This window comes from Octopus sinensis, linkage group LG1 (genome assembly GCF_006345805.1).
Source record: "Octopus sinensis linkage group LG1, ASM634580v1, whole genome shotgun sequence".
Taxonomy (NCBI): Eukaryota; Metazoa; Mollusca; class Cephalopoda; order Octopoda; family Octopodidae; genus Octopus; species Octopus sinensis.
Window position 1 is genome coordinate 54,873,312 of NC_042997.1, and position 72,089 is coordinate 54,945,400.

Below are 72,089 nucleotides of genomic sequence, written 5' to 3' on the forward strand. Positions count from 1 at the left end.
TGTTTTCAAGTGTTTATGTGGGTGGATTAGTGTGTTGATGAAAACTGTTCCATTATAGCTACAGTATCATCACAAATCTTTTCGAGTCTATTCTACTTGGCTTTTTTCTTATTTGAAAACAGATGGCGTTCTTGTTATATAGTAATTTAGTTTACTGAAAAGTGTAACATATTGAAATATGTAGAAGTCATTTGAAGTTCAGTGTTCTGTTTTGTTTATTTTTTAATATTTAGTCAATAGGATGAGAGGAAAATTAGGGCACAATATGAAATAGTAAACAATATTTAGTTCTGTAATTCTATTTTCTGAGTTCAAACCCTGCAAGATTTATAAAATAAACACCAGTCATGTGATTATATTTCTAACAAGATTACATTCTGCCTTTACATCTTAAATTTCAAAATAATTAAAAAGTATGAGAGGTTTAGTTATATAATTAACCTTCAACTTAATGAAATCTAATGCTATTTTCATGTAATAATGAAATTACAGTCTAAAATGCAAATTTAAACTTAAATACTTTGATAAAGACAGTTTCATGTAGATTGGTCTTAAAAGGGTTAACTGCTCATATATAACTTTTCCCCTACAGATTTGAATAAATATGTCACATCTTGAGCTTCGTTTTGAGTTTAAATATTATAGGGATTAATAATTCATTTTTATGTCTTTTGAGATAAATCATATGAGAATTAGCCATTCTATTGGAACTGATTAAACTTACATATATATGACAAGCTTTCACACAGTTTCTAACTACCAAATTCACTCACATAGCATTGGTTGGCCCAAGGCTATAGTAGAAGACATTTGCCTGAGATATCATGCAATGGGACAACCTAAAACCACATGGTTGCAAAGCAAGCTTATTAACCACATAGCCATGTCTATGCCTATCTTAATCACACAACCATCTCAAGCAAGTGTAATATTTCCTAATCAAATATCAATTAAAGGGTAATTAGCCTAGTTGACTTCAGGAATAGAATACCCATACATTGGATTAGTTTTCTGGTACCTTCTACTTACCCATAGCTTTATTTGAACTTAGTACTTAATGACATGTGAGTCAATTACGTTGTGCCTACATCATCATCATCATCGTTTAACGTCCGCTTTCCATGCTAGCATGGGTTGGACGGTTCAACTGGGGTCTGGCAAGCCCGAAGGCTGCACCAGGCCAGTCAGATCTGGCAGTGTTTCTACAGCTGGATGCCCTTCCTAACGCCAACCACTCCGAGAGTGTAGTGGGTGATTTTATGTGCCACCGACAGAGGTGCCAGACGAGGCTGGCAGACGGCCACGCTCGGATGGTGTTTTTTATGTGCCACCGACACAGGTGCCAGACGAGGCTGGCAGACGGCCACGCTTGGATGGTGTTTTTTATGTGCAGAGGCCAGTCGATGCGGTACTGGCTACGGTCCCGTTCGGATGGTTTTCTTATGTGTCACTGGCACCAGTACCACAAGGATACAAATTCCATTGATGTTCATCTATTTTGATTTGGTTTGATTTGATTTGATTTGATTTGATTTTCACTTGCCTCAACAGGTCTTCACAAGTGTCACAAGCAGGAAGGTATGCACAGGTGGACTGACTATGTAGGGGCCACGGGTTATGGCCTCACTAGTCTTGCCGGGTCTTCTCACGCACTGCCGGGTCTTCTCACGCAATATAAATTAACTGGTACTTTATTTTACTGATTCTGTAGAATGGAGGGCAAAGTTGACCTTGGTAAGATTTGAACCTATTTCATTTAGAGCTACCTTTGTTGTTCTAGAAGATAAGAACTTCGTGGACAGAATATAATGTTTTCATTTTCAATCTTAAAGACTGTTTATTTTTGCTGTTTGTTAAAAATGATATTGATTTTCTTATCAAAACTATAGACTTTTAAGATATGTATAACTGAAAGAACCTTAGCATATTGACATGGAGAAATAAAAGGCAAGCTGGATTTCAATACAGTTTGATCTCTGTTAAAAATAAAATTTAAAGGAGTGTTTTGAGGCTTTTCTTTATAGAACTTAAACTACCACTTTAATTTTTTTTAATGTTAACTTATATTTTATGTCATATAAATTCTCCTACTGCATAAATTTTCTAAGTTTAAGCTATTTGTGCTGATAGGTTGATATATATGGCTCAGATTTAAATATATGGGTAGTATGAGATAATTGACTGATGGCTCATTCCCATTAGATCTTAAGTCTTACTAGTAAACACTAACTGAGAATATAAATACTACAAAGAACAGATCTTTTCTGTTAGTAGCAAGAGTACTATATGATCAATGTTTCATCAGATTATTCTTTAGAGCTAACAGATTTTTGCAAGAGTTATTTGAATAATGGAATAATCTGGAAGACTGAAAGAATTTAAGGTGAAATGTCAAAGAAAGTGAACGGCTTATAATGAAACCCTGAACTAGAAGATTTATGGAATGAAGGCAATTAAGAAAGTATCAGGAAGATATCATTATTATAATACACAGTAATGTATATATATATATATATGTGTATGTGTGTGTATGTTTGTGTGTCTGTGTTTGTCCACCAACATCGCTTGACAACCGATGCTGGTACGTTTACGTCCCCATAACTCAGCGGTTCGGCAAAAGAAACCGATAGACTAAGTACTAGGCTTACAAAGAATAAGTCCTGGGGTCAATTTGCTCGATTAAAGGTGGTGCTCCAGCATGGCCACAGTCAAATGACTGAGACAAGTAAAAGAGTATAAAATCAGCGTTTGCAGTTGCATTGAGTATAATTACCTGAAATGTCATTACAGTAGCTAGGGGATGACACATGCTATGTGGGTGGAATTGGGTAGATAGAAAATGTATAAGCCAGTCAAATGAACTGTACCTGTAATTTGAAGAGCCAGTCTTGTTATACCATACCATGCTGATGTTACTTGAGAATTCGATTAACTCTTTAGCAATTAAACCAGCCATATCCAATCTAAATATTCCATCTGTTTTATGTTCCAACTGGTCAGCTCTGGTCTCCTACACCTACCCAACAATGTCATTCTAAAAATCACATCATTAAAATCTTGAAGCTATGCGGTAATGCATGATTAATTCAAAACTATGTGAAAATAAAAGCCTTACATTTGACTGAGTAATCTGAATGTTAACGAGATACACATGTTTGTAAAATACTCAACCACTTCAAACATTAATTGAATGAGTAGGTCATTTGGTTGATTGAACAACTGGATGCTCAGCATATGCTAAAACTGACAAGAAAGCCAACCATTTTATAGACCTGAAGGAAATAAAAGACAATGTTAAACTTAAAAAGTAGAGAGATTTAACTAAATATTACAAGTCATTTATTCTGATGTAGACGACCTTTTGAATCAGAGATGGATAAATTAAAATCTCTTGACATGACAAATGTTCTGTCTTGAGAGATTTCATGCATTTAAAATTGTGCAAACCCCAATAATTAACAGTTGGAGATATGATGGAAAATTTGAATGACTGATTTATTATAAGGAAACCCTATTCATAATTATCAACATAAAATCTTAAGTTGTTGATGTAGAAAGACTCTTCATGAATGCATTTCTATAATTTAAAGTTTCAAGTGACATTTTATTTATTTATTAAATGAATAAGTGTTTCGTTTTCAACTTATGGATCTTGTGATAAAAACTACAATGTACTCAGTAGAGTTCACTGCGTCTTTTAAGAAAGGTAAATTATTTCAATTACATAGCAAAAAAAGGTGCAGGCATGGCTGTGTGGTCGGGAAGTTTGGTTCCCAACCACATGGTTCCAGGTTCAGTCTCACTGCAAGGTACTACCTTAAGCAAGTGTCTTCTAAAGCCTTGGGCAAGCCAAAGTCTTGTGTGTGGATTTTGGTAGATGGAAATGAAAGCAACCCATCTTGTGTGTGTGTGTGTGTATTTATATATGTATGTATATATTATGGTCCTAAAAGAATAGAAAATTGGAGCATTTCCAATGCAGCACTCCAATGCACCTGAACTCAAGGCTTTCTATACTCTTGAATAGGAGTCTCAAGGAAGATGGAAATGCCGCTGGAGGAAATCCAGGTATCACACTGCTAAATCTAATGCAGTGGATCTAGCGAAAAGTAAAATATAATTCAAATAAGGAAACAAAGAAAGAGTTTAGCACATCTTTAATAACTAGTAACAATTCTTTTGGTGTCACTTTGTTTTTAATGCCACTGCATGCAAAAGTTCCATGCAAAAAGTTATGTAAATTTTGCATAGAGTGGCACTTCATCAGACTTGCATCAAAAGGTGTGCTTTTACATTGTGTATCTGTCTAGCATTTTATATTGTATATGATATTGGGAGTGAACAGCAAATATAAATTAAGAATAAAAATGGTGAAATAACAGATACATGATAATGCCAAATAAGATAAAAACAACATTAGAAGAAGAAGAAGAAGAAGTATGATGATGATAAGGAGGAGGAGGGGGGATCCTACTGAGGTCAACTCTGTCTTTCATCTTTTCAAGATTGATAAAATCCAAAGTGGATTGGAAGAACTGCAAAAAGGTCAGCTTGGATGTCTTGGAGCATTTGTTCTAGCCCTTTGCATTCTGAGTCCAAATCCTACCATGGCTTACTTGGGTGGTAGACCTAATTTGTTTCTCAGTTAAATCTTCATTACCTGGCGCCTTGGGTGCAAGATTCACTCCATCAAAAGCATTTAGGTCGGGTCTCTGGGTTGAAGTTACTTTCCTACTTACTAGTCTTGGAGGACTTATAAAGAATTAAAGACATTACATTCTTCCTTGACTAAAAAAATGAAAAAAGAAAGAAAAAACCATGTAGGCATGGACACATTGGAGAATGTTTTTTTCAGACATATGCATGTCATTAATGCAGGTTTGGCATGAGTGGTCGAGGTTGCATATGAATGAAGCTTGGGTAAAGAGGGCTTGGGAAAAATGATGGGTCTTATATGAAGACATATTAGATAATATAGTCCTAAAACAGAAATAGCTGTACATTATACATCAAAGGCCGGCATATTTATTGTTGATATTGGACTACTACAACAATAACAACTTCTCCCTCTCTCTCTCTCTCCCCGCTGGACTGACAATAACCTAGGATAACATCGTCGGTCACTGATTGCCAGGCTTGCACAAACTTTATTCTGATTCAATGGAATCTCCTATTTTCAATGTATATAACGGTTCCATCGTTAACAAAATCATTCTATCGATCTCAGCAGCGCGAACAGATAAGCCTACCTGATCAGAATTAAAAGGCATTATGATTAAGCAAAGCTGAACAAGAAAGCTATTGATCTGGCAGGTGAAATAGTCCTCATCCCACTTTTTCTTTTACGTTCGCCGCATAGTCCCTTTAGAAAGGCATTAACTTTACTCTTCCTCTAAAATGTGTAATCAAAAAGACTCCCGGCCGATATTGTCAACTGTTCATTCCAGAACTGTAACATATTTCGTGGTTACGTTTCGTTGAATCTTGATTTCTAACATAGGTACAAGGTCTCAAGTACGGGAAAGGGTTTGGTCAATTTAATAAACTCCTGCACTTAAATGATACCTATTTCATCGACCCCGAAAGAATGAAACGAGATTCGAACTCAGAACGCAAATGTAAGCAACTAAATACCACAAGTTGTTTCGTTCAATGTTTTAGGTATGTGAAAAGTTAAATATCGTTATTTTTTTACTTACAGTATTTTTGAAGTCGTTAAAAGAAAGAAAAAAATATTTATCTTCCCACTCATCCTCCTGTACAAACGAGCGACAAGTCGCTCCGGCTTTATTTACATATTGTTAGCATTTGATAGTTATATTTAAAGCTATGTTAATCCTATAATCTTCTATCATCAGTGCCGGCGAGTTACTGCTACTGTTACTCTTAGCTGAATGAGTGTTACAGGTAAACAATTTAGCTAGAAAAAGAAAAGAAAAAAAGTATCATCATTCGGATAGGGAAGTTCCCGTTTCGGTAGTGAATGTCAGTCACGTGGTTTTGTTTGTCGATTTCAAGGTCAAGATGGCGGCGGCGGCTGCAGCAGCTGGTGCTAGTGTCTCGCGTTCGGGTCTCTACGAAGTCTATTTCCGACAACAATGGTGTTTGGTTTATGTGTCTCTTACCGAAGAATCCTTGGTGCTTACCTTGGACGAAAACCCAGACGCTTCATCCATTGCCAACGGTGTCAGCAATGGCGTTTCGGACGTCAACGAGAAAGACACTAGCGGGGCACCGCTGATGCTCCGTAATGTCTGCGGTGGACCCTCTCATTTACCGGATGGCATTACTGGACAGAAACGAATTGTTCGTGTGATCAAAGAAGAAGCAAACGGGCTGGGTATTAGCATAAAAGGTGGGAAGGAAAACAAAATGCCTATTTTAATTAGTAAGATTTTTAAGAGTATGGCTGCTGACAAAACGGAGAAATTGTACGTCGGTGATGCTATAATATCTGTGAATGGAGAAGATTTACGGGATGCTACACACGACGAAGCTGTCAAAGCATTGAAAAAGGCCGGTAAAGAAGTCACGCTGGAAGGTAAGGTTTTATAGTGGTATTTTCCTTCTTTGGTGGCTGAAAAAGACATCACCTAGCTCGCATTAAGTATATTTTAGTTATGACAAAGTTATGTCTGTCTTTCTTTCTTCCTCTGTAATAGTACACTCTTTCACGCATTCAACCTATATGTTCTTTTTGAGTTTGCAAGGATCCAAAACTGGGTGCCCATTTAAGTTAACTAGAATGTGTAAAACTTCGTTGTCGACTCGTGTAATGCATTCTGATTTTATTAGAGTTACTTCTCGGCCTTTTGGCTTAGATCAAAGTGTAATATTAGAATTCTTGTAGAGTGTAAGCCAGCTATTAGAGAGATTTTTCTTTACTCGCGTGTTCCCTTTATATATACCCTAATAATTTCCATATTTCGTCTCTTAAAATGTCATAAAAAATTGCTATTAAAAGTGTAGGGGTGGATACCGTGTGCAGTAGTATGTTTTCGGTGATTGGAATCGGCAACTTGAACCATACTACACAGTTGGAACTGCTTCTTATCCCTTATACTTTAAAGAAACACAGGAATCTCATAACTTCGATCTGAAAAGGGTATTGTTTTTTTTTTTTTTGTTAAAACTTTTATTATTGTTACAATCTACTATTTATACATCGCACTAAGTTTCTTATTTCTCAAATGAGAGGGAAAAAAAATAAAATGAACAACACAAACACTGCGAAAAACAAACAAACAAACCCGAAACTCAATTCTAATTTGACATTCATTCTAAATCAAAACTGACAGTTATGGTTTCTTCAGAATTGTACGAACTTTCGACCGAATTAGAAATATCAAGTGTTTTTATTTTCTTCTTTAAGTCCTACGGATTAGTTATGTATGTCAAAGAAACGAAAATGCACAGACTCGCACACATCTTTAAAGATATAAAATATCCAGAGAGCTAGATAGATAGATAGAGGGGTTAATTAGGTAGGTAGAGAGAGGGAGAGGGTAGGTAGAAAGAGAGAGAGAGAGAAATTACAAAGAAGCAGAAGAGAATTCTACACTTCGGACAGTGGTCCTTCGTCACGAACAGAAAACGAAGAAAAAGAACGTGAAATAATAAAAAGAAAATTCGTTTGCGAATAACCATCGTTCAAAGAATTCTCTGTTTCTTTCCTCAAGTAATTATATATTTAATTCTGTTCATATGTTTTTCGGATGGCTCTGCTTGGTTATTATTATTATGCTGATGCAGACTAACCTGATAACCATTGTATTTATAATTCATGATATGCGTGTGAGAGGAAGAACGAGATATTTAGTGACATTGTTGTCACGTATCGGGTCGGGTGGGAAGACGTTCACATATATTCCTGCCTTGTTTTGTCAAAATAACTCGCATATTAAAAGTGTTGCCTCGAACTACTGCCTTGTATATGTGTTGTAATTTTTTTTTTACCAAATCCTTTGACTAATAATTACTATAAATGAACAAGCATCTGTGTACACAAAACGTGTTTAAAATTTAAAATATATAAATCGTATAGCGATATTTCAAACAGGAGAAACGAATCTCAATGCATTAAATATAGTACTTATATTTTTATTGACTGGGGAGCTACAGTGACTCAAGCTCCTACAGTTTCGTACCAATGTATTTATCAAACGCATACACACACATACATACTTTTACTGGTTTTAGTCATTGGACGGGACCATGCTGTAGCACCACCGCCTTCAAAGGTACCGTCGACCATATCGGCTTCAGTATTTTTTAAAATCAGGTACTTATTTTATCGATCTCTATTTGTAGAAACACGTTAGAGGATATAATCAAGAGTATCGATTCTCAAACTGGGCAAACGTAAACACTGATACAGATCTGCACACATTAATATTTATGTACATACACCCGCGTGCGCATACACACACAAGTTTATATATATAGTCTGGTGCAGCCCTTCAGTCCACCGTCCAACCCATGGACAACGGACGTTAAATGATGAGGATATGAGGCGTCTGCTAGTTTCGTGAGACATAGATCTCAGCTTGGATAGTTTTGCAGTAGCTACAGTGACTATAGAGACCCACATGTAAATGATAGTCCTACCAGCAGTGACTGCATTTGAAGATACTGTTCTCTCTATTCTAGTCATGTCTTGGTGCTGGTTTTTTTCTGTTGATTTTATTTCTCTTCATTAGGAAGCTTCAGCCCCTCCTTTTCTTTTCAAACTCTTTTCTAGTTCCTGTCTCTAGTGGGGCAATTATCATTAATGCTCTTCTTCCTTTCAGTGTACATATATGGAGAATTCATGTCTTTCTCACATCTTTGAAATAAAGATGAGGCCACCTCCAGGTTCTCTTGACAGAGGCCAGTTCATCCTACAGCAAATCTTCTGGGATCCTCCTATCGGACATGTAGTGCACAAGGCCTAGGGCATTGTTGGTGCACTAGGATGAAAAGGTTAGGTATCTGTGAGTGTGTGTTAGGATGTCATTGTTTGTGATTCAGTCCACTCGTTGTGTAGGCAGAAGGCATTGAGATAGTGTTATGGGAATTGATGCTTCAGGTTTCATTACCAAAAAGCAGTATGCTGAGGATGCTTGTTCTGTAAAGTGCAACCTTTAGTGTATGCGCCATTTGGTTACTGGTCTCCCAGACTCTCATTATCAGCCTAGCTAGTGTTGAGGCTGCTCTTCCAATATGTCTGTTGATATCAAACTCTAGAGAGGGTTATTCATATTGGTGGAGCTGTGGCATATGAACTCCTGCACTATCTCCAGCTTGTAGTTGTTGATGACCCAGCTCTTTTGTCTTCTTCAGACAAGTAGTGAAACTGAGGTTTTGACTGGCTCTTGTGAGATTGTCTATGAGGCATTGCAGTTGCTCCCCTGAGTGTACTGTTAGTACTTAGTCATTTGTAAACAACATGTCCCTGATGAGTACTTTGGTTTTTGCCTTCATTCAAGACAGAACAAACATATCCCTGTTTGATCTTTTGTGAAGGTAGATACTGTCACTTAATGCTCCAATAGTGTGCATCAGCATAATAATGAAGGAAATACCAAACTGAGTTGCGGGGAGCACACAACCCTGTTTCATTTCAGTGTGAATACTAAAGGATTCTAAGAAAGAGCCATCAAACTGTATGTTGTTGTTCATATCTATGTGGAATGAATGAACAATTTTGAGTTACCTTGGAGGGCACCCAATCTTGATAAAGATTCTGAACAACTTGTCTCTGTTCATAAGGTTAGAGGCTTTCATGAGATCAGTGAAAGTGATTAGAGTCATTATCTTTGCTCTCAGCATTTTTCTTGTAGTTGCTGAAAGGAGATCATGCCAATTATGGAGTGATCTGAAGCTACACTGAAACTCAGGATATATCCTTTCAGTGATTTTTCTGCCTTCTGTTTAGGACCACACAAAGGAAGATCTTCCCAGCAATGCTTAGCTAGTATATTCAACTGTAGTTGGTGCAATCATTTCTGTCCTTTTTGTTCTTGTGAAGGGAAACAATATTGCAGTCTCTCCTGTCCTTCTTTCCAGCCCTGGCACAGTAGTTGATGCAGGTGGAAGTTTTATTCACCTCCATACAACTTAAAGTTTGTAGGCTTTCAGAAACCCGGCTTGTTCAGGCTCGGATTACTGAATGAAGAAATACAGGAAGTTCAAGATAGCTATTGAAAAATAGGCTGCTATTGGTCAAGGTGGGTCACATGACAATCGCTTTGGTATTGGTTGCATTGCATTCTGTGAAATAGTTTGTGGTAGAAAGAGCATCCAAACCAAGCAAAAAGTGAAATACACGTGTGAGTTTTCATCCTTCAACCAGTCTAGGAGGGCAGAAACTCTGAATAAAAACTGATAACCTGTTCTGTTCATGCCAGTATGAAAAGCATAGATAGAAGTAGGATGGTGTTGATACACTACTGCAAAGATGTTATCTTATAGATAACAGTTTTTGGCAATGATAGGATTTTGTTTGTAGAGCTTGTTTAGTGTATGATTTTGCATTAAGGTCAATGGGACACACACAAGGATTTAGAAATCCCTTTAACATTTAGATGATATATATAAATTTATTTTCATTTCATTTTATTACGGTTTTGTTTTCATCATTGTTTAGCACATGGAAGGTGGATGTTAAATGATGATGATATTTAAAGTTTTTAACATTCTCTTTGCTACTTTGCTGTGAATATCTTTTTACACACACACACACACACACACACATACATTGATGTTTGTTTATATATTATAACGAGCAAAACGCCCCCCGTCCAATGGACGGTGCTGAGTTGTCAAACATTTAAACCAAATTTTCTCAAAACAACTTGTCCGACCGTCCCATAGGCCTCCCCTTTGAGAAACACTGATTTAACCTAAATTTGAGACACCAGCAAAAGACGGATTTCGACTGATGTACTTGTGCGTACAAATACACGTTCCCATGGCTTTATCGATTGCATTCTCACCTGCAATCGATTTTTGTAATTTTTTCAAGAATTATACATGCCCTGATACCGTCGGTATCTACATATCAAATTTGAGCACAATCGGATGGAGGATGCCCGAGATCCTAGAAGACACTCACACAGACAGAATGGATTTTATATAATAGATAAAAACATTAAACTGAAGGATTACTCAATGCTTTTGGTAGAGCACAAATTAATTATTCTTTAACAAGAATAGTATTGACAGTGACTGTGAAGTTTTGGTCAGCTAAGCCATAACTGGACAGTCCGATGATGGTTGAAACTTCAAGTTGTGTCAGTGCAATTCTTGTTAAAAAATTCTCCCTCTCTCTCTCTTTCTACTCACCCACCCTGTTCAAAACAAAAGTAAAATTTGTCTTGAAACTTAGTGGTTTGACAAAGAAAGACTGATGAAATAAGTACCAGACTTAAATTAGTACTTCTGTTGATATAACCAACCCAAAAATTATTGGAGGCAATATCCTAGCATACTGTAGGCCAATGACTGGAACTAGAAAAAAAATGCTGACTCAATGTTAAAATTGTTTTATGGCAAACAATAAAAAGACGTCAACGTTTTCTAGTCTATTGAGCATGAAATAAATTACTTGATTTATTATTTTTTGTGTATATTCTTTCAAAATGTAAGGATTTATTCATTTCTAATTCTTGTCAAGACAAGAATGATTATATCTCTTGTGTGAACACCAAACACTAATACTGCTGGTTAAAGCTACTATTGTCATTTTCTGTAATATCTCTTTTACATCTCCCCAAAGGTCTGCATACTTATTTTTGTGGTCAATTTTTTTTCAGTGCAAGATTCAACTGAATATTTATCCCTTATCCCTTAATCAGCTTTATAAGAAGATGGAGTTGATATGTTTGTTACTGGATATCAGTTCATGTATGAATTATTCATTTCTAGTTCTTGTCAAGACAAGAATGATTATATATCTTGGTTAAATTTCTTTTACAGTATAACACAATTTTTAAAGTTCCATATTAACATTATTCATGATGATGATGTGTTAGTAAATATAGTGATGAGTCCATTTTTGATCAAGCAAGCAGAAAGTAGAGATGTTACACAACTTTAGTACAGCAAGTTGAATAAGAGAGCATTGTCGAATGGATTACAGAGAAATCTACCAGTATTTTCTTAATCCATTAACTTCATGTGAAGCATAGGGTGCCAACAAGAGATCTCCATGTGTCTAGATCTTGGGTAAAGGATTGCAGTTGTCACCCAAGTTAACCATTTACCAGTGTTTCATTTTTGTGAAGCTTCTAAAGAATTTCTTGATACATTAAAAAGACAATAATGAGTAAGATACTCACTGATCATCTTTAAAGGATCATTGTATTAGTTTTCAGGATGATTAATATATAGCTTGATGAGTGACAATTAAGAAAAAAAAGCAAAAACAAAACAAAGAAAGCAATGGACTAAAAGTCAGTAAAGTATAGTTGGAGAAGAACTAGAAGTTGAATTAAATGAGAATTGAGAATATGTTAAGTTTTATTAGTATTGATGTGATTGGTAGTAATTGGCAGTTTAAGAGAATTAATCTTTTGTAGAACTGTGGTTTAGGGTGGTAAAAATGGTAAAGCACTAGACTAAATGTATTTAGTTCTATATCTTTGTGTATTGTGTTCAAGTCCTGCTGGGCTTGTCTTTGTCTTTCATCATGTGGATCTATGAAATAGTATCGGTCATATACTGAGGTTGATTTAATTGAGTATACTTTCCCCTACAAATTTACCTTGTGCCAATATAAGAAATTTTTTCTATTCTTGCCTAATGTGAAAGTTTGATTCGTTGTAACTGAAAGATTTATGTCTCTGATTTTCAAACTTGTATACTATCCGTACAAATTAACCAGAGATTGGAAACTTGTTACAGCTGTTCAAATTTTGGCTTTGAATCATATTTTTAAAAATGTACCTCTTCTTCATGTATGAAGTACTTTTTCCCTTCTTGTCTGCAATTCCAAATGTTCATTCACATATATATCATCATCATCATCGTTTAACATCCGTTTTCTGTGCTAGCATGGGTTGGACAGTTCGACCGGGGTCTGGGAAGCCAGGAGGCTGCACCAGTCTGATCTGGCAGTGTTTCTACAGCTGGATGCCCTTCCTAATGCTAACCACTCCGTGAGTGTAGTGAGTGCTTTTTACGTGCCACTGGCACAGGTGCCAGGGGAGGCTGGCAGCGACCACGATCGGTTGGTGCTTTTTACGTGCCACCAGCACAGAAGCTAGTCAAGGTGGCGCTGGCATCGGCCACGTTCGGATGGTGCTTTTTACGTGCCATACACATTCACAAATATACATAAGATTATATATGAACACATTTATCTTCAATATAACAAATATGCACCTGCATATATATATATATATATATATATATATATATATATACATACACATCATCATTGTTTAATGTCCATATTCCATACTGGTATGGGTTGGACGATTTGACAGGAGCTGTCCAGACTCCAGTTGTCTGTTTGGACATGGTTTCTATGGCTGGATGCCCTTCCTAACACCAACCACTTTACAGAGTGTGCTTGGTGCTTTTTACATTCTACCGGTACGGGAACATTTGTGCAGTACTGGCATGAGTGCATTTAATGTGGCACCATCACCTGCAAAATACATACCTGTATGTATGGATGACCATGATTTTACCCTGTTTGATGTATCTTCTAAAGTACAGCAAATCACCAGAACTTCCAGTTCTTTGTCATTTCCTCAGTAAGGCCCACCATCTGAAGATCCTTTCTTGCCACTTTGTCCTATGCATTTTTGGGTCTAACCTTCCACAATTAGAGATCAGCACTTCTTTAAGCAGTGGTCCTCATCCAAATGCATCACATAACCAAACCAGTGCAGTCATCCCTCTTGCACACAACATTTGATGCCTCTTATACCAGTTTTCCTCTTAAATCATTTACACTCTGTCATGTGTACACAAGTGTTTTAACATAAAAATCATGTATATATATATGTACATATATATATGTACATCATCATCATCATCATCATGCATAGCATCTTGATTCTTGTCAGTTTGATGATGATGATGTACATATATATATGTACATATATGTATATATATATATGTAAATAATGTAGGTAGCTTATTAGCAATTAAAACTTAAAGGCAAATTTATAAACATCACTAGGGTGATATGGGTACAAAGTGGTACCAGCATTGCTAGAAATAAGAGTCAAAATAATTCATTAGCCGCAAAAAGCACTAACTCAATAAGTTGACAAAAGAAACAGAGCTTCATACTGTAGTGAGACAAAGCTCTCTACTGAAGAAGCAGATATAGCCATATCATGTGATTTCGAATTCTGATGCATAGCATCTTGATTCTTGTCAGTGGATCTTACTGCATCTAGGGTTAAGCTCAGCTCAACTCACGTCAACTTAAAGAAATCGTTAAAATGGGTATATTTGCTTCTTCTGTAGGGAGCTCTGTTTCCTTTAACTCATTAAAGTTAGTGCTTTTTGTGGCTACTAAGTCGTTTTGACTCTTATTTCTAGCAATGCTGATACCACTCTGTGCCCCTGTCACCTTAGTGATGTTTATATATATGTATGTACCTATATATAAAAGTTACTTGGAAATAGATGCCTGGCATTTGATCATATAATATAAATAATATATAAATATATGCATATATACAGACATATATGTATATATACATGCATATATGGGTACAGGACATCAAAAAAACGTAGACAAAACGAGAACATAAAAAACATAGAAAATGAACATTTTTTCAAACAATGAAAGAAACAAACAGAGAAACGAGACAGGCAACTTAAAGAAAAATTCCCTTCATCAGTTGTTCCCTGTTTTATCTACTGTGTGTTTCATTGTCCCTACCTTCAAAACACGGAGTAGATAAAACAGGGGACAACTGACGAAGGGAATGTTCTTTATGTTACCTGTCTCATTTGCCTGTTTGTTTGTTTCTTTCGCTGTTTGAAAAAAAGTTCGTTTTCTATGTTTTTGTTTTTTGTTTTCATTTTGTCTACGTTGTTTTGATGTCCTGTACCATATATGCATGTATATATACATATGTGTATGTATATATGCATATATATTATATTATTTCTATCTATCTATCTATCTATCTATCTATCTATCTATCTATATATATATATATATATATATATATATATATATATATATAAGACCAAAGTGTACTTATTCTGCCATATGTATATAAAAAGAGATACAAAAAAATGGGACAAGAATGCAAAACAGCCAGACAGATGATACAAAAAAGGGACAAGAAAAAATAAGGACAGGTCATTTGGAGTTTTCTTTCTTCGGTTGAATTCCAGATTATCTTTGTAATTTTGGCTGGTTATACTCGAGATTGCTCCTTCACACTTTCTTTCTAAGAACCCCTTCACACTTACTTCGTTCTTTCCACTCTTCTTTCTTTTGTTCCCCCTCTCTCACATTTCCTGGCTTTCTCTTCGTTCTCACCTGCCCTCCTCTTTCACTTCACTCTGTCCCTTTTCTTTTTTTCTCATCCCTCCCTAATTTTTCTATCCCTCTGTCGCTACCTCTCTCCTCTCTCTCCATGTGACAGGTGTTTGGCCAAGCCTGACCTTTCTCTTTTGGTTTGACTACCATCCATGTAACATCTATATTTCTCCCCATGACTGTCATCTCATATGTCCCTGCCATAAGGCTTCACTTCCACACATGCCAGCTTAATTTAAGTAGTCCTTAGTCAAAAGACACCTGTTGTTAATGTCTTATTAGTTGGATTTGTATTTGTGTACCATTTCTCTGTTTTTTTTTTCATTCACTGCTTTCTTCCAAGGAATCTAGTGCTCTTAGCTTAGTTTTTCCTTGGAGCTGGCCAGATTGGAGCAATCTCGAGTAAAATCAGCTGAAATTGCAAAGATAATCTGGAACTTGACTGAGGAAAGAAAACTCCGAATGACTCATCCTTGTTTTTCCTTGTCTCTTTTTTGTATCATCTGTCTGGATGTTTTGTTGTCCCTTTTTTGTATCATCTAACTGTCTGGATGTTTTGCGTTCTTGTCCCATTTTTTGTATTCCTTTATATATATAATAATTATCCCAGTACATAGATTCAGTATATACATTGGAATAATTTCACTAATTTATTAAGCTGATTGAATAAAATAACCATGATATCCTGATAGTAGATAAGACTAATGTGCAATTGGTTCGTCAGTTGCAGTGACTTATTCTTTTCAACATAGCAGTCAACTGTTGGTTAGCTGGAATTAGCATTGATGTATTCTATAGGAAAAAGATTGACTCTGTTGGAGTTACATCATCTCTAAAATGTTTCTCAAAGCGATTAATCCAAAGATTAAGGTTGTTGTTGGAAATGTAGAGCATCATATGAAAGCAAGTAACCATTTGCCTTCGTTAATAACCTAATTACATTAGTAAGCTTGCATTTATTCTGGACAGTGATTGAATAGTATTTCTTCAATATGATACAGGATGTGTGAAAAGCATTTCTGTTATTCCATTACATCGTTTATATTGTGGAATAATAGAAACAACAACACACACACACAAAGAAAAATCAATTTCCTTCCATTTCTAAGTATAAATGAAAGGGTCATCTATCTAAAAGTATCAATCAGTGTTTAATCAGCAAAGAAAATATCCTTATTCAACTTCATTAGACTTGTGATATTAATTCCGTTGAAGCTAAAGCCACTTATTCCAATTGCAATGAAATCTAGCAGTCTGATCTATTACTAAAATTGCTTTCAATAATCTGTTGTTTGATATTCTAAAAATATTCAGGAATTCATTAACTTTTTAATTTACTGTAGTCATGTTGCTAAATGTATACTGAATTTTTATTCAGCCAGGCTGCTATCTGCAATATCGATGAATATTGTACTCGCTGATTCTTATATCAGAAGCAATTAATTCTCATTTAAGCATGTAGCTTGTTGCAACTACATATCATTGAGAAGACCTAAAAAGGCTGACATGCAACTGGTGGTCATGCTGGCCACTGAGTAAATGTTCTTCTCCTTCTGATGTTTAGTTTGTTTTTAACACCACACGTCCATGAGATGTTATTTCATGATGAATAGCACAGTAACTTGCCTATCAACATGTATATACATGAACTATGACACATACAGGGCTATTTAAATCTAATACTGCTTCAGTTGCATTTCCTGGATATTTGAAGTTGTGCCTGAAACTCGATGCCTTCATAGTGATTTTAGAAACAGTAACTTTAAGGCGGCGAGCTGGCAGAAACGTTAGCACGCAGGGCGAAATGCGTACCCGTATTTTGTCTGCCGTTACGTTCTGAGTTCAAATTCCGCCGAGGTCGACTTTGCCTTTCATCCTTTCAGGGTCGATAAATTAAATACCAGTTACACACTGGGGTCGATATAATCGACTTAATCCGTTTGTCCGTCCTTGTTTGTCCTCTCTGTATTTAGCCCCTTGTGGGTAGTAAAGAAATAGGTATTTCGTCTGTCTTTACGTTCTGAGTTCAAATTCCGCTGACGTCAACTTTGCCTTTCATCCTTTCGGGGTCAATAAATAAAGCACCAGTTACGCACTGGGGTCGATGTAATCGACTTAAACCCTTTGTCCTTGTTTGTCCCCTCTATGTTTAGCTTCTTGTGGGCAACAAAGAAATAAGAAACAGCAACTTTAATTGTTCTTTTTCTCCATTCTCTCTGGAATGGTGTCATCATGATGATGATGGTGGTAACAAGATGATTAAAGAAGATAACAATATAGATGCATTCTTACAAACTACTGAATGTCTTAATTGCTTATGAATATTTATAAAGCAGAAATGACAATTAGAAGAACTAATCTCATATGTTACTGAAACTATGATTCTATTTCTGATGTCAGCTTTTTCTTGTTTTGCTCGTGTTGATAGAATATAAAAACTATACCTCTTACACACTTACTCTACTTTACTCAATTTCCTCAAATATTCCAGAATTATAGTTCATTATGATCAATGTTCTTGTATAGATAACTTAGCAAGACTTTTACAAATATTACTTCTAGGAATAGAAGATAGAAATAGGGATATTATAGAAAATGTGATTGTCTCCTAGATGTGTGAAAGTCATATAAAGATCATTGTGTAGCTCCAGTTGATAGTGTTAAATAGCTGAAAAATAAATCACTCTTTGGTTAGGACTGGCCAATTGCAATTAATATTTCCAGATGATCTGGATCCTATTCTTAATAACTAAGTGTACTGAGGTATATAGAATTATGTTTCTTTTAATGCATTACAAACTTTCTGCAGTGTATTTGAATTTATAAGTAGGTTGTCCAATGCCTTATCTATTGAAGCAATTGCATTTATGAGAGTGAAATGTGTCTGCAAAATATTTTAAAATTGATTCTTTGAATTTTATCTTATCAATCCTAGTGTAATAACCAGTGAACTTAATATTGGTTTCAAATTTCACAAGGCCAGCAACTTTGGGGGAGGGGGTAAGTTGATTATATCAGCCCAAGAGCTCAATTGGTATTTATTTTATTGACCCTGAAAGGATGAAAGGCAAAGTTGACCTTGGTGGAATTTGAACTCAGAACATATAGACAGATGAAATGCTGCTAAACATTTTGTCCAGCATGCTACTAATTCTGCCAGCTCACCACCCAAAGCAGTGAACTTAATATTAACTGAAGAAAAATAAAACTGAAGGGGCTACCACTGAATAAAAAAGACAAAGACCAATCAAAACAAAAACTCTAAGTGTGGTTGCTTGACTTTCTAGAAGTAGCAGTCAGATTTTCAAATCATGTCCACCATCTTAAGCAAGGAAAAATGTTTTAGATGCTTGTATAAAGACTGGATATTCATGGCCAGAATGGTTTTGGTCATAGGTATACTTAGATCTAGGCTGAGCAACAACAGTAAGAACTTTAGTATACAATCTATGGAATGCAAAGAAAACTAGTCGATGATCTTTACCTGATCAAATTTGTTCAGTTTTGATTTCCAGTTAAAATTATTTCATTTCCTTACACTTAGGTTGCTATTGCTGAAAACAAGAATATCACATTTCAATTTCTTTATACATTTGGGACTTTGTACCCAGTTAAAAAAGGAAATTCACTTTATGGGATGCACTGCTTAAGTAGATATTAGACAAAGAAGTTGGCAATGTTTCTTAAATTGTTGTTCTGTGTCACTTCCAGAGCTAATTTTTCTTAATTTGTCTCTTGATAACTGACCAACTCATTCCATATTCTTCTGATTGTAAATATATGATTGCCAAATATATTGAGCTGTTCACAACTGTCCTTCTCTCTATTGTCTTGATTATGCATGATGCAAATATAGAACTTCTTTTAGTATGCATTGAAGTTAAAGAAAATCTGTTCTTTTGATTCCTTATCCTGCATTTTTGTCTTCCTGATGCTAACTGCTCCATTACTGCCATAATTTTTTTTTATGAAGCCATTAATCAATGGAACAACAAAGAAGTCTCTAACAAACTATTGATTTGTTCTGTTGACGTGTATTGCTTTAAATTATCTGCAAGACTAGTTCCACAAATCTCTCTTCATCTTTTTGTATTAACTAGTGCACTGCAAGTAGAGTCTTTATTTAAGTTGTTTACTGAATATTTTAGCCTCATTTGTCATAACTCATTCTATTTGTTAGAAATCATAAAACAGTGTGTGTATGGAATTTTCTGCATGGTATGTTTCTGTTATTCAAATATCGATATCTTTATATTGAACATCATCAAATGCTATTTTACTGTTACTTTATAGTATAATAAGATTTCTGAGGTCTTGTATATTTAATTGGCTTCCTGACCAGAAGCTGTTTCCTTTGTCATTAAAATTCTTTTGCTTCATTTCTCTGATCATAGTCAAAATGAGAATTGGGTTTTAGATATATTAGCATTTTCTCCAGAGTTAACAATTAACTTGCTAGATTTATGAAACATTCAGTAACAGAATTGCTAGACTGATTGTTGAATGTGCATATATGAATGTACACATAATAGTTGAATACACTTTCATTATGAATGTCTATTGAGCATTCTTGTTATTTTCTCTACCCATAATTCTGTATATGTGTGTGTGTGTGTGTATGCATGCTTATAAGCAGTAATAACAGGCTCATATCATAATGATGTTGTTTAAGAATAGTCCTGACAATTTTTGAGGTAAAAATAACAAGAATGCTTACACCCATTCACCTTATTCAGTCATGCATTATTTGTAGAAAAGCCCTGCAGGAATGTTATTCTCTCTTAGCTTATGCTTTTTTTTTATACTTCACAAAGGAAAGATTGACCCAGCTATGAAAAAAAGACTGAGAAATGCAAGTACAATTAACAGTTAAGGAATTTGGGTCATTCACAAGTTATTTGTTTAAATATTCCACTGTTTGCTTAGTGCTTGCTTACGTACCTAAAATCCTCATGTTCTAAACATATTTAAAAGGTGAAGTTGATTAACTTGTTTGTTGTTAAATTGATTGCATTAGTCAAAAGAATCTCAAAAGTTAAGCTGTTTTGTATGCAGAAGATGGAATTTTAAAATGTTGATTTAACTGTTACTAATTGACTTTGAAGGAAGTTGGAACTGATACTTTTGTGCATTTGCTTTTTGAATAGGGATAACTCTGTCTATAGCTGATGTTAAAACTGTAAAGCAGGGTATATTTAGGTCTACTTGAAGTAGTTTTAGAACAAAAGACTTCAATTCATCTTATTACATTTTTTTCTCATTTAAACTTAAGCTGTTTTTTTTTACTGATTTTATTTGAAAATAAATTGATAAAGCAAAGCTATTAAATTTCAATCAAATATTTGCCCACTGGCAAAATAATTGCCATTTCATGTGTGTAGTTGTGTCTTTAATGAAATCGATACTTAGTCCACTTAAATGTAAGTAGCTACCATACGGAGTTAATTAGCACTGTATAGTTGTTTTTTCTTTTTCTCAAAAGCTTACACTGTTTAGTTTAAGTCATTCCTCATAACTGGGGGAAAAAAGTGTGGAAGCCACACATGTATTTCACATTACAATGAAGCTGAAGTGGTAAGTAGTGCGGCAGTGATCTGATGAGTTATGAGACATTATTTTGTTTCATACAGTTCTATATTTGAGAGATGAGGAATTATATACATTATTTACATTTGATGGATATTTGTCCTCATCTTGTTTGTTGTTAACACAATGCTTCGGCTGATATATTCTCCAGCCTTCATCGGGTGTCTTGGGGAAATTGTCATCGCCGCCACTGCCGTCTAGCAGGAATGCTAGCTAATTATTTTTCCTTTTCCATTGTGAACTGTATGGATAGCTTTATTGAGTTCACATGATCTAACAGTACTTGGACATCTTCCTGGTGGGACCAGAGAATAAAGGTGTCATCAACATATCACAGCCATAGGGTTGGTTTTAGTGGTGTTGATCCTAAAGCCAAATTCTCAAAGTATTCCATGTATATATTGGCTATTATCAGTGACAATGGCAAATCCATAGCTAAACCCTCTTCCTGTCAATATATATCAGTGTCCATTCTGAAGTAGGTAGTTTCAACATAGAAGGTCAACATTTCCATCAAGTTTCTTATTGGTATACTAGTATGTTCTTTTAGATGGGTGTCTGTCACTAGTTTTTCTTGAATAACCGATAGTGCTTCATCAGTTGGGACTTTGGTGAACAAACTTAGTACATCTAGACTCACCGTCTGGTTGAATGCAGTGGGGGTATCCTTGATCCCTGCTGTAAAGTGGATGGAATTCTTCACATACGATGTTGACTTTCCTGCTAACGGACTGATTATATCCACAAGGAAGCGGCTCAGTAGATGACATGCTGAACCTCTACAGCTCACTATAGGTCTTAATGGAATACCATCCTTGTGAATCTTAGGAAGACCGTACATGTGTGGTAGTTTACTAGTGTTGAATCAGTTGTCTGTACTTCATTGGTGTAAAGTGATCCTTGTTCTTGATCAAGGTCTGTGACAACTTCCTCTCTGTTTTCAGAGTTGGGTCTTCCTTTACTTTGCTGTAGCTACCATCACTTATGAGACTTGCCAATTTTTCAGACATCACCACTGTAGTATTTCCTTTGGCCGCTGGAAGTATTATGATGGAATTCTCACTCTGTAGTCTTTTGATAGCGAACCTTTCTTCCTTAGTGATGTTTGGTTTGGGAAGTTTTGCTTTTTCTAGTACCTGTCTCACTTTCCACCTTAGTTCATCTCCCTGAGTTTTTGCTATTGCACACACATATATGTATATGTGTGTTGTATGTGTGTATGTTTGTGTGTCTGTGTTTGTCACCCCCACCATCGCTTGACAACTGATGTTAGTGTGTTCACGCCTTCGTAACTTAGTGGTTCAGCAAAAGAGACTGATAGAATAAGTACTAGGCCTACAAAGAATAAGTCCTGGGGTCGATTTGTTCGACTAAAGGCAGTGCTCCAGCATGGCTACAGTCAAATAATTGAAACAAATAAAAGAATTAAATATGCTAAATAGTTTGTATTATTTTTTTATAAGTGAATTGGTTTTAAGTTTGTTATCATTTTTGTGCATCCTCAGTCACAAATATTTGAGAAGATCTTTGGCAAATGCCTAATTGGTCAGCATTTGATTGTATTTATTGCTGTCTCTATCCTGTCATTATAATATTAAGATTTATGATACCCATTTTGAAGATAGCAGTTTGTTAACTGAGACTTGGCTGTTACATTCTTCAAGTTTAGTAAGCATATAAAAGCATCTTTTTTTGTTCTTGTCATAATAATAATGCTTCACTATAGTTTTATTTAACATTTGGAAGAAATGATTTAATGGTGCAATATATAATTTTGTTTTTAAGGTTACCGCTTAATTTTAGGAAATACTAGTTTGTGTAAATAATAGCTATGTATTTCAATGAATGTTTCCAGAACCATGAACTTCCTGACTGGCAAGTAATTGATGTACAAATGTTATTTAAAAAAAACAAAATGTTGGCTGATTAGTTTGGTAAGTGAATTGCACAGATTGTTGTGACAATTGTTACTGAGGATACATTTCTGTAAGGTTCACCTTCATCTACAGATATTGGAAAGTAGAGTTGCCAATGAATTATATAGTTGAGTTAATACTTCAAAACAACCTACAAGTACATCACTTTTAACAGTCAATAATGTTGATTTAGATCTGAACTTCGTAAAATTATCATTATACTCATAGCCATCACATCTTTATTGTAGTATATGATTTAAATGAAATTTAGTGTTTTATTTCATGTAGAGAATAGTGCCTCTGGTCAAATATACAAACTCATACCTCTGTAGTTGAGTTATCACTTTATGCAGTTTGTTATAATTTATCAATAGAGCTGTGCAGGCTCTGTAAGGTTATGATGTTTCCCTAAGTACTTGAAGTAGTATTTGGTGAGATATGATTTGGTTTTTACTCCATAGACATTTTCATGTGCAATTTCAAAGTTATTTTGTAATTACAATATATATTCTCTTGATGGAAATAAGACACTTCTTTCATTTGTTCTTTTTATTTAATATAAAGGTGAACGTAGCGAGTATGACTTATGTCAGTCTTTAAAGATAAATGGATTTGTCAATGAATTTTGATCTGATTACTTATAAAAGAGCTTCTCTATTGAAGCTAAATTTCATATGGCAGTGATTTTAGACTTGCTTTTATAAAATGAAAAGTGAGAGATGATTAAAATTGTACAGTTTATACTGTTAATCACTACTACTACTAGGGTGGTACTATCTGTTAGGGGCTCTAGTTATGGGCCATATAACAGAAGTTGGTTCTGTGGTTAAGGCATGAAGAACTTAGAGGAGGGCTGACTCATAGACATGACACACAGGTTCACTGATGTGTGCATACATCCTAATTAATGTGAACCAGTCCTTTCTGCCTATGGGTTAAACAAGCCCTGTGCTTTAAAGCTAAGCCTGGGAAAGTGGGAGACTAGATGAGTAAAATATTAAAAAACAGCAGATGGCAATGAGAAATCACTACTTTATCTTCACCAATTCAAGAATTTTCATAGAGATCCATGATTGTTGATGCCTGTAGGTATGGCACATGAAGAGAAAAGAACACTTTAAAAAAAAATTGTGCTTATTCCCTATGGTGAAATGAACTGTGCCACATAAAATTGCTTTGTGTATTTACAGTAGATTTAAACTCCTGTCTCATAATTCCTACCAACCATTTTTTTTTTCAAAGGCAAATTTATTGTGTCAGCAATACAAGTTAGATATGTATTTCTCAATACAAGATAAATATGTATATATATTGTGTACGACTGAGATCTTTCTATCCTCTTTTCTTAAAAAAGAAAATAATGATGACACTTGCTGTGATTTATATTTCTTCTAAAGTTGAAATGAAATAAACAAGGACTGTGAAACATTTTTAAAATTCCAAAAATCTAGTAACTTCTTTCAAAGAAATGTCATTGAAATCTTATTACTACCATCATCACATGGCCCAATTCAGATAAACCAATTTATATATCTATACCTGATGTCTTTTTTGATAACCTAATCCACAGCTGTTTTCTTGACCCATTGATTAGAAATCTATCCTCACTCTATATACTTCACTTTGGAATGTGACTCAAAACAAATTGATCAAGTGATGTAAATTTATTCTTTCTATTTCACATTTTCTTAATCATTCATAAATCTGATACACTATCATTTAAAGAAGCACTGAGGAATCTTCTGTGTAGTTAGTTGGCCTACTAGAAATACCTAAATCTCTCAGATTACACCTTGTCATAAATAAAGTAAGAACACTTAAAATAATGTAGTCTACAAATGATAGAAAAAATAGGATGGTCACAACTGGAATGTGTTTGAATAATCAGAGACAACCTGGTGTTAAGCAACAATATTCACTGTACACTTGTACATTAATATAAATAAGTCAAACCTTATCTTTGAATAATACAGATCACATCAAAACATTATTATGCACACAAGTATGGCTGTGTGGAAAGCTTGCTTTACAACCGAGTGGTTTTAGGTTCAGTCCCACTGTGCTGCACCTTGGGCAATGTCTTCTACTGTAGCTCACGACTGACTACCTCATATGAGAATTTTGGTATATATATATATATATATATATATTATATATATATATACCAAATAAAAATCAAATGGAAATTGTAGTTGTGATACCTGTGCTGGTGGCATGTAAAAAGCACCATCTGAACGTGGCCGATGCCAGTGCCGCCTTGACTGGCATCTGTGCCAGTGACACATAAAAAGCACCAACCGATCATGGCCATTTGCAAGGCTCCTCTGGCCCCTATGCCGGTGGTACATAAAAAGCACCCACTACACTCACGGAGTGGTTGGCGTTAGGAAGGGCATCCAGCTGTAGAAACACTGCCAGATCAGACTGGAGCCTGGTGCAGCCTCCTGGCTTCCCAGATCCTGGTCGAACTGTCCAACCCATGCTAGCATGGAAAACGGACGTTAAACGATGATGATGGTGATATATATTTATGTGTGTGTGTGCTTGTGTTTGTCCCCCACCTTTGCTTGACAATTAAATTTGATTTTATGTTCCCTTAACTTAGCAGTTCAGTAAAAAAGACTGATGGAATAAGGACTAGGCTAAAAAAATAAGTACTGTGATTGATTTGTCTAGCTAAACCCTTCAAGGTGGTTTATCAGCATGACCACAGTCCAGTGATTGAAACAGGTAAAAGATAAAAATTCTTATATTATTTTTATATTCTTTGATTTTTATGAAATTTTCTTTTTGTTTAGATTCAATATTCTAGTTGTGATAGTTGTTGTAACATCACTCTAACTGGTGACAATTGACAGTGGCTGTAACAGTTGTAGCGGTGTTGCAGTTGTGACAATTAGTCTGATGTAACAGTTGTTATAGCTGTAAGTGTTGTAGTTGTAGCAGAAGTTGTGACTCAATTGCAGTAAAAACTTAATATTTAAAAAAATTTCTTCTATAATATTTTGATTATTTCAGTCGTTAGACTGCAGCATTGCTGGGGAACTGAAGTGAAAAATTGAACAAATCGACCCTAGTACTTATTCATTTAAAGCCTAGTTTTTATCCTATTGGTCTCTTGCTGAATTGCTAAGTTTTGGGAATGCAAACAAACATTGGTTGTCAAGTGGTGGTGGGGGACAAACACACACACACATATGACAGGCTTCTTTCAGTTTCTGTCTATCGAATACACTCACAAGGCTTTGGTTAGCCCAAGGCTATAGTAGAAGACACTTGCCCAAAGTGCCATGCAGTGGGACTGAACCTGGAACCATGTGGTTGGGAAGTAAACTTCTTACCACACAGTCATGCCAGGTTATCATTTTTACATTTTCTTTCTGTTGTCAATTTAGTCTAGAATAATTTGGCTGTGTGGTTTAGGTGAAGGATTGCAGACCACTTGGTTAGAAGTTTAAATTGTATTAACTATCAACGTTGTGCTCTAGAGGCAGGCACTTAATTCTGCTTATCCCATGTTGCTTGACTGATGAAGAGACTGCTTTCATTCTAACTCCACAGAGTGGTTAATAATTGGAAGGACATCTATCAATAGAAAAAAGAAAAAAAAAGAAACCCCCCTCAAAACAAACAACTTATCTGGCAAATAACCTTTATACCTTTGCATGTATGTAACAGCAGATGTAAAGCAATAATATATGTATATATGTTTGTATGTGTGCATATAGGTGAAATAAACATCAGAGATGTTTTGCTCCACACACAAACTGCAGGAGCTACTCAGAGACTTTGCAGGCACTTCTAAATCCAAATCCATTGCAATGCTGGAAACCCTTCCATATTGTCAGCAGGTATCTTAGGGTCACAAGTGTTTCACTCTATAGCCTGTACGCTTTGCCTATGTGGGGCAGTGAGGACTAAACTAGTCTTCATCTATAGTCTCTTATCAACCATAATCACCTTGAGCTAGTTTTGGCTGCTCGATGACTTTCTTCAATTGTCTGGGTTTCAGACTTTTCTTCTGCAGGAAATAACACACTGATCTAACTGGAAAGTTATGACAGCTGACTTCAGTGGAGAATGAAGCTGGATGTAATCCCTTGACAAAGGCTTCATTGACTAAGTCCTGATATTTTGTTTTCCTTACCTGGTGGGATATATCAAGTCTGTCCTCTCAGGGTTCTGTAAGTTTCACCATGTTGATTATATATGTATATCATCATTGTCATCATCATCATACTTTAACGTCCATGCTGCATGGGTTGGATAGTTTGACTAGAGCTGGCAAGCTGGAGAGCTGCATCAGGTTCCAGTCTGATTTAGCTCGGTTTCTACAACTAGATGCGCTTCCTAGTGCCAACCATTTTACAATGTGTCTGGCTGCTTTTAACATGCCATCAGCATGAGTGCCTTTATGTGGCTCTGGCATGAGTGCAGTTTATGTGGCACTGGCACATGACTCTTGCAGGCCAATCCTCTTCATCAGTGGGAGTGACACTAACACCCCTGCTGTGGAGGACAGGTGTTCTTGAGTACAGCAAGGTGCCAGATATTTTGGTTCTTTATCATCTCCTCCAAAAAGTTTAGTGTCCCGAGGTTGTCTATATATATATGGACGCTAAATGATGATGATGATGATATATATATATATATATATATATATATATTGCTTTATATATATATATATATTGCTTTATATTCAATGAAAATTTAATTTTATAATAATGCATTTTAGATTGCATAATAATATATCAGAATATATTCTGTTAAATTAAAAAAAGGTTGTTTTAGAATATTTTATTTGATAAATGTGAGATGTAGATAATATATCAAATTGCTAGCTTAGAATCTTCAGCTTACATCTGAATCTTCAGTTGGCATTTCAATATATTCTAGGATGGGATACTTATTTTTTACAAAGCTAGAAATTATGTACGGAGTCAAGTCAGTGAAGAAACCTCTATGTGGTCGCTATCCATGCTAGAAACAGCAGCCAAATCTTCCTTAAATCACACCCTCCGACCTTAAAAAGTGAAGGACACTATATAATATAGGTGGAATAAAAGATGTGATGATTGTGTCTGAAATGTCTTTGACCATAATGTCTGCTTGATCAAAGCCAACTTATTGCTAAACAATAATAGCACCATAAATATTAAGAAAATTATTGCTTATAGACTCATCATCCTTTATTGGGGCAAATTCATGTTTTCATCTAAAATCATGTTGTTCACCAGAATAAGTACAAACTTATATTGACTTTCCATATCCATCAGAAGTTTTTGAAATTTGAAGAACACAGTTCAGTACTGAGATATTCTGAAGATTGATAGGAATGTAACTTCATCTCAGACGAATAGAAAAGAACACATTTTGTAAGTAACTAATTTAAATTAATGACTTTTGATTGCATTATAAGGAAGGGCAGTTTTTTTTACGTGAAATTTAATTGGATTTTTATGTCCTTCTAAATTGTGGATAATCACAGAGGCCAGTGAAGCAATGAACTAATTCTTTATCCACTCAGCACCTTCTCAGGATGCACACTATTATATCACTTTAGTGAGTGTCTGCTGCCTTCCTCTGCCACATGAATCCTGTAAAAGTTGATAAAATCAACTCAAAATGGGATAAGCCCAGAATTACTCTTATCATTGCTTTCAGTTTCATTATTATAGCAGTGCTCTAGCTTAGCCACACAATCTACTGACTGGAATTAGACTATATTGTTTGGTTTCCTATGAGTTTTTTGAGTTATAAGGGAATCTAGCTGTACAATTATTACTTCAACTACCTGATGTAGAACCTGTAGCTAAAACCTTCACAGTCACTACAAATGCATGACCTCACAATCTCCAATGATGTTCCCAAGAAAGGCTGAAGACGCTTGACCTTTATTCTCTAGAAAAAAACGCTGCTGCCGTGGTAATCTCATTCTTGCTTACAACATCATAAGCGGAAAGTGTAACCTCTCGAAAGAGCTGTTCTTTACTCCTGCTCCAGAGCGTCGGCTGCGGGGTCACTCCGAAAAGCTCTATCTGCAACGATTTCATCTCAATCGAAGGAGAGGGGCTTTCTCCGTCCAGGTTGCGGATTCGTGGAATAAGCTGCCGGACGAGATAGTGAAGATGCTGACGACCGCTCGGCTCAAAGTCTCTCTTGACCAGAAATGGCCTGAATTCTTTGCATGAACACCCTCCCTGTACATAACTCCATGTCCCCCTACATGACCTTGCTTTTTGCTTTTTGAGCCAAAAAATTAACTTAACTTAACAACATAGCAATAACTTCTTTCCAAAGACTAACCATCTTGTTTTTGGAAATATTTCAGCTCCCAACAGTTGTCAACTCTCTAAAAAGTTCACGTGAGGTCCACAATTAAATGCTACTCCCACTTCTTGGGACACTGTTGCTTGACTACATCCAAAAGAAAAGAAAAGAAAAATTTCACAAAGTCTTTTATCAATATACTGTGATTTCTGACCCACAGATGTGCAGATGCACTCTATCTTCACTACTCTACCATATCTGTGGCTATTGCACCCTAGTGATGGCTGACCTTGTGCCACCTCCATTTGGTCCCACCCAGCTCAGTTGTGTCGTTTCTGTTCATCACCCATTTTGTGCCCTAGGCTAACCACTATACCTAATCTTCCCCAGAAAGTTAATCCTCTGGAATTTTTTCTATGCTCATATTTTTTTCTGCATCTGTTGACTTGCAGTAATTTGGGAACCATTAATATATTTATTGTCTAGTATATATAATGTTACCACATTCTTTATATGGCTGTTTTATTTCCTTGTCCTACATTCTTGGCTGTGACATCTGTTAATGCCTGTCAGTCATCTCTTTAACTGTAGTTATGTTTTGTAATGTAAAATATTCTGTGTTGAATATTTAGTAAGAATAATGTGTGTCTGCTGCATTAACTAACCCATTAAACTGTTTCAAGTAGTTTTGTTGCTAAATGTAGTTTAACAGGTTTATCCTTATCAAGCACATGTTAAGGAATAAGCATTAAGATAATGATGATAATGATACACAATCTTTATCATTAGTGTTTATGAATAAAATTATTTTGAGAGTTATGGGAAAAAAGTTTTGAGAAATTTCGCCAGTTGAAATTTTTTTTTCCGTTGCTATTTGACTTTTTTGTGGTGATATCCAGTTGCTTGTTCTTTCATTGTTTTAGTTTAGTTATTCTCCCTCCACTTTTTGTCTTGTTTAATGTTGTCACTGTTTTAGTTATTTGATCTTTAGTTTTTTTTTATACACTACATGATAAAAACATTTTTGTACCATTGACATTGTTTTGTCAGCTGTTTGTTTTAAACACTTTCTCAATAATTGCAAAGCTTGTAGAAGTTCTCTTAGTGCATGAAAGTATAAAGGTTAATGTAATTTTGACACCTGGAATTCTAGAATGATCTAACTCTGGAAAAATAGATTGTCTATTTTATAGTAAGTAATGAAGGACTCAACATCATTAGATGTTAAGGAATTCATGTTCCCTGTATTTATGAATTTAACCAGTAATTCTGTGTGAATACAGGTAAAACTTAGTTTCAGATTCTTATCCTTTTCAACTTGCTAATGTATTAACAATTCAGAATAGTGTTTTTTTTAATACTAAATGCGTATTTTGCAGGTGGCCTCTACACTGAAGCCTCCTTCATAATGGCTACATTTGAAACTGCAAAATATTACCAAACAAAATAGGAGACTTTAGTTCACACACAACAATTTGATTGTTTGTTCATGTTTCTTTTCATATGCAAATGAAGAAAATTGCTGACAATGTTATTAAGCATATAAAGATTCTTTAAATCTAAAACTTTATGCTGTTTATATTTGTTGGTGCTTAGAGAAAGTAGAGAACTTGATGTTTGAATTATTTTTACTTGGTGAATGGTTGTAATTGTTTTCTATCTCAAATGCAAAGTGAACATTATATTTAAATAACTTGATCTTTAGGGTTATTTTTATTTTGGTTGTTTTAGTATTTGGTTTAATATTTTTGTAATTTATATGACATTTCCTTATGTGACCTTTATATATTCAGATGCCAGGATCTTCCTAAATATCTGCTATAACCATTTATTTTGTTTGATATCCTGAGAGTTAAAGAGCTTGTACAAAGGCCAATAGTATTTAAAGTTCCCTACTTTGTCACCCTAGTTGAATATTCTTTATGTTGTTTTACAATATCTATTTTGTTTATAATACTTGTCTTCATGGTGTCGTAATTAGGAGATAAACAGATACTTGAAACATTATGGTTTTAAAATCTACTTCTCTAAGGATTTCAGTATGTTTACAGTTTGTGGTATCTGTATATGTGCACTACAGGTTTCAAAGAAAACTTATTTTGAACTTGGTGGCTCCTCAAAACAGTCTGTTTTATCCTTTTGTCACATTTTACTTGAAAATACTCTCAGCAAATTAAGATGAGCCTTTCCTTGAAAATAAATTGGGTATCAACCTGAGACTTGAGGCTTTCAGTGAGATTAATTCAGTTGGATATATAGTATTTCAAGTTTAGTGAAGTTTTAACTCTCATGAGGAATTTTTATCAAAACTGATTTAAAATTTAACTTCAGCCTTTAGGCAGGCTAGATGAACTATGTGATAAAGTTGCTGATACCTACCCATTTCCATTGCTAAGAAAATAGGTTTGGAAAAAGTGTCATGTTGAGATTACCTTGCGTTTCAGGTTTCTTCTTAGCTAATACTGCACTCTGTGCTGATGGGGCTCTCTCTCTGATACACATTCTATAAACTTTGGAGTTAACAAAGATTTGGTTTTGTCCTCTGCACTCTTCCTCCTGTTCATTAACAATCTGTTTTCTGTCATCTCCAACAATCTCAACTCTTATGCAGATGATACCACCCTAGATTCTTCATCAATGTTCAACTACATTCAACCCAGACACCTTGCTCCAAACGTCCACTGACTTTATAAATAGAAACCTCAAAAACCTTCTCTAATGGGATATTAATTTTGTTTTCTTCACCATTACAAAGACACAACCACCACATATATCAAGAAAATAATCTTCTACTTCATCTAAACATGAACAACATGCCACCAGAACACTTTAAATCATAATAAATGTTAAATTTCACCATTACTTCTGGTGCATGCACATCCACAACATAACCATGATTGGCTTTTTTCTTTAGGATCTGAAAACACTTCAGCTCCCTATAATTGCAAACTTTCTACAAAGCTCGAATGAGACCCACAATTGAATATTTCATTGACATCTGGGATGGTGCTGCCATTACATATGCAAACATCCTATATCATGCCCATCCCAATTAATGGTATGAATTTACTTGCTAGCTAATATACTCCTATTTCTAGCTTTCAGACAAGCTGTCTCTTTGCATTTACTGTCTTACTGCTATTACAACAGCTACTTTTTGGATATGGTTAATTATGTGCCACCTCCACTTAGTTTCAACTGATTCATTTGTCTCTCTTTTTGTCATCCCTATATCCATATTATGACCCCACCTTCACACTACTGTTTGTCTATTCTTTCCTCACCAGAATACTAGCTCTCTGGTATTACTTCCCTGCTCTTGTTTCTTTACAGCCATCATTTTTCAGTTGTTCAAGAAGATTATCAACTAGGCAAGTCTCACTAATCTCAGAGGTTCTGTGAAAGCCACAAACACAGGCCCTTCTCCCATAAGCAAATTTTAAATATATGAGGTTGATAAAGTTTTAAAACCTTAGACATTAACCCTGTTATTCTTTTATCACTATCCTTAAAGTAACCAAATATTTTTGAATTCGACTTACAACAAATAAATTTTAATGTTTTACTGTTTTTGTTAATGAAAATGAAGTGGAATTCAACTTCTTCAAGTTTATTAATGTACAGCCATGTTTTGCAGGCTATTAGAAAGGTATTAGATAAACTGTCTTAAGAAGTTAAAAACAAAATCATACTAAAACAATTTCTTTTTCATTAATGCATTTCTTTTTATTGAATCACTTTCCAAGTTAGTTGTCAATGCACATGTAATCAGAGACCCTTTGGACATCACTGCGAGGCACAAGAGTGATGGGAATGAATGGTAAAAGAGAGTAAGATGTATGGGACTTCTTACATAGCATCTAATTCTGTAGAAATATTATAGCTTGAGAAATAAAAACAAGTTAGCCTTTATAAATTTAGGAACATTTGACCTAATCCGCAAAAAAAAAATATATCCATATAACAATCGTTACTTTCTTTTTCCTGAATGTTTCAAAATTTGTATAAAGCTGCAAAAGTGCTGTTTAATGAGAACAGTTTCATTTCTTATTATAGCAATATAACGTCCTTACATTCCAATTATACCCTTCCCTTATAAGAACTAACATTGAAGTAGGCTTTGACTGTGAATGACACCACACAAATAAATGCCTCCAAATAATCTCTAATTGTTTCAGTTGACTTAGTAAGTACATGTGGTTCTAAGCTGTAAGACCTATTTAAAATGCTATGTACATAATTATTGTTTTGTTCTCTGTTTATATCTAATTTCTTTAGCTTACTTTATTTTGTGTCTTTTACTATAGCCCAGGGTCATTTACATATTTTTTGGCTCAACTTACCACAACGAATTGTTGTAAACCTAACTGCTGATACTTATCACTAAGTTGATTTGGGTAGCTGAAAGTTAAGTGTATTTGTCACAAATACAACACACTAGTAACATGATATAAACTGGTGACTGTTTGAAAGACGGCTCAACATCCTGTCAATTTGTATATGATATCAATCTTACAATATGTGATTTAACTCTTTAATGGATAATTTTTATTTTTATTTTTACAGAACAGAGAAGTCTATTTTTCTGTTTACATTTTACTTTGGGATGATTTATATGACATGAACAAGTGCTTTTATAGCTGACTGTCCACTCTGACACTAAGTGATATAACAGATATTGGTTTCAAATTTTGGTACAAGGCCAGCAGTTTTGGGGATGGGAATAAGTCAATTACATCGACTCCAGTACTCAGCTGGTGCTTATTTTATCAACCCCAAAAGGATGAAAGGTAAAGTTGACCTTGGTGGCATTGGAACTCAGAATGTAAAAAAAAAAAAAATGAAATACTGCTGGTGTGCTAATGATTCTGCCAGTTTGCTGCCCTACACAATAACAAATATTAATGATCCAATGAGGGAACCTCTACATCATGGTTTAACATACTAGAAATAATAGTCAAATCTCCTTCAAATCAAATCCAACCAACTTAAAAAGAAAAAAACAAAAGACATTATATAATGCAATCTTGGATGCACTTGCAGAGAGTTGAGATGGTCACAACTGGAATGCTGTTTATTGTAGGTCTGCACAGTCATAGGTCAACAACATCATAATGTTTTTTAATATGTTCATTTATATATTTATCTGATATGAAGCATAAATATTTAGTTTAGAACAAAATTTTTATGTTATAAAATATAACTTTGAAATTGTATAATTTTGTTTTTATTGTTTTTGACAGTGAAATATCTTCGAGAAGTTACACCATATTTTAAAAAGAATTCTGCTCTAAGTGAAATTGGCTGGGGCCCTCAAGAAATCAAAGATGATTCTAAATCAAATTGGACTGAGTCAAAGCCAATCCCTTTGAAACTATGCTATCTATGTAGAAATCATGAAATGTCTGATCCTGAAAAATTAACAATTGAACTTCATTCTCCTGACACAAAGAGTTCCTGTATTCTTCGTTTTCCTGATATTGTCACTGCTCAGGATTGGTTCAATGCAATTTATTCCAATATAGTGTTACTAACAGCCCTGACAATCATAGAGGCCAACCAGGTTATGAGCACTGCACCAAATCAGAGAGAAATAAAGCATATGGGATGGTTATCTGAACAGGTGAGATATATATTAGGTATTGATCATAATTGTGAATGATACACTCTTGAATGTCATAATCTTAAATATTGGAATTCTGAAAGATCAGAATCTTTGGAGATTGTGATCTTTTAGGATTTCAATATTTGGAAGACTGCAATCCAAAATACTATAATTACAAAAAAATCAAAATCCCAAATGTTGAAATTCTGTATGAATGTCTTATAATGCTCACAGTCGCATAAATCTAGCTTTGCCCACTTACTTGTCTCCCTTTGCTTTCACACTTTCACACTTCATTAGACCACAATTTCTTGTGTTGAAGATGAATATATTCACCAAAGAGAGCCATGCCCATCCTACCAAATAAAAAGCAGCTATTCATTGTGATGCAAGACTTAATTATCATAAAAGTAGGTCAGCTTGTGTAGACTACCTCTGTACAATTTACCCTTGTTATACATTAACATTTTTCAAATAAATCCCTTTTTACAATTGTAAATAAATGTCCTTTAAGAAAGTTTTTTTTTATTAGTTTTTCATAAAATATCTCTTCAAGATTTCGACTTTTTGGGATTGTGTCTTTCAGGATTATGATCCTGAACCATACACACACACACACACACACACACACACACACACATCTATATTAAATTTATTTTCATGTTGTGTTATAATAAAAACAATTTTTCATGAAACTGAAGGATTTCAGTTTCATGAAAATTCATGCTTATTGTGGAGCACATATTTAATATTCTTTAAAAGAATAGTGTTGACAGTAACTTTGAAGTTTTAGCCTGCTTAGCCTTCATTGGAAAGTCCATTGGAGGCTAGGCAGGCCAAAACTTCATTGTCAACATTATTGCTAAAAAATCATACACACACACACACACAACACACACACATATATATATATATATATATATATATATATATAAAATATGATCTGATTTGCTCTGTTTAAATTGCAATAAAAACATGTAAATAATCTTTATATTTCAGCTACACTATGTTCTGCATAATATTTTCTGTGTACTTTGAAACAAAGACACATATTTAGGGGATGGATTACATGATTAAATCAGTCCTAAAAATTTTATTGATCTTGAAGAAATGAAAGGCAAAGTCAATCCTGGCATGATCTCAGTGTGTGAAGAAACATAACTAAATAATACTAGGCATTTTGTCTGCCAAATTGTCAATTCAATCATACAATCACAATGCTATGATAACATTAAACAATAACAAGAGCACTCCGAAAGTACAAACCTCCACCAAAGCAACACTAATGTCTTCTCAACGATTTGCTGGAGATGATTTTTAAAATGAGAATATCTGAAATAAATTTGACTACTCTCACAAGGGAGAATACTAAAAATGAACCCGACCACTCTCAAAAATTAAGTAAAGAAAACAAAAAAAATAATCCATAATCCTTTTCTGGATCGATCCCAATGGTAGTCATGGAATGTGAGGGTAGGTGTGCAGGCTATGTTTGTAATGCTGTGTGTGTGTCATCTGCAGTGGGAACAGGGACAGTTTTCTCTATGAAGGCCATTTTTAGTCTATCCACTGATATAGAGTCTTTACAACCATTAAGGTCTGTAGTGAAAAATTTATCTGTGCATAAAAAAAAAACCCAGAAAGGACCTGCATACGGTGCTGTTAATGGTGGTTTAACAACATTGTTGCGCATAAAAACATGAATCCAAGAAGTAAAGCTTCCTTCAAGGCAGAGCTAGAAATGCAATTGTCAAGTAGGTAAGAGATTTTAAACAGGAATGATATATTCAGAATTGGTAAAACTAAAAATCGTCGAGGATAAATTAAATTTATTATTGTTACTGAATATGTTTGTGTTATTTAATTTCTGAACGGTTTTGCTGCCGTTTGTTTATGTAGTTTGATTTCTTTATCCATCAGTTTCTACTAAGATAGATACGCAAGTAAAATTAATAATAGAGGAACAAAAATAAAATGTTGGAAACAGCAATGCCGCCATAACTTAGGTGGAAACCATGAGTGTGCTTTCAAGGGAGATAATTAGAGAAATACTTGAAAGTGAATGTAAGATCGTAATACTTCATGTAAAGTAAATATAACAATCCAGAATTCTTGTTCGGTATCTAGTCCCCAAATCTAGTCAGTTTGTACCAGTCACAAGGCCAAACATCCCTGAAAGTTTCATCTGAATCCATCCAGCAGTTCTTGAAATATCTTGTCCACAGACAAACAAACAAACACAACTGAAAACAATACCTCCACCTTCACTAAGGTGGAGGTATAATAAACTCAGGTATTTGTTTCAGACATTGGGCTGCAGTCATGTTGTGGAATTACTGCCTTTTTTTTAAAAAAAAAGGCCCCCTTCTGTCATGAATGACCATGAGATTGCACCTAGAAAGATCCCCTCTAAGGCAAAAGTTGGGGCAAGGTTGTTTATGGAAGACCAGCAGTTTCCCATGCATACCAGTTTCCCCTCTCCATGCCACCAATGTTATCTAAGGGAAAGGCAAAGGCCGATACAGCTTGGCACCATTGACATCGCAACTCATTTCTACAGCTGAGTGAACTGGAGCAATGTGAAATAAAGTGTCTTGTTCAAGAACACAACTCACAGCCAAGTCTAGGGATTGAGCTCACTACCTCATGATTGTGAGTCCAACGCTCTAACCACTGAGCCATGTGCCTTTGTATGTTTAATGTTTTGTGAGTATTAAATGTTTAAGGCTTATTTTGTTAATGAAGCTACAAAAGTACACTAATTTGAATCCTAGCTCATTAAAGGGCATCTAATACTAATGGTATTAATCATAAAATAAATGTAGATTATATCTGCTTTTTTCCCCATTTAATGTTATGAAAATGTTAAGAACAACAGTGTGAAAATGTTAGTCCAACTGTAATATAATATCCCAAACAAGAGACTTTAACAATAAAAATAGTATGATACTAATAAAGTACCTGGAGAGGTGACCGAAGTAATGGTTGGTTGAAAAAGAAGCAGGAGTTGAAAGTAAAATAGCTCAAGAAAAATATGAAAGTATGTAGTTAGATTTGATTTTAGAATGCCAGTCCTCACTGATGTGATTGAAAGCTGCTCTCTTTGGGATGACCTAGTCCATGCTTAATATTAATAAATCATTAAATCAATTATCGTTACCAATCTTGTTGAGGTCAACTTTGGTAATGTCATTGTAATACAGGGGTCCATAAAGTTGACTTTGCTCCTCCTCTAAATACAAGGCTTTGCTTCCTTTCTAAGAAGTCATTATTATTTTTAGGAAGCTAAATGGCAGGATTGGTAGAGCATATGACAAAATCCTCTGAGGTATTTAGTTATATCACTTTATGTTCTGAGTTAAAATCCTACTTTTCATTCTGTCATTTGACCTTTCATTATTCTAGGGTCAACTGGTAATGTACTGAATTACATTATGTCCCTCATCTACAAATTTGTTGTCTTCTGACAAATTAAAAAAAAAAATAAGAAAAAGAAGTATTAAATTTTCAGTCAATATTGTTATCTTCACTGTTAATTGATTATAGACTTATGTCTGTAGTCTGCAATGTTTTCCACTGATTAATGTCTTCAGTTGCTGTTGATTTTATTGGTTTTAATTAGATCACTTTCCTGCTGCATGTAGACATCTGTTTTAGAAACTAATTTTGGTGTTTAAATATAAATATAGACTGTTCCATATCATTAATCTGATTGTTATGGCTACATGTTGGCTGATATAGTGGCCCTCCTACCTTTCAGTTATTAGAATCTGTCAGTTATTGATTTTGTTCTTTATCCTCATTTCAAGCTCATTGAGGTCTAATTTTATCAACAAAATTTTTAATGTTGCAGTTCTTTCATCTGCAGTGATTGTATACTGAATTTGTGCTATTAAAATCATACATTTGATTCTGCTTGGTACATTCTCTGGATTTTGATAGCTTGTACTCATTCTTGGTTCAGGTTTATTTTGCATGTGTGCTGTGCTTGATTTGATCAGCATTGCCTTTATTTCTTGGTTTGTTTAGCATGACCCACTTGCAATTAAAAATAAAACAATGTAAAAATCCATGTTTTAGTTTTATGCCATTGATTGCCTCCAGGCCAAGATGAGCACCACTTCATGACAAATAATGTCATTTGATGTTGCAAAGGGTTCTTATCAATATTCTCCCTTCCATTTTTATAATCCTTGGTCTTTGTTGAAATTGGTTGAGTAGGTAATAGTGTATTTTTCCTGATAATTTTAGCTGTAATAGTTTCCTTTATCAATTTTCACTGTTTGTTTCCAATTACTTTAAGCCTTCCTTTTCCTTGGTTATGTCATTTCCATGACTGCATCATCTAACTAGTGTACAGATCATAGTACTTATGACTTAACTATCAAAGCAGTTATTTTAACTGATACAGCTGTTACATGGTCATAAGATTTTTTTGTGTGTAGAACCGCCATGGATGTAAAGAAAATACCAAAAAAATATGAGCTCTCTCTCTTTGAAGCTATGTTTGTTTGCAAGGATATTCAGGTGTAAATGACCATCCAAATATTTTGAATATTACATGTGATTATAAGAAATAATAATTGAAACCAATGATGACTGAGAAATTGTTTAAAGATTGGTATGGAATCAGGAAGGTAGTTTTGATTCTTCAAAGTTCACCAATATTGCTTAGTCTAATTGGTTAAAGAAAAAGAATTTATTTTTTTCATTTGTATGTTATTCTTAGTTTCTATGCTATATGGGTAAATCCTCTTCTTAGCACCAAATCCTGCCTGTATTGTTTAACATAAGAAAATGAAAAAAGTGATCTTCTGCATTGTCTTTGCTCAATATACAACTGAATTTTCTTCAAAAAATTACCACTTACTTTTTTTTTTAAGTCTTGAAATTTTTGCTTGAATGGAAAGTGAAATTGGACTCAAAACCAATCTACCGTACATTATACATTTACACATCCAGTGTTGCACCCATGCCAGCATGGAAGGCAGACGTTATATGATAATGATGATGAGAGTCTTGGATCTGTGGGTTACACCTAAGATTTTGATTGTCTGTTCCGTACTTTGTATCTATTCTGGCAGAATTGAGATAATCACTCGATAACAATTACAAAATTCACTTGACAAAACAAGCAGACTTATTGAAGAAAGAATGTGAGTTTAAAAGTGGATAAATTTTATATAAGTCTATTAGCTTGAAATTTGTTTAAATTCTTAACTCAGTGTAAACTTTAACCTATCTAGATACCTTAAACTTGTGTTTTTGAAACCATTGGTTTGTTATGGAAGAAATTGTAAATGTTAAATTAGTTCGACAGAGGAACATATCTGTCAAACGGTGGACTGCTCTGTATTGTAGATTTGTTTTGATTTCTTGTTCTTTGTTTATTTCAGCTTTTAAATGATCAAGGTGCTTCTACTTGGAAACCTGTCTTTGTTGCTTTGACTGATCAAGATATGCTACTCTATGACACTGCTCCTTGGAGTAAAGAAGAATGGGCAACACCATTTCAGAGTCATTCATTACTTGCTACTAGGTAAACTATTCACAATTATTTAACTGTCAGTTCCACCATCTTTTTTAAAAGTTTTGTCTGATGTTTTTTTTAATTTTGTTTAGATTATGTTAAAAAAAATGCATATCTATTTTACACTCATGTAGAAGCAATAAAGGGATTGGTTATAATAGTTATTCCTTATTATAGGTGTTCTTGTTTTATGGGATTGTATTCTTTTCATCTCTTCTCTTGCAGACTTGTCCATTCTGGTCGACAATACAATCCAACAACTGATTCTGACATTCTCACATTTGGAACACGTTCAGGAACGCGGCAAGGTATTGACACACACATCTTTCGAGTTGAAACACAAAGAGACCTTGCAAGTTGGTCTCGTGCCTTAGTGCAGGGGGCACATGGTGCTGCTGTGCTTGTTAAAGAAGTTATATGTGGTATGTATTTGCTGTTTTGCAAATTTTCATAATTCTACAAATATTCTTTTTTTTTTTTTTTTATTTTTGTTATTGTGTAGAGTTGCTGTTGGCTGACTAAGTGTGCTGGCTAACTATTGCATACATATATGGTACTGGTCTGGGGTGTTAGCCGAGATTTGTAACTTCCAATACTCAAATTTTCTTTGCGGTAAATTAATCAATACTATGTGGTATTTGGTAAACAGTGTAGTGCTCTACTTAAATAACAAGTGTTTTGTTAGTTTCCAGTGCTGGGCTCATGTTTACCTATGAATCAGAAGTTGGTGATGGGAAAATATACTCCAGTGTAACTATCTTAAGTGATCCTGAAATCATCTGGGTTGTTAAACATTAAATCTTCTTGTGATACCTTTAGATTATAATATGGTTAGAAAAAAAAAATAACTATCACAATCCAACCTATGCCAGCATGGAAAATGAATGTTAAATGATGATGATGACAATGGTGATAATCATTACTAATATTACCGATTTAGGAGACAAATGCAGACATTCTGTTGTCAATCATAGGTTACTGTATTCTGTGAATATATCACTTTTGCATTATGCTGTCAGAACTTCTTAATGTTAAATTTGAATACTTATAAGATATTGTTTCTATATAGGAAATGTTCTTTTTTCATCTCTTGAAAATTTCCCTTCAGAAAATTTTCCAAGCATTTGAAAACCTCTCAACTTTTAAAAATAATTTTCATTATGAAAATGGAGTTGCTCTTTTCTGAAGTAATCATACATTTGAATATGTAGAATTAATTTGATATGCTTTTTATATAATCTGCGTAATATTGTCTTGCAAAAAAAAGTTCTATACAAGAGTTATATTTATAGTTAATGCATACATATGTTTAAAATAATATACCTTTTAAGAGGAATTCTCAAAGAAAGCTACCAAATTCAGTCCCTATAGTTAACTGATATTTCAATATGTGAACATCATCATTCTCTGACACTTATCATTAGATTATCCTTTTTCATATGAGAAAATTCAATTTTGGGACTCTGATCACCAAACTATATCATCCATTTTATTAATTATTAATTGCTCTGCTGGTGAGATAGATACCTATTATACAGAATGTTACTTGGGATAGAATGGCATATATTTTTCTTGCTAAGTGTAAGCATTCATTAGCTTTGAATAACTTTTTCAAGAACTGTCTAACCCACATCACATGAAGAAAAACTGAACATAAAACAAAGAAGCAAGAGAGATATGCATATTTCTTCTAATCATTTGAACTAAATAGTAACATAAACAAACTCATTCTTATTTTTTGATGACTTGTATTTGCTAGGTGCCTAACTGAATCTCACACTGATTCTTTCCTAAAATTAACTAATCTCAATATTGTTAAAGATTATAATTTTAATCATGAATCTATAAGAATTATGTAAAATCTTGAAAATATTTGACTCTTCATAAAATAAAGCAGACTGCTCTTAGTGTTTTCCTCTATATTCAAAGGATGCTCTTGGATCTAAGAACCATATTCTTTTGACATTAGTCACTGTGAATATCTAATAAATCATGTTTTACAACTTGGGAATTTTGTTCACATATGCTAACATTTTAGTAGGTCCTTTATAAGTCAAATTTTCCAGTTAATAAAATAAAAATGGTTATTTATTTTTCTTTAATTTGTTTCTCTCTTAGACTGAAGCTATAGTGTTACATGCATCATTATTCCTTGGTAGTTATCAATTATCGAAAATTTCTTAATTTTATTTCAGCTGCTACTTGGAGCAGACAGGAAACTAAGCTGCTGATTCATTATGAAAATGGTTTGACACTATTAAAAGATGATGAATTGTCTCAAAATCATATATTTTGGCAATATCCATTTGAGAAACTTCGGATGACTGCTGATGATGGACACCGCCTGTTATGGTTAGATTTTGGTGAAGGAGAGCATGTATGTGGAACTTATGTTTTGTAATTTTCTATTCTTTTAGTGTACTGAAAAGGCATTTTATGAAATTTAATTTCATTTATCTTTTAAATAGTTTCAGTAGTCTTTAATTAAAAATCTAGTAAGTTTGATAGATGTTCAGCCTATTTACTTTTTATAGTTGATGTGTTGACTTTGGAGGGGTTCAAACTATCAAACCAACTTCTTGGCACTTAAAATGACATTATTTCTGTCATCATTTAGATTTTAAATATTTAAAGATTGGTTACTTTATGTTGTTTCAGTTTCTTGGATAAAGTAAATTGAAAAGCTATCGAAGGATTAAGCCATTCTTGGTGTCTTGGATTCAATGGGTCTTTGTTATGTCTTTGTTTTAAGACTGACAACTTAGAAAAATATATTTCTGGTCCCCAAATGAGTAAATGACTATTGACCTGTACATTCTCTGTTCAGAAAAGATGACAATTCAGCACTGAATGGTTAACTCATCATTTTTGATTTATATAGTATTCATATTAATTTTGTAGCTTATGATATTAAACAGAGCAACAATCCTTAAATGGCAAAATTCTTCTGCCATTGCTTTTATAATTCAGCAAATGCCAGTATTGCGGGTTACTACTAGCAGTGTCTGTTTGCCATAAAAATTATCAGATTTATAATAGTAGCTCATAATAGACTTGGAACATTGCTAGGTAAAGAATAAATTTGTAAAAATCTAAAATTCTTACAGACTAAGATATATGTACTAGCATTGAACAAGAGTTATTAAACAATGGTTTAGCTGCTATCACTTACATTAATGGATACTCATTACTTAACACTAAATGCTTATTTTATAATAAAACTGTTGGATAAAAACATTACACTTCTGGTCTGTTGAGCATCAACTTTATGATCTTCGTTACTGAACTTATCTAAAGAGCTATGAAGTATGAAGAAAATTTGTAAGGAAGGTTGATTGCTCTGATATTTTTCTTATCATTGCATACTTTCCATTTATCTTTGAGATCATCCTGAGTGATCTGAGTTTTTTACTGTGACACTCTTAGTAGTCTCAAGTGTTTCATAAACAGCTACATTGTAGGCCATGTATTTTGTCTTCTTTGGCATTTATGTGTTGTCCAATTTTGTGTGGTCAGTTTCTAAACTTGACGGAAGGACTTGAGTATCTGATTTCATTTGAAAGCAAAGTGTTGTCATCAGCAAAGTCTAAATCTGTTAGTGTCATCAAACTGTTATGACGATATTTATGAATGCTGTGAATTGATGAAATATATTAGTGACCGAGTGTTCAGACATGGTATTGAACAGGACAATGATAACATAGAGTCAAGTAGTTATCAAATGCAATGTGCTAGAAAGTGATGTAAAAAAAGGTATACTGTTATCCAATTTATACAGGATTGTAAAACAGACTGAACAGATGATTACAATGCTTATGATAATTTATGGTAAATTTTACAAGAAGTAACATTTATTTTTACATTTATTTCTGATTTGTATAAATGTTATATTGTTTTTTTTTTTTAATTTAATTTAATATATATTTTACTTTGTTTTCCAGGAGCTTGACCTGCGTACTTGTCCCAAACCTATTGTGTTTGTTCTTCACACTTTCCTCTCTGCCAAAGTTAGTCGTCTAGGTTTGCTAGCATAGAACTGCTGCTACTAACTTGGAAATAAGAGCTGTTTTATCGATCACTTCAATGATTTTGAGAATTGCTCTTATTATTGAACACTTCACTAGATGAATTCTGTGGTTATCGATACCATCACCAAGCTGACATTAATTTATTTACTCTGCAAATGAAAATTAGTGATGATGGAATTTTCAGAATTTTATCTTTTTTTTTTAAACTTGGCTGAATTTAACTACAACTTGTAGATTGTCAAATAAGGTTACTGTGTCAATCCTGATGACAATCGTTTGCTTTAAGATGAGAAAGAAAAACTGCTAAAATCAAAATAGTTGAATTGAGTAAATCTCAGATGCTGCCATCCTGTTCATGTTATCACCATCAACTTCATTAATTGTAACATTAATATCCAAGACTTTTGCAAGAATTTAATTCATAATGATTTGCATATTACTTACTCAGTATATACAGGGGAAATGTTATTCTTTGTATAGATGTGTTTGTTGCTGAGAAACTGATCTGAAATTTTGTTTTTGTTGATAAAACTAATTTTTCTCCTGTAACTATTTGAACTTCAGTTTCTGGTATTTAGGTGAATATAATTCATGATCTTTCTCATTATTTTTTTTTTGTATATATTCTTTAGATTCTCGCTCTATTTGCCTCCTTTTTATTTTCACTTAATTGAAATTAACGGATATGTAGAACATAATTTTATTTTATTTCATTTATTGCTAAAAGTTTACTAAAGAAGTTATGCTACTATATATATATATATATATACACACACACACACACATCGTAAATCCTCGAGTATAATCTGCATTTTTTTCCAAAAATTTAAAGGTCAAAATCCCTAGTGTGTACTATATATGAGATATGAAAATTATTTTCTAAGCAATGTCCGAGTCTCTATTTGCTGTCCGGCAATGTTTATTCAGATGCATTTTATGATGTCAGGTGCGAAAATATCTTAAGCTAAGCCTGAAAGCAATGAAATCACAAAAGAATCATCCATAACTTGCAGTAAGCAACATTTATTAAACGTTATTACTGTTATTTCTTTATTTTCTGCAAACAAAATGCACAAAAAAGCTACACATTTGCATTATGTTATATGTACAATAATAATAAAGGACGTTACCGTATACAACTTTACAAACCAAGGACGTTATATAGATCTCCTTGACTCAAGTTAGAGAAGGGGTGCGTATTATACACAAGGTTTAGGTTTTTCAGAGGTACACTCCACTAAAAATCCCCTGCGTATTATACTCAAGGGCGGACTATACCCGAGGATTTATGGTATATATATATATACACTTTGGTTTATACTCATTAGGATCCTGTGATTAAGGAATAAATATGCCTAAATGTTTTTACAAATGTTTATAAATCCTATAATTTGGAGGCCTATCAAATTTGACTTTTATGAAGTTAACCACTACAATACTCAGAAAAAAGTAATAAATATAGGGATGCTTATTTAATGGAAATAATCATTGTCATCTCTTTGCAATTCTTGCATTGTAAGCCTGTTTCCAGAACATATGGTATATTTATCCTTCATCTCAGTTAAAAATTCTGGCATAGAGTAACAATATTCTTTTTTGATGGTCAAACATACTTTTTGCTATGATTTTGATCTCAAAAGAACCTACTAATTTTGCTGATTATTAATCTCAAGCTGCTTAAAGTTGGTTTTAATTTACTCTTTAATTTATGTTAACGATTTTTTATATAAGTTCCTTTTGAATAATTAAGAAACAAATCCCACCCCAATTACAAGTGAGAACTCCTTTTGTAACCTTGTTCAATATCAATTATATTTAAATTAGGTGTGGTGAAAAAATAATTGTTGCAAGGCACTTGGGAGAGTTAGTGCTTTGCAGTTACCTCCCTTCCTATTCCCTTATATTTTCACAGTGAACATGCGTTTTCAAAATGTGATTTATTTTCTTATCATTAACATATTGGACAAACCACTTAATCATTTTGTATTTTTAACAATTTTCTAAAAGTGTTTCTTTTTTTTTAATTCTCTGTCTCCCTGATACTGTTTCCACTGTGTAGCCAGTAGCCACTAAAATACTATTTCTAACTGCTCTGAATGTATATTTGAAATTGCACTCTGTTGTTGTCATCACAAAAGGTAACAAAAGATACCTTGTTGAATATTTGTTAAAAAGTTATAATTATAAATATAAACAAACATTCTACTGTGAGATTTGTGATTGCCTTTGTCTGAAAGTGTTACTGATTTATTAATTCTCTTAACAGTTTTGCTTCAATACTAAGTTTAAAATTAGTGATTATGATTTAAATTAATGATATTATTTAAGAAAGCATTTTGTCATGTTTGACCTAAGGAATTATAAGAAGTTTGTTTCATTCAACTATTTGAAGGTGCATTAAGAAGAAAGTTGATTTACATGATAATTATATTGCTAGAATATAATGTTAGATATTTCATATTAAAATGGTCAGGTTTCCATTTGATCCATACTTTTCTTGTGGCCTTGGGAAAGTTTTCTTAAACTTGGAAAAACATGATAATCTTTTTTTATTATAAAATTTAATTCACTTTACTGCTGTAATGGTCATTGTTTAAATTTTAGCTAATTTTTTTCTACTCTAACTGCCATTCACTGACAAAGATGTTAAATTGTATAGGTGTATTTCTGTTGCCTTCTATCATATCGAGAAAAAAAAAGGAAGTATGCTGTAGACCAAATTCATTCTTTGCCTATTGTGTCTTTGTGAAGACCGTATGGCTACTTTATGACCTCTTTAAGGCAATGATAATGTTTGTTTTTCTTAACATTTCTAAGATTTTTCAAAACAGTACTTGCACAATAATTAACTATCAAATATACAAATACACTGAATAACTATAATATGTGTGCGTATGTGAGTGTGCATATGTATATGTGGATGTGTGTATCTGTGTGTGTGTGTGCGTGTTTTTATTTATTTACAAAATTCACTTTACAGTTTGCTTTTTTTTGGATCTTGGCTACCTACTATATTACCTGACTATAGCTGCTTAATTTATTCATCATAACCAGTGTTCTTGTTTTGTATTAACCTACTGGCTTTGTTATGTTACAAATAATATTTGCTCCCTGTGCATTCTGCTATTGCTTTATTTTATTTTGCTTTAAATATTTTGAAAAATAATACAAATTTAAAATTACAAAAAGATAAAGAAGAGAAATTATTTAAGAGATTTCCTAAAATTTTAAAACTATATATATAAAAGGAAAGAAAATTTTTTTCAAATTTTCAAAAATGGATGATTTTGTTAAAAATCACATTCTGTTTCAAGTATTGAAGTAAAATTCTATGAAATACAAATGCATTTTCTTTTGCTGTTTATTTTTGGTGCTTTATATTATTATTATGATTTAGAAGTATTATTTTAAATTTTGTTCTTTAAAATTACTTCCTAATGTACTTTCCAGATTAAATATATGGATATTGCTGTTAAAATGTGGAATATTTCTATGTTTAAAGTTTAAACACAAATTATGTCATAAAACAGTTGTTCTCTTTCCATTTACATTTTTACAAAATAGGATTGTAACATAATCTAACACTCTTCTACAATCTTGGATGAGTAGAGAATCATTGCTCCCTTTATTTTCCATGCTAACCTAAATGTGTCTTTGGATTTGTAATACTATTTTATGATATTTTAATCTGAAAATGTTTTTGTGGATACGGAAGAGACACTGTAAAGTATTGTATCTTAACATGTTGAATTGAAAATGTCTCTTTATATCAAAATGGCGCTGTGTAATATTGTTTTATAATATGTTGGCCTAAAAAATTTGAAAAAAAGGTGCTGTGTAATATTGTTTTTCTTCTTGTTATTGTTTAATTTTACATCTGATAAAATTTGAAGTATTTTAAAAAGGCTGATATAGAGGGAAAATAATGAAAACTTATATCAATGGTGTTGTGAGATGAAATTTATTGTGTTGTGAAATTAACCGCAAATTTGATCCTTTGTCATGAAAATAAAAAGAAAAGAAAAATTGCTTCATTAGAAACCTCTTAAATTTCAGTTCAGCATTTATTTTTTTGATATTAAATATACAAAATTAAATAAGGAAAATTGGATCTTTTAAGGAAGATTTTCTGTTCTAGTTTCTTAGTTTTGTTTTATAATTTTAGCTGCTTGAAAGTGTTCAGTTTAGAATATTCTTTCTCTCATCACTTGCTATTTAACTGCCATCTTGTTTCTTCTTTAAGGTTGTCATGTGATTAAAACTTTAAAATTTTTCATTAATTTTGAAATTTCCAAAATTGCAGAATATTTTAAGCTCAGTTGAATTTTTCTATTAAAATCTTTGTGCAATTTAGTATATATGCATATATATATATAAACATATATATATATATATATATATATATATATATATATATATATATATATATGAGAAGTGAATAGATCCTGAATTTCATGAAAAATATAATTACTAAACTTACTTTGTGATTTTGCTGATAGCTAGTAATTTCAACTCTTTGGAGTGAAATGCTAATATTAACTGAGCTGTTTGGTAGCTCAAAAGGGGAGCAAAGTTATTTTGTATAAGTGTTATTGCATGATTTTTAGTTACTCTGTCTCACAGTAACTGAAGTATTGCTACTTTGACAAAAGATACTTAAAACCAATTTTGTTGATAGTTCAGTTACTAGAAATAGTTTGCCTAAAATTTCAAAGTTATCAAATTCATCAAATATTTTGTGTCTTATAAATGTAAACAAGCTCCAACATTTTAGGATGTGTTATTCTAAAAGAGGAAAATGAGCTTCCATCGTATTATTTGCTGTAAAATATATTCTTTGTAGTCCTCTCTCTATTGCTTTGCTAAACTGCTTCATGTTTGTAAAATCTTTATATGACTTTATCTGCAAACTGTATTTATTAAAAATTGGATTTTTAATGTTTCACTCAAAGCTGCTGCAGACATGGATTGTATTGATCAAGAAAACAGTTGCAATCTTTGTGAAGAAACTGGCTTTCGTCAGTAGTACATAATTGACATTATAGAAACTATGCACTTTGGCTCTGATGGATAACATTCTATGCTTCACTTACAACAACCTATATGTATTTGTCATTGGTTTCCATAACCATATACATGTCTACAGATGAATTTACTACAAAACATTGTCTTTATTGGCTTCTAACAGCCAACTAAGAATTGAATTACATTTTGGTGGATTCTTTAGTGTGGTGACATGTTTCTTAGAAAACTGTCCTTGATTTAATTTCACTTTCTTCTTAAAGTGGCTTACAACACTAATGTCCTTGGAAAAATCACAAGCATCACAACCTCCTTTTTTTGTCACAAAAAAAAAAAAAATCAAAAAATCTTATATTTCATATCCAAGAAAAAAAAAAACAAGAAAGAAAAATAATCTGTCCATATTTCAAACCTAATAATTTATAAGTTTTATTGTAACATAAATTGAATTTTCGTTTTGCTACTTCATTGAAAAACATTCATGATGTAGCATCATGTGTAAATTAATTGAAAATTAATATTTTTTCCCACTACTCCACCTCAGGATATTATTTACTGAAGGATATAAATATCAAAGGTTATACAGATAATTTAATTTACAAGAAGTTTGCTTTATGACATTATATTATCTTTGGGTTATTTAAATATTAGGTTATCTAAATGTTAAGTAAAGAACTCATTGCAGTTACACTCTAATGATAAAGTAGCAGAAAAATAAACTGCCAGGATTCACTGCAGGTCATAGCCATGTGTGTATGTGTATACACACTGAAACATACCACACTATGATCTGTGACAAATTAGGGTGATGGTAAATTTGGTTAATTTATTATGTTACTTTACTGTTTAAGTTTAATTGCACTATGCTTGTTTGTGCATGTAAACATACGCAATGATTGGAACAATCAAGAGAAAAAGTATTTAATACATCTAGTATTAAGTTCATCTGAAGTTTTGAGAGAATATGTGTGTGTTTGCACATATCCACTTATACATACATAAACATACACATGCACAAACAGACGCGCTGTCTCTTGATATTCCAGGTTGTGATTTTGTGGGATGGAAAATATATTTAGTGAATGATCTATTACATTGAGAATATCACTGTTATGTAGGTAGTAGATAGTAAGAACAAGGTTTAAAATGTCTCTGGTTATCAGGTTTCAAGTATACTTAAACACCAGAAATAGATCAGCAACTGATATATAGTTTGTAAGGTAGAAGTATTATTCAAAATAACTTGTATTGCTGGTTCTGATTTTAGGATATTTTCATGTCAAGTTTGTTTCATACCAATCATTTCAAACTAACCTGATTTTTGATGCCATTTCTATGATTGATGATCACCAAGATGAATCCAATGAAATGATTTCTTCATTACAATTCAAACAGTAAATAAGATTTTAGTTTATTATCTAATTAACTGTTGTGCATTTTTCTGTGATAAAAATTTATTAAATCTGTGGAAAGAATTTTAAAAAGTGAAGATTACTCTTAACATAATTTTAATTAAAAATTTTTATAAGCTTATTTAAAATCTTACTTTCATTTAGTGGGCATGCTTTTTTTTATTGAATTTCCATTTTCCCATAATTCAATTCAAATCAAGTAAATGTATAGGGATCCTACTTATGGTACAAATTCTAAAAACTGAAATAAAATATATATGCCTTGTCAGAGTGCATTCTTGCATTATCTGTCCATCCTATTTCATCTTATTTTGTTCTTTCACAACACTAGTCTACCAAATGAAAGTCATTAAAAATCATCTTAATTCTGATTGGTTATTTTATATTCTGCTTCATGAACATAATACAGAAAATGACAAAGGAACAACGTAAAAACATTTAGAATATCACCATGAAGTCATATTTCAAAAATATACAAAAACCCTCAACTTTAATGTAATATACACAAAGGAAAATATACTTGTATAACTTCTCTAGGTTTCATAACCTCTTATCTTTTTTTTTCTGCTTTTAGCTCCAAAATCTCATTTGGTAGCTTGGTGTCCACATTAGTGTGCCTCTTTGAATTAAATAGTTCTAGCCCACAATCAAATTGACATCCTAATGTTCCTGGTACCTTTTTCCCAAGTCCTTGATATTCTAGTGGAATCTTTCTCTCTGTTCTTTACTGATAGCTTCAAAACGTTTTAGTAACTATTCCAAACGTGAATCCAAAAAGTGAACTTTCAGGCTTGTGTAATTATCCAGCTTGTGTAATTATCCAAGAGTTTTCACAATTTCTTTGTAATTTGGATTTTGAGCTTCCTATTCTAGGTTGATCAACTCACCATCAAATTCTCATCAGAAATCAGTTTTTAATTAGGAGGTGTAATAAATAAACCTTTCACATTAGGTTGGCACAAATACATAAAGCAGTCTCCATCTTTTAATAGGGTTTTAACAGGTAAAGCTGCTTTATTAATCAAAGCTTAATATCAAGTCATGGCAGCAGTACTTTACCTCAATTCTCTAAGTTAAGTCTGATAATGTTTTTGGCACCAAACTCTAGATAATTTTTATTTGGCTATTCCTTCAGGACTCAATGTAAATCCTTGACTTGGCTGTCCCACTCACAGAGAAATCATGGGTTTTTATGAACCATAAATGCTGACTCAATACTTTCTGGTACACATGTAATGAGTTGGTGGCATTAATAATAGTTGATTTGTTAAATTCTGGTATGTTTCTTTAAAGTGTAATGAATTAGGAACTGGTATTGATGCATATTTATTATCATTTGGAGGAAGTACTCCTTTTAGGTTTCTTTTAGATGTATCTATAAATAACCTCCATTCTTCTGCTTTATAATCTCTGTAAGTTTTCTGTATTAGGTTACTTATACAATAAATCAATTATTAATATTTCTTGAAATACGGTGCAAACTCTTTTCATTTTGTATCAAGGTGAAGTTGTGCCAGGATGTAATATGTTTTTATTTTTTGATTGGGACCTGAAAATCCCAACAGTATCTTTGAGTGGTTTGAGGTCTCTTACTAAATGTTTATTCTGAGAGAATATTTCTGTGGATAATTGCTTGAACATGGGACAATTTATTTTTGTTGCTGACTGCATCATTTTCTTTCTTTAAGAGATTTTCTACATATGTGAAGCTGTCAGATAAAGATAAAGTAGATCAGGCCCATATAGCACTAGTTTTGTGGCTGATGAAAGATTAGGATAAACAATTTTTTTTCTGATTCCTTTTGATGTATCCTTGAAATTTTCAGGAGCAAAAATAATCAATAGTGACTTTTTTTGTTTGTTTATTCTCTGTCACTGGGATACCGTAATAAAAAACTTACTTTTTTATCTTCTGTCTTAGTTACCCAACACAATATGAGCAGACACACTTTTTGCCCTGTTCATGAAGTTTTATTCCAAAGTAGGTTTGTTCTTTTTTTGTAAAAAAAAAAAAAATGAATGGTTTAGTTCTACCTCTATTTTTTTCCATCACAAATTTTTGATGAATATAACAAAGATTAATGCTAACATAATCTCTAGATGCTATGATAACTGTATAAAACTTAAATTTGTAAAGAAAAATTAACTTCAGTATTCGCAAATATTTCACTTATGAAGAAAATACCAATTTCAGGCATAATTAGTATCGTAATAAAATATGCATATATAAATAATTATTTACTTGCAGAAATTTTATCATCCTTGTGCACATATATTGATATATGCAAAATGATGGAAAAAAGAAATTACTTGAAAACCATAGAAAAATATTTTTTTGAAAAAATATTATTCAGAGAAAAGGGTTTCATTTTAAAATTTTGGTACCCAAAAGTATATAAAAATCACATGAATTAAAACGAAATTTTCAATATACACCCTTGTAGTTTTTTGTTATTTGTATTTGTTTCAAGGACTAAGCTTTGTTTTTGTATGTCTTATTTGTTATTTTATTATAACATCTATAGATCTCTAATCTTGCTGCTTTTAATTAACTGGTCAGTAATTATAATTAAACTGAATTTATATTTAAAATGAAAGGACAGTTTGATTGTAATATCATTACTGAATCAAGTTTCTAAAGTTTTCAATAATCACTCTGTCTGCCTCTCACTCACACATATAAATATAAATGTGGATTCATTTCATTCATTGTGAAATGGGTTTAAAATAGCAATTTTATTAACTTGATAACATGTTAGGTTAGTGAAATGTAGTAAATTTACATAATTCTTTGACAATCTCAGATCAACAATGTTATATATTGACTATTCCATTAAAATATTCTGGTGCTCTAGGCCTATTGTTTTTGGAGTTTTAAGCACAGAGGTACTCTTTATTTTAAATATAAATAAAACGGTTGAGTTGATACAGTATTCTACTACAAGATGGTGTTTCATTGTGTGTTTAGCAGTACACTTAATTCTACATCCTTCAGTTTACTTAGTTATTGGAAATATATACTAGACATTCAGTTAATATTATTAGTGATGCACTGAACTCTTCTAAAGAAGGAAACTTATTTCTTGTTTGTTTAATAGCATAAATCAGAAGGTAAGATTTGCCTCTTCTATTTAATGAGTGAGTGTTATACAAAATACCTAAATGATCCATTTAGATTTCATGACTTACCCTCAGAATGGTTTCTACCAGTTTATTCTTAACTGATCTACTTTATGATGCCATTACTATGGGTCAAAAATCTCTAATGGTTTTACAATGTAAAACATTAAAATGAAATTTATAATGATTCTTCATAAGTTTTCAGTGTATGTGTGTGTGTGTGTGTATATATATATATGTTGAATAGGTGAAAGCAAAATAAGTATGGTATGGATAATGCTGAGTAGTACTCAAATGGATGGAAACTTAAGCAATAACCTCTTCATCCAATGTTAGTGCCTCTATATAAAAATTAAGTTATAAGACCAATCCATATCAAGCTCTTTTGGAAGTACAAAAGCAGATAAACTTCAGCCAGCTTGATGTTTATATTTACAGGAGTAAAAAATACAGAATACAGAAAAAAATAAAACAAATCAGGAATTATTTCAAATCTTATCTCAACAGTTGTTTTGGGACAACCATAACTTACATAATAACCACACTCTTGAAACAGCTGTTGAGGTAAGACTGTACAAATTCCATTGATTTGTTTTTTCTTCTGTAATCTGTATTTTGTGCTCCATGTAAATATAAACTTCAAGCCTACTGGAGTTTATCTGTCTTTCTCTCCCTCTCAATATATATATATATATATATATATTGCTAACATATTGAGTTCCGTATTGGACAATGTTTGCACTTGTAAGTTTATCTCCCACATTTTCTATAGAGTTCAGACAGCACTGAAAGTTATTACATTTTGTATATGAATACATTTATGTAAACAATGCGGTCAAAGATAGAAAGAATGGGTAATGAGTGTATGTGCATATTTCAAGAGTTATTGTACTGTGTAAAATTTACTGCTCTAAGGTGGTAAGTTGACAGAATCAGACAAAATGCTTAGCAACAGTTCTTCCACTTTTATGGTCTGAGTTCAAATACTATCAGGATTGACTTCACCTTTCTGGGGTCAATATAATAAGTATCAGTTAAGTACTGGGGGTCAAGGTAATCAACTTATCCTCTCCTGAAATTGCAGGCCCTTGTGCTAAAATTTGAAACCAATTTACTGCTCTGACATTATGATATTTAAAGTCATTAAAAACCTAACAGTTATTTAAAGTTCACCAATAGTAATTGGATATTGTCAAAGGAAGAACAAAGGTCCAACTGATCTAATGAAAATGGTAGTTTGGTTGTCTGGATTTGTTTTATTTGCATCTGTTTGCTAGCCAGATGTGAACCTCTTTCTAACATTAAAATTTGATTGGGAGATTTATATATTTGCAAGCCAATATCTCTGACTAGCTAACTGCTTTAACAATTCTTTTAACAGAAAGGATATTTGGTTACTGAAGGATTAGGAGTGCTTCAGTTTTACATATTCTATAATTTTTCTGCCTTTGTGTTTTTGATAAGTTAGAGGTAACTGTGTACTCTGTCATAGTTTAATATTAAATGATATAGTTTACTGTTCTATTAAGGTAAGATCAACAAAAAGTACTCCATCCAATGAGGGATAAATATCATTTAATATAAACAGTATAAAGATAAGAGTTACTAACAGTTTCTTGCTATGAAGACATGTGGCTAAGTAGGTTTTTATAACACGACTTGTGTCTACAAGCAATCTCAGGCTCTGAGCACATGGTCTGATCTATTTGAAAATCAGGACCATGTTCTCAGAGCATGAAAAATTGCTTGGAGACACAAGGTGCGTTATAAAAACTTGCTTAGCTATGTGTCTTTGTAGCAAGAAACTATTGGTAGCTCTTATCTATGCTGTGTACATTAAATGACATACATAGCAGTATAACACTATAAAAGGATATAGCACGTGTATTAAATTATTTATGTAAGATATTATTTTTTCATACCTCTAGTGAAGAACCTTAACTGCTACAGACGGCACTTACAAAAAATATTTTATTAATTTTCTTATTATTCAATAGGACATAAATGTGTATATACTGAGAGCTGGTGCTGCGATCTTTTTTTTTTTTTTTGTGCAATGTTTAAGATTTTTTCATTTTTCTGTTGTATACTAAGATACAATCTTTGATGTCTTTCATATTGTGTAAACTCAACTAAAATAGGTTTGCTGACTTTTATAATAGGAGTTGGAAGAATGGTACCATACAGCTTAATGCCATATCAATGACTTCTGTTTCCATGTTTAACTTGTATAGTATTTGTTTTTCTTGTTTTTGTTTTATATTTTTGTTTCCCAGACTGCACAAAATATATTTAAAAAGAAATTCTCAATATCTTGGAACCAAACTGTTTGATGGGAAATAGTTGCTTAAATCTTATGTTATTGTTTCTTAATCTCTTTAATCTCTTAAAATGCCCCAGTTTATTTATTTTAAAGATTTTTTATTGCATTTTCTTTTTTCAGAAAATAACATCAATAAATGTATTTTGCATAGAAACTTTGTTGAGTCTTTATTTTACAATTTCCAATAAATTATTATTTAATTTTTGTAATTATTTCATTCTGGGTGGTGTTTTTCTTTGCTAGATGAAATAAAAGTTTAACTTTCGTGTTATTTTGGCTTACTGTCAGAATAAATGTATCTGTTTTGAAAAATACTCAAGTTAACAAGTTTTTCATTTTCACATTATTACTATTTTTTTAAATAATTTTTTTTTTCAGTTTTAAGAAATTTGCAATTTGTTGGAGTGCTTGACCTTAGAGTTAGATGTTCTTTCTATAAGGCATTTGAGTATGAATAAATAGTGAAATGCAGTCTTTTCTGTTCTGTTTGACGTAATATATAGTTTTTGAAAAATTTACTCAAAGCAGTACATTTACTTGGAAGCTTCTTAATAATTATTATAACAAAATTATTGTCAGATTAATCTAGTCTAAACTCATGATAATTAATTAAGCATGAAAAGTTTTACATTGACTGAGTGTCTTTGTTCAGTTATATAAGACAATGTTGTAGTTAGATAAACTTTGATAAACTTGCAGAGTTATTTGATATCTTATTTTACAATTAATTATTTCAAATATATTATGAGTCTCATTCCAAGTGTTTGAAAATATTTTAAGGTGATACATACATACTCAAATTTGAAGGACTGCATCAATATGGTCTTCATTTAGGTTTCAGGCTTTGAATTTTTGCCTTGGCATTAAACCTTATCCTTAGGTCCAGTGAATCCAAAACTGCACCAGCATGACCAAGTCTTTTTAAGTCTTCGGATTAGCAACTAATGCTGCTATAAATCACACTGCCGAGATAAGTGAAGTGGTCAACAACTTCGATATTCTCTCCTTCAATAGACACAGATGAGGTGGAGTTCCCCAAGAAACTAACGAAAGACTAGATCTTTGTTTTGACTCAATCGTTTCTGCTTTCTCAGTAAAAGGAGAGTAATGCAGAGACTCAACAGGAGCAACCTCATCGTCACCAAAACCCAAGTCAGTAATCCTAGTTTCACTAAGTGCTCTACAACTCAACTGAACCAAGTATCGAGTCTATGGAGACATTGAACAGAGTGGGAGCCCAAAAACTGACGGACTCCAATTCTAACTGAAAGAAAATCAAATTTTGAGCTCCCAATCCGAAATGTGCTCACTGTTCCAGTATACAAGGTCGCCACCGGCCCAGTCAGTTGAGGAGGTATATTCGCAGTTCCAGAATCCTCCTGAGCACGTACCCGTCCACCGAGTCAAACGTTGTGCAAAGGTCGACATAAGCTGCAAGCAGCCCCTGCCGAAGACTCTGCCTGCGTCCAATGAATTCTTGGAGAGCCACTCGACTTCTTTGGCATGATCGCTGACTGCTTCGGCAGCTGAGATGTAAACGGATGATTTGATACTCTATTGGAATAGCCCTGGCAAAGACCTTACTGGGTACTCAGAATGGTGTAATAACCCTTTAGTTGTTGCAGTCATAGCGATCCCTTTTATCTTTCAAGAGAGGGATAATTATGCCCATCTTCCAGTCAAGTGCCACTGCTCCAAATAGAGAAGATGATCTACCACATGAACAAGACAGCAGCAGGATTGCTTTTGTTGATCAACTAGCCATGGATGCCACAAACACCATCTACCTTCCCGCCTTTCAGCTCTATGAACCTCACCTACGGATTACGGATTACAGCTGACTTGCACGTCTGTTACTAGTGCTGAAGGCATCGCAGTATTCAGAACAATACTAAGTGGATCCACCTTATGTAAAATACCTATTCTGACGGGCTCCTCCGTCAGAAGTGCTACATCAAAGTTCAGGAGTCCAGAACATCGAGGGGATGTTTTCCCCACACCTAAGCAGAGCGATTTCTCTGTAGGCAGTACGTGAGTCAGAAGTGTGAAGTCAACTCTGGATATCCTCGTAGATTCCTTGAACCTGTTTTTTCTTGTCACCCCCGAAACAAATCATCAGGGACTCCACTCAATCTCACCTTGCATTTGCCCTCCACCAATACGAGGAAAACGTTTTCCTTTGAAGGAAAACGTGTCCCGGCCCATTTTTGGCAACTAATACACCCACTAGCAGTTGATAGTAGAGTGTCCCTGTAAGTTTTCCAGATTTCTACAGGTCCAGTCGAGGGACCAGATCCAGGTAGCACAGACTCAAACTGTTGCAAATAAGTCTTGCTTACACAGCTATCTTTGAATCTGTTGACATCCAGTCTGGGACTGGCTGCCTTCAATCTCCTCGACTCCAGTTGTAATCTTAACTCAGCCTTAACAAGCCTATTGTCAGTGCCCATGAAGCTAACACTCCAAAAAACTCTACAGTCCAGCAGACTCCCCGGTGGTCGATCTTTACCGCATTATTGGAATTCCAAGTCCAGCGAAGCAACTCAAGAGCCAGAAATGCGAAATCTGTAGCTTTTGGTAAAGTTCAAGAGTCCACCACTTTTGTTCGTAGTATTGGATCTAAGAGGGCCGACAACTCTCATACCCCGTTCTGTCAACGCCAGTTAAAACCTCTCATGACGAAGGACATGTCTCTGTTGGGAATACTTCCCATAACAGAGCACAACAGGGTGTAGAATGTCTCTTTCATCGAACTCTCACTCATAGAAGTCGGAGCATACACTGAAACCAAGGAAACAAGTCCCAGAGATTGTCGAATCCTCAGCTGCATAATACACTCGTTGATAGATATTACATCTGATGCCATTGGAATCAGCTTGTCAGTGATTGCAGTTACTATCCCCCCACTTACAGGTTAGTCTAGGAGAACGCACAAGTCTGTAATAGATGTCACTACTGGTTGAGATTTCGCTCCTCCCTAGTCGACGCACCTCTAATAGGGCCGCCACAGCGGGTTTCTCTTTTGGTAGAGGTGTGATCGATGGTGTGTGTGTGTGTGAGGTGATAATTGGAAGGACAAGAAAAGAGGAGAGCAGCAGTATAACAAATATAGGTAGACCATAAAATATGTAGATGATGTGAGGAATGAGAGAGAGGGGGGAAGAGAAAGAGTGAGAGAGATGTCTATCGAAATTATGTAGGAGTGGCTATTGTGACTAGGAGACAAAGGTGGTAGGAGGCTGCCGACGGCAGCTATAATAGGGTGTTGAAAATGAAGCAGTCAAGTGAGGGTGTTAAAATTAGGTTTGACATCCCTAAGATGAATTCCAGATGAAAGGGGAAGATAACTGGAGGCACAGAATTGGGTGATAAAGAAGGAAGGAATAATAGTGAGAATGGGAGATGGATTTTAAAAGGAAGTGGTTCAAGGAAGAGAGGACAGTGATGGTATAGCAGATGAATAGTGTCGTAGTTAGAAGATAAGCGGGTTGGATGTTAGCAAGATAAGAGGGGGAAAGCTTGTGTGGTGTAGATTGAGTACAAAGGCAGGACCCAATGTATGCGGATGGATAATGGTGCATTTGCACCTAGCAGAGAATGCCTGAAAGAAGAGGATCTTCCCTATGTGGAGCAGGATCCAACAGCGGGACCAGCTATATAAATTGACAACAGTATGTTAGATAAAGCAATTAAATGTACGAAGGGAGGAAAAGTCCCTTGTCCAACGTAATTCCTTTAGGAAAAGGACCGACGAGTCTCATCGAATACAACGAATCGCCAATCATGTCGGTCTTCTGTCAAATACTCCGTGGGGCCCACCATCCTGTCATCCTGCGTCTCTCTCTTCCACAGGTTTCATCTACATTTAGCAAACAATGCTTCTTCATGCAGTTTCTATACTTGTGCAGTCTTCTCTCTTGCATACTACATCTGTTTCCTCTTATGCTCAATTTTTCTCTCAACACATTTGCCCTTTGCTGTAGAAGCACACTGATGATGTACATCCAACGGAGCATTCTAGCTTCATTCCTTTTCTAGTCTTCGAGTATCCTCTTCATTCAGGACCTACGTTGTTTGTACACAATCATCATAAAATATGTCCTTCATCTGGAGAGAAATACTTTTTGTTAGCAACAGAAGTAATATCTCTGAACTTTTCCCCTCCACTGCTCGGAACATCAACCTCCACTGCTAATTCAGTAACTAATTAGCAACCTACCTACTACTTTTAGATTATCTCCTGGACACTTGAGAAAACCTGTTTCCCAAGTATTCTTTGTGCTTATTGCTTTTGTGAATCTGTCACGTATGAAGCTTACTTTCTCTGTTAACCTTCCACTGGTTCTACTGCATCTTGTGTTTGTTTATAGTTTGCACTGAGTACACCGTATGAAATTTCTACTTACAACTTTCCTACATATCAAACAGGGCCATTTTTCTCAAGGGAGTAGAGAAGCGTCTGTTTTTCTACTTACTAGAACTTTGGTCTGAGGTACGTTAACTTCAGGCCCTTTGGTTCGTGGTTTTACTTTCACATCTGGAATTTCTTGCCTATTTCTACTACAGATTCCACTCTAAGAACGAGGTCATCAGCATATAATCGTTCTTAAGGGCAACTGGTCTAAAATTCTTATGTTATGGTCTGGAGAACTAAAATGAATTGGAGGGGACTAAGAACTGAGACCTGGTGAACTTCTATCAGTACGATAAAATCGTTACTGTAGTCGTTGTTACCCTCACCCTTACTATATTGATAGCATTCTTGTACATTACTTGCATGGCTCACATAAGCTACTCGTCTACTCCTAGCTTCTTCAGGGATCACCATATCGTAGAGTTAGGATCCTGTTGAAGGCTTTCTCCAGGGCAAGTATGATAGCTTACTTTCAGCTAAATACTTTTGTAGCTGTCTTAGAAACATGGACATCAATACTACGTGTTCCTGATACAAAACCAAACTGCATCTCATCTAGCCTAATTCTGTTCCTAATTAATTTGGGTTATAACTTTTTCCGTAACTTTATAATCTGATATAGCAATTCGATACCAAAGGCATCTCCTTTATCTTTATAAGAGTTGACAATAATGCTACTAAGTCAATCGTGAGGATAACAACTTTCTATACAACCTGTTTAACTATACAGGTGACTAAGCCAGACATAACTCCGCCAGATATCTCAGTGGTGATTCCTAATGGACCAGGGACTTTTCCTGCCTTCATACATTTTAATTGCTGTCGATTTATATAGCTGGTCCTTCTGTTGGATCCGGCTCCACGTAGGGGAGACCCTCTTTCTTCCCGGCACTCTCTGTTAAGTGCAAATGTACCGTTATCCATCTGCACACATTTCTCACCCACAACATCCAAATGCTCTCCGATACACTGCCTGGCAGTCCAGAACACCTCAAGCTTTTGAACATTGGCAAACTTCTTACTTTTCACTCAGTTTTATTTAAAATCTCAAATCTAGCCTATTACAAAAACTAAGTTCTTTCTCGCACAGCCCCACTTTTGCAAGCATTTGAATAATTTCTCAGGTCTGTGGATTAATATTTTGATGTTCTGCCTCTTACGACGTAGTTCTTACGACGTAGTTTTCTTCTGAATAAAAGCCATCAGAAAAAAAAAAACAAGAAAAGATCCCCAGCAAAATTTGCTATATTTTTCGATATTATTGATAACACTTTTAACTTTTAGGAGAAAAAAAAAAAATTGATTTAAGGGAAATAACTCTCAAGTTACTATATTGACTAGTCTCCCTTGTAGTACATAATCTTACACTAATTTCTAGCAAAATTATTACTAGTTTGGAGGTAATTGTTAATTTATGATTAATATATTTTAATTATTTTGAATGCAAGAAATACCCAACATGAGTAAAATCTGCAGGCGTTGTTTAAATTGGACCGGAATTGTAAAAAAAAAAGTTTAAATACATTTTATAAACATACGAAACGTTCATAAAGATAACTAGGTTTTTCAGAAACATGACAGCGTAATCTTCTACTATAATAATACTATTGTACTTTTCTCTATCACAACATATGAATAAGAAGGGAAGGGGTGATAGATGAATAAGGAAGGAAGGGGTGATGGCATACTTGGTAGTGGGATGATGGAAGTTCTACGGTGAAAAAAAAATCAAACTGCGTTTCAACTCTGCGTGAGTATATTTGTGTGTGTAAAAGGAAGTCATGTGAATGTTTGTGTTTGTGTTTGTGTGTGTGTGTGTGCTCGCGCGCACGTGTTATGGAAGTAGGATGGTGAACATTCAATGCTGAAAAGAAAAATCAAACAGCGTTTCAAATGTGTGAGTATATGTGTGTATGTGTGTGCGTGCACAAGGGAAGTATGTAAATGTTTGTATCTGTGATTATTATGCACCTCATTTTGTACCTTGTTTATATATAAAATACTGTACCTTTTTTATATTTAAAAAACTACAATTAGCCGTCAGCTAGTAATTTGATATTCTAAGAGTCACATTGACTGAGTAAAGAAAATGTCGGTCCCAAGCTAATGGCGAAAGCTTCGTACACTGGCGCTTCCCGTGTTTTTGAACTGAGGATAAAAAAGTTCAACAAAAAAAATACCTACCTACCAACCTACCTACTAACCTACCAACCTACCTACCTACCTACCTACCTACCTACCTACCTACCTACCTACCTACCTACCTATCTATTTATCTATCTACCTATCTATCTATCTATCTATCTATCTATCTATCTATCTATCTATCTATCTATCAAATCGACGAGCTCGGGGCGAACCTGGGCGTCGACGAGGAATACCTCACTCGCCTGTTCAGGACGACTTTCGGGCCAGGACCTATGGACAACTTCCAGAGATCCTTGGCCAGGCAGTGCTACCGAGAAGCGCTACCTGTTCGGGATAAGCTCTACAGACACGGCTCGAGAAACACGGGGCCGACCTGACGGAGATGCGGTCAGAGCGACGAAACCGTTCTGCACGCACTCGTGCAGTGTCCAACCATTTCCGACCTGTGGGCTGCTGTCACGTGTGGGACGAGTCGGTTTATCAGCCGAATCTATCGTAAATATCGTCACGCCTTCTTCCTTCAAACGGGAAGGAAGAGCTATTTTCATCAAACTTGTGGCTATGGCGAAAGAATGTATCTGGTGGACGTGTCTGAAAGGATTAGAGACAAACACTTTCCTCTCTGGTCAATCTCTCATCAACTTCTTCAAGTATCACTTGAAAAGGAAAGTGAGAATAGATAGGCAAGTTTTGTCTAGCGAATGTTTCGAAAAAAGAAGGTTGAATGTAGCAAGGGTGGCACGTAAACATAATCCTATGAACCTGGAAAAATTTAAAACAGAGAGTTACTTACTTGCAAATAAATGTGTTAACATGTGACATTATTGACCGAGGTTACCGTGGTATTTTCCGTAGGCTTTTCTTTCCACGAATAAACCTTATCTGCTTCCCCTTTTACACTTTACATCATGACATTTCTGTGATACACGATCCCTATTGATCGTTTTTTTTTACGATCCCTTTTGATCGAAAACCTACCCGACTTTTTTTTCTCTCCAAAAAGAAAAGCTCTACTTTGTAATTTGTCCCGTCTGTGTGCAGCCCTGTGTGGTTAATAAAGAAACATATAAATGATGATTTCTTCAAAGAACAGTTATGCTGCTTTACGTTTTGAGATCGACTTAATGTTCTGCTATCTCGTCTTTAATTTCTATCTCTCTTTCTCTCTTTTAAGTAAATCATTTCCTTTCTCATGCCTTTAATTCCCATCTAACTTTTATCTTTCATATTACTCATATTTTCTCTTTATATATTCATACTAAACATTGGTAGAAATTTACAAAGAACTAAATTAGCACTTATTTTCAGTTGTGTATACTGATTGGAGCAATATCTTGCTTAAGGTCATAACGTACTGCTTTTTTAAAATTTTGTTCCTTCTCGAGTCATGCCTGGCTCATAAGGGCCGGTTTCCCCACCTGGACGGGATGCCGGTCCGTCTCAGGTGAGCTGCAAGATGCAGGAGGAAAGAGTGAGAGAAAGTTGTGGCGAAAGAGTCAGCGGAAGTTCGTCATTACCTTCTGCCGGAGCCGTGTGGAGCTTAGGTGTTTCGCTCATAAACACACACATCGCCCGGTCTGAGATTCGAACCCGCGATCCCTCCACCGCGAGTCCGCTGCTCTAACCACTAGGTCATGTGCCTCCATGCTGGCAGTTGAGGATACAGAGAACCAGAACAACTACTACAAGTAATTCTGTCCTATGTCTCAACGGCTCCATCGATTTGTAGCCTTAAATGCTATTTAGAAGATACTCATTGAAAAATTGGAAAGCTATATCAGAATTAATAGACATTTAATAAGATTCATAATAGCGTTCACTTAGTTGCTTATAATGCCCTCTCGCTTTGATCTGTTATGTCATCAAATACGTTTCTTCACTGAGACAAAATTTGTATAAATGTTCTGGATGTTTTAGTAGAGTTTAATTTAAGTGGCTGACAACTTTCATTCTTATGAGTGAAAATTGTCTTCTTCATATTCTGGAATAAAAAAATTAAGAGAAAAATAATTATACTTCGAACAGAATTCTCCGTCGGTGAAAATACGCCAGAACCCTAACATGCTTTAATTTCTTGTTTTTATTTATTTATGAATTTATTACTTTTTTTTTGTAATTATTGAAATGACACTTGCTGTAAATTCAAGAAATAAAACAATTTGTCAAGAATGTAACAAACAAATCCAAAAGATTTATTATACAACATTATATCGCTAACAGAAAAAAAAAAAGCAAAATGCACGCGCGCGCACACACACACACACACACACACAACACAATCTACTCTGTTTAATAGCACATAATCCGAAGCTTTGTATTTGATTTATGAAGCCAGTGCTAGCTGATGGATGGGTCAAATTGTTAGAGTATTAGAGAAAGTGCCTTGCAATATTCGTTCCAACTTTCTATTCTCTGTATTCAAGTTCCACTGAACACAGTTTTACTTTTCATTCTTATGGTGTTTGGCTTTTCGTTCTTTTGCTATAGACACAAGGCCGGAAATTTTTTGGGGAAGGGGTCAATCGATTACATTGATACCAGGACTCAACTGGTATTTCTTTTATCGACTCTGAAAGGATGGAAAGTAAAATCGACCTTGGCGGAATTTGAACTCAGAACGTAGACAGACGAAGTACCTATTTCTTTACTACCCACAAGGGGCTAAATGCAGAGAGGACAAACAAGGACAGACAAACGGATTAAGTCGATTGTATCGACCCCAGTGCGTAACTGGTACTTAATTTATCGACCCCGAAAAGATGAAAGGCAAAGTCGACCTTGGCGGAATTTGAACTCAGAACGTAAAGACGGACGAAGCACCGCTAAGCATTTTGTCCGGCGTGCTAACGATTCTGTCAACTCGTCGCTAAATCGTATCTGTAAATCAAACACTTAATCTTTTCACATGGTAACACGCTGATTCTGTCAGCAAATTACTGTGGGATATCCAGCCGCTGATACGTTAATTTCACAAATAGTTAAGATTGACAGAGAATCCACCATGCATCTGCAAGACAAAACACACACACATTTTAAAGTTCCTTAGAATTATTTCCCTTGTTCTAAAAGTTTCTATCTGCTACATATTTTATTAAAACTGTGCTGTAATTTGAACTAAATTTTTCAAAATTAATCTACCAGTCGCAAAATATGTTTTAATGGTGATTGTTGTGACAATGGGGATTTTAAAATTATTTTAGTCGTTTATACAAAGATCACGTTTCCTTCAAAAGAGGGAAGTGTCTAGTCAATTTACCTTAGTATGTTGCTGGTTGATATATTCATAGTGAAGGCGCATGGCTCAGTGGTTAGAGCGTCGAGCTTACGATCGTGAGGTTGTGAGTTCGAATCCGGAACCGGGCTGCGTGTTGTGTTGTGTTCTTGAGCAAGACACTTTATTTCACGTTGCTCCAGTTCACTCAGCTGTAGACGTAGAGAGGGGAGGCCGGTATGCATGGGCAACTGCTGGTCTTCCATAAACAACCTTGTCCGGACTTGTGCCTGGGAGGGTAACTTTCTAGGTGCAATCCCATCGACCCCCAAACAATAAAAGATAAAGTCGACCACCGTAGGGTTTAAATTAAAAGCGAATGCTAGATGTCTAATCGTTTCTAATAATTCACCCCACCATTTGTGAGTTGACAGAATCGCTAGTACACCGGACAATTTCGTCCTCATCACGCTCCGAATTTAAATTCAGTCGAGGGCGATGAAATAAGTACCAGATGTGCACTGGGGTGGATGTAATCGACTTATCCACACTCTCCGAAAGTGTTGGCGTTTTGCCAAAATTTGAAATTATTATCAATATTATTATGGACCGAGAGTAGTGCATGCCATCAAAGTGATATTGGGGTACAAATATACAAAGCTAAATATACCCATCATGACTACTCGTCTGATAAGGGTACACCAGGTACATACATAGCAACCGCTAAAATTGCGAGCCTTGTGTCAAAATTTGAAATCAAAGGCGGTGAGCTAGCAGAATCGTTACTGCGCCAGACAAAAAGCTTATACCATCTCCTCTGGCTTTGCGTTCTGAGTTCAACCGAGGTCGACTTTGCCTTTCATCCTTTCGAGGTTGATAAAATAAGTAACAATTGTGCATCTAGGTTGATGTAAGCGATACCTCCCCTCTCTCGAAATTTCAGGCCTTGTGCCTATAGTAGAAAAGATTATTATTATTATTATTATTATTATTATTATTATTATTATTATTATTATTATTATTATCCTTAGTGTGTGTGTTTGCATGTGTGTGTATATGTCAGCTTGCTTCTTTCTTTCTTTCTTTCTTTCTTTCTTTCTCTTTATTATATCATCGCTGAACTATACTGTCGTTAGCCACAAACCTTCAAAGGGGAAATTACTAGTTTTCAGCACTAGTTTATATATTCTCCAGAGCGTTGAATATATTCAAGAAGGATTCCTTAACCACACACATAGTTCAAGAAGAAAACTGGACACAGTGTTCCGTGTGATGAGAATCTTCATTAGCACTAATATACACGCATCATTTAGTCTCATAATCCTGAGATATACGTGGCAGGTCAGAACATTGGTTTGGTTAGTTTCAAGAGTATCTTCTATTGGCAGGGTTTCAGAAGATTACTGGTATTTCTGTCATCAATTCTGATAGAATGAAAAACAAAATCAATTCCAGTGAGATTTGAATTTTGTCGTTGAGAGATGGAACAAAATATTAGTATCTTTAAACCACATAGTTGTAGGACTGAATTTTCGACTCGAAAGAAGTAAATCAAAACACTGTTTGAATGAAGAAGAGAGTGGAATGAAGTACGTTAATTTAAGGCTTATAAATGAGTAGGAACAACCGATTAGATTATTAGATCTACCTCTCCTCACCAGTATATGACTGGTACTTTATTTTATCGACTTCAGAAATATGAAAAGTAGAGTCGTTCCCGACAGGATTTGAATACAGAACGTAAAATGACGGTTCTCATTATACCCTGTCGTTGATTTCTATCAGTGGAGCATAACTACAGACATGTGAGATCCAGATTATAACACTGATGGAACATCACCAGGAGATAGGCTTAAAAAAAGTTCAGTAACTCCTTCAAGTTTGCAAGCGTAAAAATAAAGATATAGTTAGGATAGCTAATGAACTTGAGGAAAGATATGGAATAAAGTGTGATACAGATCTCTTGCACATAAACGGCAAGGAAGCACACCTTCTTGTGTACTAAAAACATACTTAATATTACAACCCCCACCCCCAAAAAACCTCCCAAAATTGTTCTCTGAAAAGTTTGTTCATGAGTACTTGAAAAGGAAAATACAGACCATAAAGGAAATAAAACCACACTAAAACTTGATATGGAGTACCGAGATGTGTATATCATCTCACCTTGAAGAAAATGTCCATGCAATCCAGGAGCAAAAAATCTTCACTAAGGACCTTTTACACAGAATGTCAGAAAGCACCAGCTGACAAGTGTAGGCTGAGCAAATCCAAAATCGAAAACTTTTGTTATCTATTTATCAACTATGAGGGAATTTTTATTTAGATGCTACCATTCCATAAAGCGTAATGTGATACCAGAAAAACCTAGAATAGAGTAAGAAAAATAGAAACCAGTAACAAATGAAGACCATCCTGAGAATGATAAATCAAAAGAATATTGGTGGTACTTAAAAACAAAACACCAATAACTAAATTAAAAGAAAGTCGACCTGCAATTGTTCGGGACAACATGTTCTGCATTGAAAGTGAACTGCCCTCTTTACATCAACGTAGTTAAAAAAATCAGGAGAAAGAAGGCATGTTAGGCCATTGAAGAGGAGTATCTGTAATTCTAGTACCACAAATACAATTCAGCTTTTTACCCATTATTATTGGAGTGACAAGATCGACCTATCTGGTCGAAATATACGAGGAGGTGATGAAAAGTTCCTGCCTTTCAGGGTACCACGAAAGGCCTCGTTGAAAGCCAAACCTTTCAAATTCTTTTACAGGGCTTAGAAAAACTGAAAAGCAGTTGCAATAAGTGTGTGAACCCGCAAGGGGAGTATGTTGAACATTATCATAATTAACTGATCCTCATGTATTTTTTTTTACCCAAAGTATGAAACATTTTAGCACTCCCTTGAAACAAAACTTAGTTTCTTGGGGAAGGAACGTAGCTCTATTAATCATATGCACCAGTATGGCCTTAGCTGTGATGGGTAAAAGATAAGGAGCTAATATATACACACACACCACACACACACACAGAGTAATCCCTCGACTATCGCGGGTGTTACATTCCAAAACTCGTCGCGATAGGTGAAAATGTGCGAAGTAGAAACAGTATTGTACTGTATATTTTATTATTATTATTTTTATAATGTGTATATATTTGTTTTATTATAAATGCAAAAAAAAACAAAAAAAACCCCCAAAACGCAATAGAAGAATCGACGTAATCTTAAATAATAAACCTCGATAGGTTAACCGCAATATGGCGAAGGATTACTGTATATATAATGCACTGTTCCCTGATAGAAAATTCAACAAAAAAAAAAAGTACTCCATCTGGTGAGAAATAAATGTTATTTATTTAAAGGGCATCAATATGAAACTATTAGCAATACTTAAAGACGTATTGTGCCCTTAGCATGAAGTTTTGTCAGTGAACAGGTCGCGGTTTCAAAGCGACGAAAATATTTTGACACAAATTTAAATGTTGCAGTGAATCTAACGGTTTTTTGTGTGTTATTAAATGGCTTATAAACATCCTCCATGTTGCAATTATATATATACTAGCAGTATCGCCCGGCGTTGCTCGGGTTTGTTTCGACCCGCTGGAATTGGAATTCTTGAAAAGTAAAAATTTTGCATTATGTAGCTTGTTATTCTCTTCAAGTGAACATTTTTCTGGTTGAAATACACCGAAAAGTGGCGACACAGCAGTGAAAAAAATCGTAAAAAATAGGGATTTTCATAGAAAAAAGCACCTTTTTGATGTAAATAATTTTTGGTGTTAACATGGTCCGATTTGAATTTTATCTTCTACGGAAGGAAGAGCAACCCTTCTATCATATTCTCAACTTTGGTCAACTTGTGCCGCAGGGTCTCAGAGGAGATAGTGTTAGTTGAAGGCTACCAAACCTGGCGCACACAGACAACTTCAGCTTTATATATAGAGAGATAACACACACACATTAATACACATACATACACACACATCTATGTATGTATGGATGTATGTATGTATACATGTACATCTGCCCACTTCTTGCCATATTTTTATCCTTCACTTCCTACACACACACACACACACACACACACACACACACACACACACACACACACACACACACACACACACTCTCACACACACAGACACACACACACACACACACGCACGCACACACACACACACACACACCTTCTTAGCTTACAATTTTCTTTCAACAATTGACACTGTCATATATGTATATCTTTGCGTGTCTATGTGTGTAAAGAGAAAGTGTGCTAGTAGGCGGAGTAAAGCTTTTGAAGTGAGAGAGGTAAATCGTAAAATATTGAGTTTTTTCAAATTTTTGCTTAATTGGGGGTCAAATTGAAAGAAATTTATATGCCATGACCGAATAGAATGTACTTCGAAAAATCATAGGTAACTTCCAATTGAAGAAATTGTGTGAGGAGTAAATTGTTATGTATTTATTTGTTTCTGTTTGCTCTGTATTTTTTTTGAGTTGTAGTTTAAGGTACACTTGCAAAGAGAAAGTAGGAGAAAGTATGGTAATAGCAGGAGTGAAGCAGTTGAAATTAGAGAGGCAAATCGTAAAATATTTACTTTTCTCGAATTTTTGCTTAATTGGGGGTCAAATTGAAAAACTTTATATGCCATGACCCAATCAAATCTACTTCGAAAAATCATAGGTAAATTCTAATTGAAGAAATTCTATATTGTAGAATTGTATTAAAAAGGAACATGGGAACAGGCAGAGAAAATCTGCCTTTTATCATAAGAAGATATATATATATATATAATATATATATATATATATATATATATTATATATATATATATATATCTGGAGGAAGTAAACGTTTAAATGAAACATATATCTTCACATATATATATATCTTAGCAAACATATTCTGTCTGTTTTGCTAGAAAGAGGTAGAAACTGATCAGTCCGGGATGTATGGTTATTGGTAAATGTTTTTGATTTTCACTCTCGATTAATTTATCCCTTTTTTGTGTCCCTAGCACTTGGCATCCTTATTTAGGAGTCCTTAATTATATTTCTATATGAATAATATTTTGTCTAATGACTAATTCGTCCTTTGTGCTGGGCCACTGGTAGTAATCTATATTATTACCCTCTTGATTATATTCACATACTACTTGATAGATTTATTCGTAAAATTTTTTCCCGGCATGCCCTATATCGCCGGGTAGATTTTGCGTCTGCGCAGAGATTTGAAAAGTTAGATCAACACATGGTCTAACGCGCTGCGCATCTCGATTTAACTTAGGCGTCTCGCTGATGAAACCGGCCTTAGCAAACATATTCTGTCTGTTTTGCTAGAAAGAGGTAGAAACGGATCAGTCCGGGATGTATGGTTATTGGTAAATGTTTTTGATTTTCACTCTCGATAAATTTATCCCTTTTTTGTGTCCCTAGCACTTGGCATCCTTATTTAGGAGCCCTTAATTATATTTCTATATGAATAATATTTTGTCTAATGACTAATTCGTCCTTTGTGCTGGGCCACTGGTAGTAATCTATATTATTACCCTTTTGATTATATATATACATACATACATACATACAAAAGTTCCTGGGCTGACTACATGCACACAATCATATGTACATATGTACATATGTGTATTTCATATGTACATATGAAACACACACACACACACACACACACACACACACACACACACACACACACACACACACACACACACACACACACACACACATAAGAAAATAAAGGAAATAAAACGATACAATCTGAACAAAACTGCCGATAAACAACTGACTTGAAAGTTCGAAATATAGAGAAGAGGCGCCTATGTACTTTCGCTTCAACGCGAGGCGCGTTGAATAGTCAAAATATGTCTTTTTAAGAAATAACATAAAATGATGAATGAAACCGCCGGCTTCAAAGCTCGAAAAACACTTGACGAGCCTACAGTTAGAACTAGAGACATGCTGTGAAGAAAGGAGAAGAGGCAGAATGAA

At 34.2% G+C, this 72,089-nt stretch overlaps 1 protein-coding gene across 2 annotated transcripts; it reads left to right on the top strand.

Annotated features, from left to right (window-relative positions):
• Positions 1-5,713: 5,713 nt before the first annotated feature.
• LOC115212996 (beta-1-syntrophin-like) lies at positions 5,714-53,164 on the top strand. Of its 2 annotated transcripts, XR_004998202.1 has the most exons (7): positions 5,714-6,541; positions 34,515-34,894; positions 40,273-40,415; positions 40,632-40,828; positions 42,602-42,783; positions 44,348-44,997; positions 51,694-53,164. XR_004998202.1 is itself a non-coding variant. In XM_029781871.2 (6 exons), the coding sequence occupies exons 1-6, from the start codon at positions 6,025-6,027 to the stop codon at positions 44,438-44,440; spliced, it is 1,512 nt and encodes a 503-aa protein (XP_029637731.1). In that variant the 5' UTR covers positions 5,714-6,024; the 3' UTR covers positions 44,441-45,206. The 2 variants fall into 2 exon arrangements, 1 of the variants encoding a protein (XP_029637731.1); XM_029781871.2 differs by lacking the exon at positions 51,694-53,164 and having other exon boundaries at positions 44,348-45,206.
• The last annotated feature ends 18,925 nt before the right edge of the window (positions 53,165-72,089 follow it).

Coding starts and splice junctions, on each gene's coding strand:
- LOC115212996 (XM_029781871.2), top strand. CDS start 6,025: ATGGCGGCGGCGGCTGCAGCAGCTGGTGCTAGTGTCTCGCGTTCGGGT. Junction 6,542..34,514: donor TAAAGAAGTCACGCTGGAAG/GTAAGGTTTTAT, acceptor TGTTTTTGACAG/TGAAATATCTTCGAGAAGTT. Junction 42,784..44,347: donor ATTTTGGTGAAGGAGAGCAT/GTATGTGGAACT, acceptor TTTGTTTTCCAG/GAGCTTGACCTGCGTACTTG.